General features: G+C 40.1%; 2 protein-coding genes across 6 annotated transcripts; one reads left to right on the top strand and one right to left on the bottom strand.

Moving 5' to 3' along the window:
* Nucleotides 1-10,200: 10,200 nt before the first annotated feature.
* On the top strand, nucleotides 10,201-51,811 carry rmdn2 (regulator of microtubule dynamics 2). 2 transcript variants are annotated; one of them, XM_030748721.1, is made up of 11 exons: nucleotides 10,201-10,251; nucleotides 14,641-15,095; nucleotides 26,536-26,713; nucleotides 26,801-26,903; nucleotides 31,890-31,950; nucleotides 44,033-44,108; nucleotides 44,614-44,691; nucleotides 47,092-47,190; nucleotides 49,560-49,613; nucleotides 49,721-49,801; nucleotides 49,939-51,811. In XM_030748721.1, exons 2-11 carry the CDS (start codon nucleotides 14,650-14,652, stop codon nucleotides 49,990-49,992), a joined length of 1,230 nt encoding a protein of 409 aa, XP_030604581.1. In that variant the 5' UTR covers nucleotides 10,201-10,251; nucleotides 14,641-14,649; the 3' UTR covers nucleotides 49,993-51,811. The 2 variants fall into 2 exon arrangements, with proteins under 2 accessions (XP_030604581.1, XP_030604583.1); XM_030748723.1 differs by lacking the exon at nucleotides 10,201-10,251 and adding an exon at nucleotides 11,961-12,004.
* A 3,783-nt stretch (nucleotides 51,812-55,594) lies between these two features.
* On the bottom strand, nucleotides 55,595-59,747 carry cyp1b1 (cytochrome P450, family 1, subfamily B, polypeptide 1). Of its 4 annotated transcripts, XM_030747999.1 has the most exons (5): nucleotides 59,655-59,742; nucleotides 59,477-59,541; nucleotides 58,351-59,355; nucleotides 57,276-57,852; nucleotides 55,595-57,049 (listed from the first exon to the last, which is right to left on the bottom strand). In XM_030747999.1, the coding sequence occupies exons 2-4, from the start codon at nucleotides 59,491-59,493 to the stop codon at nucleotides 57,291-57,293; spliced, it is 1,584 nt and encodes a 527-aa protein (XP_030603859.1). In that variant the 5' UTR covers nucleotides 59,494-59,541; nucleotides 59,655-59,742; the 3' UTR covers nucleotides 55,595-57,049; nucleotides 57,276-57,290. The 4 variants fall into 4 exon arrangements, with proteins under 4 accessions (XP_030603859.1, XP_030603856.1, XP_030603857.1 ...); XM_030747996.1 differs by having other exon boundaries at nucleotides 55,595-57,852; XM_030747997.1 differs by having other exon boundaries at nucleotides 55,595-57,852; nucleotides 59,477-59,747.
* Between the last annotated feature and the right edge of the window lie 7,935 nt (nucleotides 59,748-67,682).

Raw genomic sequence — 67,682 nt, 5'->3', positions numbered from 1 at the left:
CTGTCCGTTTACATACAGTTTGTCCACGGCGATGACAGCCCGGGAGCCTTCCTGCATGAGCTTCTTCCGGATGGGGAATAGGGCCTTGCGTCGCTCCAGAATCTCCTTTGGAAACTGGTCGTTGACGCTGAAGTCCGTCCCTCTCAGCTCCCGGCCGCGGCTCTTCACCAGCTCTTTTTCTTTGAAGTGTTCGAATTTGGCCACGATCGGTCTGGGTCTGCGTGCTCCGGGTCGCTTCCCTCCCAGGCGGTGGACTCTATGGAAGGCGATGGTCTTCACGGCGTCCTCCGGGAGCTTCAGGTGAGTTTGGATAAATTCCTTCACTGTAGCCTCCGGGTCCTCCTCTGCCTTCTCCGGGATACCTGAAAACACAAGATTTTCTCTCATGCTGCGGGCCTGAAGCTCGATAATCGATTCTTTAATTTTCTTATTTTCTTCTGAGAGCCGGGTCGTTTCCTCGGTGAGGGAATTCACCGACTCTCTGAGGACAGCGTTTTCAGCAGCCAGTGTTTCCACCTGATGCTGGCTGAACTCGACTGACTCCCGCAGGGCCTGAAACTCCTTGTGAAGGATTTCAACCAGGGCCAAGCGGGCGTCAAAGCTGGACAATTTGTTATTAATGGACTCCAGAATGTCCACAATATTGGTGGTGGGTGGCGAAGTTGCCTCTGGGGAATCTTCTGGGCGGCTTCTTTTTGTGGACGGCGTTGCTTTGCTGGTGGAGGGAGTCGGCGTCTTGTCTGTTTTCCCCATGACGACTCGCTCAAAACACCCGTCGATGTACCGCAGCAAACTATCCAGGTCCTCTCCACCGTCCTCCAGATTGTTGAAAATAATTTAAGTTAGGCTAAGAAACTACCTATATTTTTTTAGTTTTAAGCCTGTCTAGTTATAAATTGGCGAGAAAAAAAAAGGCTAATCACGCAAATGTTTGCTGATAGAGTCACGCCGCCATTAACGATACTGCCGAGATTCACAAAGTCTCGCGTGACTACAGCATAGTCTCCGTCTCCGTGCCCCTCCTACTACTGCTACTGCTGTTTCAATGGACACACATGTTCATGTATTTAAAATATTTTTTTTAAAAGCCTTAAATCTTGATTTGACTTAATTGATTGAATTTGATAAAAGAATATAAAGAGTCATGTGATATGATAAAAATGCACTTATTATTTCACAGTAGTCTCTTAAGCCATCATGACAAGAACCTGTAACCAGTGAGTCAACGTCAAGAGTATAAACTGTTAGATCCCGCTGATCTTTTATTGGTGGGGATGTGGAATTAGTAGCAAATGCACGAATACATCTGGATGCAGATGTTTGGCATTTGAAAATGAAATGCAAGTATTTTTTTTTTAACCTTCACCTAAAGAGGAAGTGAAATTCCTGGGATTAAGATTCTCTTTTTTGCACGTGTCTCAGGCCGAGATACTGCATGGCACAGGCCTCCACCTGAGTTAGGTCAGAGGCCTTTCTAGCATAGACCTTGGATTTCTGCTCCTTCCACAAACTTTTATTGGGGTTGAAGTCTGGACTTTGAAATGATCACTTGTGAACTTTAACATGATTATTGGCAAACTATTTCAGCACATTTTTGGCTTTGTGTTTGGGATCACTGTCCTGTTGGAAGTTATGGCTTAGACCCAACTGAGAGGCTGTTTTATGCTTTCATGAAGGATTTTGATGAACCCTTTTGCTTTTCATGATCACTTTGACCATGACCACAGAAAGCAAAACACCGCCAGAGCACAATGGTCCCACCGCCATGCTTCACAGAGGGTACTGTCCTTTTTTTTTTGTTATATGCCTCTCCTTTTCTTTTCCATACAATGGCTGTGTCTATGTGGCCAAAAAAGTTATTTTCTTTCATCAGACCACAAAACAGATGACCAGAAAGTTTATCCCTTCTCCGAGTGCTGTTTTGCAAATGCCGAACATGCTTTTTAGGTGCATGGGCTTGAGCACAGGAGTCTTCCAGGGTCAATGGCCTCTCAGACCAGCATAATCTCCAAGAGTCTAGCAGATTTTTTCAATATGGAGGTGTTTATTGGATTGCTGCTGACCTCCATGCTAAGACTGGGGACACTTTGGGCCTCCATCCTGGACCTTTCAAACTGTTCACAGTTTGAGTGTTCTTGAACTTCTTGTGATGGACTTTATAGTGGCCTTGTGAACTTGGAATCACTTTGCAATAGCTGTGTAGGCTTGGCCTGCTTTATGGGCAGTCACAAGGTTCAGGTTTGCATTCAGGTTACTTTATTTGCACCCATAGGAATATTTGGTCTGCAATAAATGAATCATCCACTCTCACATATTTTCAAAACAAACACACACACACACACAAAAACAGATAATACACCATACTATACTACTATGTTAAAATTGTGATTCAAAGAATTTATGTATTTCCAAAGAAAGATTCAAAGGATAACATTTTGTATTATTCTTAACTATCAATGTCAATAAAAGTCATGTTACTAATTATTCCAGTATCATTTATACATTTGCAACACTTATCGTTTGATAATGGATACTGCTTCACAATACATACAAACAGGGAGGTGTCATGAATAATTGTTACTGGGGTGGCTGTGGCTCAGGGGGTAGAGCAGGTCACCTACCAATTGGAAGGTTGGCGGTTTGATTCCTGGCTGCTTCAGGCTGCGTGCCAAAGTATAATTGGGCAAGATACTGAACCCCAAGTTGCTCTATGATGTTGGAGTATGAATGTTTATGAATGTTAGACAATAAAAGCACTTAGCTTAGATACATATGGAAGTGCTTGTATGAATGGGTGTGAATGGGTAAATGTAAAATGTGTTGTCTAAGCGGTTTGAGTAGAAAAGCGCTATATAAGAACTTGTCCATATCTGTGGGTTAAGATGAAACTCAGACTGGTATAACTGACAAAGAACAGAGAGAAGCACAACTAACATTTCAATAAACCATCAACACTGTGACCAAGTATTCCTGTGAGGGGTCCAGCTTGTCCTGACTGAGACTGAAGCATCTTTGCTTGTTGTGGAATTTTTGTGTGTGGGGGGGGGGTCCTTCCTCTCCCCGCCGTCTAACATTGTCAACATTGACTACATTACAGATAACCTCTCTCCAGTGTTCTCTTTCTGCCTGCATCCATTTTCTTATTTTCTTGAAGTCCTCTTGATGAGGTGATGAAATTATTTGCATTTTTATATTTTATGTCAGATCTCTAATATCTTGGTACAGCTATGATGAGGTTACTTAATTATTGGTTGGCCGTGTGTAATGAAGACCTTCATTACGTGTTTAGGGGAATATGCACAAACGGTTTTAGCAGACAAGTAAAGGAATGCAGCCACATTAAAGGTTTAACATGTTTTATTTGTGTTGTAGATTCCTGTTTGCAGTCTCCCAGCTGGTACTGGTGAAGGTCTGCCTAGGAACAAATGTTTTACTATGGCAGATTAGGTAAACCAACAGGGACTACATCTTAACCTTTATAGAATAAATGGTTGGCATTTATTGATATTTTTTAAAGAAAAGGGTAAACATGTAAATTGAGATTGCTTACCTGTGCTCTCACCAAAAGGTGTTCTGACCAAAAGAGTCCCCAGCTTCCTGAGAGCCTTTTAAAGGTTCCAGGTTAAACCAAGGAATTGAAAAGGGGAGTGAATAAGCAATTACCAGTTTTATTTGTATATTTTGCATGGTGGGTTTATTGGAGGAGTATTCTATGTAATAGGTTTTGTTTGTAGTATGGTTTCGATGTTAATAAAGTTAATTAATTAAGTTGTGTGTTTAGTTTGTTAGTATAGTTTTTTTGTGTACCCCAGAGAATAGTTAGGCTCAAGTGGTGAATTAGCAGCAGTCTATAAAAGGCTGCCAGTTAGGATCAGACTGTTGTTGAAACCCTGGCTACCATTGTGCTGTACAGTTTGGTTTTTGTGTGTATGTTATGAATGTTGGTGAATAAAACACCTGTGGGTCAGCACGTCACAACTGCCTCAAGCCTCCTATTTCAATTCAGCTGCTATGGTCATCCTAACGCCGTGGCTGGCCACCATTTTTTAGCCATCCAACAATAACTGGATATCAGCTAACACGACTGGAGTCAGAGTTTTTACTATCCTAGCTGCTAGTGTGTAATGGTATATCAATATGTTGCAGCATCATAAGGACCAACGTCTGAGATAAATGTAGCCAATGTGAACTTGGCATCATCATTGTCTTTGTACAGGTAATTTGTGAATGACCTTCTACACTGCGTCTATATTCCCATCAGGATAGATTCACACTGACTGACTAATGACACGTCCTGTGTGGATCATCTCATTCTCAGTGTGATTTCGCTCCTTGAAAGTGGATTCAGGTTTATTTGCTGTAGACTGGCCGTTTCATTCTTTAAGAAATCATTAAAGATTGCTCAAAAGAAAACAAGGAAGAACTACAAAGTCTGTTGGTCTTTGAAGCTGAACTTGTATGTTTGAAAACGGGGTCTCCTGGGACCGAGGCAGGTGCTGACTTGTTAGCTTCTCCATGAAAGTGCTTTATTTTATTATTAAATGCAGCTTGGTACAACAGTTTATAAGAACACCTTATAACCTATTTTTATTTATTGTTGGCCATCCATTTGTTGCACTGCTATTTTGCATAGTTATTTCTTCAATTCTGTGGGTTCACTTATTTCATTTTAGTTTTTATTGTTAAAAATATTTCCTTTTTTTAATTATTATTTTATTAGCTTTACCTGTTTTTATTTCATATTATAGGGTATTTTTCAGAGGCAAGATTTAAGAAGTTCAGATCTGACATTGCAATACAGACAAAACAGTTTGTGAAGCTGACTGACTCATGGGAACGTAGTTGTATAGTCTCAATATACATTGGAAAAATATTGCCTGGTCTGATGAGTATTGATTTCTGCTGTGATGTCCAAGATGGAGGTTTAAGAACTTGGTGCAAATAGTACCAAAGTATGGCTCCATCCTGCTTTGTATCAACAGCTCAGGCTGCTGGTGATGTAATGGTGTGGGGATATTTTCTTGGCCCACTTTGGGCCCCTTAGTACCAACTGAGCGCTGTTTAAACACCACAGCCTACCTGAGTATTGTTGCTGACCATGCCCATCCCTTAATGACCACAGTGTATCTTCTGATGGCTGCTTCCAGCAGGATAACGCGCCATGTCACAAAGCTCAGATCAGCTCAACCTGGTTAATTGGACATGACGATGAGACACCAGATCTCAATCCAACACAGCACCTTTGGGATGTGGTGGAATGGGAGAATCACAGCATGGATGTGCAGCCAACAGCTGTGGAGCAACTGTGTGATGCTATCATGGACCAAAATCTCTGAGGAATTAAGGCAGTTCTGAAAGCAAAAAGGGGACCTCAGGAAGGTGTAACTAATAAAGTGTCCAGTGAGTGTTTTTTTTTTTCTTCATTTTAGACACATTAAATGTTATTTCACACCTGCACTCAAATATCATGGATTACAAACCTTTTGGCAGCATTATTAAATTGAAAAAAAAGGCAAAAAGCAAAAAACCCAGACATCATCTGCCTCAGGTATAGCATACTTTGTGTTTAGCTTCTTAATGCTATGAAGCTAAACAGAGATGGTGAAAATGGTAAAACATATATTAACCTAAGCAGTTTAGTACTGTCAATAGCTTAAAATAACATAACGTTATGCCTCTCAGAGATGCAAACTTTTTTACTATCAGCTAATAAGGTTTTGTTTATGGACCGGTACTTAAAAAGCACCTTTCTACTCAAGATCAGGGTGCATTCTACTACAAGTCTCATTCACCCAGTTACACAGTGCTTTATCTGTACCTAAGCACTTTAATCTAACATTCATTTTGATTATATGGAGTTTGTACATTCAGTTGGTAATTTATCAGACATTGAACTATTTTGGACTATTTGGTCATTTGGGAGAGTGTTATTATGACGTGTTTCTATATTGTCTACTATTGTTTCAGTGATGATGGGCTTAAAAGTTCTAAATATATAGCAGATATTTTAAAACACATTACAGCATTCTGTGCCAATATGGGACTAGTGTTTTGGACATACAGTAACTGGAGTCTTGATTTGCACTTGATAATATCTAATTATCATATTTTGGTCTACCTGAGTAGCGCAGACATAATGTAACTATCCAGATAGACATGACTCAGGCTGTCCTCACCTTGAAATACAGAAATGCTGACTGGGTAATGCGTCTGCGGCTGTCGACATAAAGTGCAGACTGTGTTAAAGAGCGGATTATCTTCATCTTTGAGTTATTCCCCCCTCAACCACAAAGAGCTGTTGTGTCTCAGGCAACAGAGACTAGTGATGAAACTTAATTTGTTCTATCAAAATAAAGATTTGCTGAGGATGAGCAATGTCTCCGGTTGCAATGTATCATGTATCCAGTCCTGACAGTGCTCCTCTGGTGGAGTTCAATACTAATTCTCCAGGCGCCACCTTCTGGCCACGTCTTGCCCACATGTTTAAAAAAAGAAAATGCATTTTCTTTCATTTTATCAGCAGCTTTCAGCTTTCTATACATGTGCTGAGTTTCAGTGAGATAGCTCATTAACATCACATCGGTCCCCAGAATGAACTTCACAAATGGATTTCAAATACTGACAGCTGAAATATTGTTGATAGAGTTCAATAATCTCTAAGAAGAGATAAGCATCATGAGCTTGTGTGTTTACTCGGCAGATGGAGAGGACAGGGAGGTTTGAGCAAAGTTCAAGGCCAGGAATGTGGTGGTGTTATATTTGACTCTGTTGTCAGGGAGCTATGTGTTCTTACCAACTATTTCATTTTTTTTTTTTTTTTAAAGGGATAAACATTTTTATTGTGATGGACAAAAAGATCTCAAGAGAAAGCTGGGACAAAACTGTGTGAGTGATGTGTATCTACTTTTCGAGGAATGCTCAGTGTCCGATGGCACGACTGATTGTCACTGCAGGGGAGGAGAAGGAGGAAGGAAGAAATCGTTAAACCACATAATCAAAAGTCACTGAGAGGTCTCTGATGCAATCTGCCTGTCTAAGGTTTTTCCCAGCATTCATCACTTGTTAAAGCCAAAATCACTCTTAAAGCTGCTGTCGGTTGCATTTTCAGCCAAGCAGATGACAGGCCACAGGGCCAAATGTTCACTGAAAACTATTTTACTTCATAACCAACATGAAGCCTGGCAACTTTTCAGGCTTCTGTCTTGTAGTTTTTTCAAATGAAGTGCTTTTCACATTTCACATATATATTTCACATGCATGTCATAAACTATGCATGAATTAGAAAGCCAGTGAAGTTAGTAAAACACCGGTAAAAAGTTTACCTGTACAGTACATGCATAACAGTGGGCTTTGATGTCACATTCATCATTAGTATAATCTTTAAAACAACAACCTGACACACGCATTTGCAAATGGGTGTGGTGAAAGCTACCGAAAGTCACTTAACTTGTCGAGGACAGGGCAATGTAAGACATGTGCAGCACAGACAAGCCAAGTGCTGAAGACAAAAGCGGTCACAATATTGTTCTAACTCAGGGTCACATGCTGTTAGCAAACTTGACCTGAGTGGATGCCACTTTTGACCCTGGCAGAGGAACAAAAAACACCAGCTGTGCAGGACCACATGTTAACGCCTCACAGACGCAAATATATTCTGGCTTCAACAAATTATGTTTACACGTCTGGATGGTTAATTGTAATGGTTGTTGTTTCAGGACATACAGTATATTTATTTCTATTTGCCACACTAAGGTGCAGTGGCTGTCAGACAGGGGAAACGGGATTTTGATTAGGAAAGGAAGATGACGAATTCCTGGTTCAGTCTATGCATTTCCTGTTCAGCGTATGTTCCTACCAAGACAGTGTTTTAAAGAAGGAAACACCAAGAAACAGTTGTAACATTGACTTTGTCTGAAGATAACTGAAAATACAATGAATTAACATCTTTAACACACTGCGTTAGTGCTGACTCTTGAGGCTAAACACTGCTGCACTCCTTTAACCTGCTCTAAGGCTTTAAGTTAACAAGAGCAGGCTTACTGGGCTTAAGTTTTAAATTTGTGTCAGTAGATGTTTCAGTGCTTGTCTTGTCATATGTAGCTGTTTCACATATTTTATCATCTCATGAGGCATCCAATTAAACAACAAAGGAAAAAACTTGTCCAAGTAGCTAGGGCACCTGCCACATCTACATAAAAAGGCTAGGGTTGGGCTGCTCTATTGCCCCTATTTATCACTGCCATACCTAAAAAATACAAAAATCCCCAAATTGTAAGCATTCAGTTAGAAAAATAGCTATTACTGTTGCATACTTTCACAGCTATCTCATGTAGAAAATGCACACTGATTCAATCTGATTCATCTGGCAGTGGTAACAAAAGGAAGACTGCTCACCATGCAGACATGCAGGAATGCTGTTCATGCTGCTGATTAATCCTGCAGTTGGGAGCCTATGTTACAGACTGATGGGAAAACTGGGATCGCTTCTCGGAAAAATATTCATAAACATTAGGTCACGGCATAGGTTTCATCCACAAATGATGCCTGAAAAACTCATTTGGGTTAACCCAGTCAAGTTAACCTGCATAGTTTCACTGTAGTAAAAGGACAAGCAGAACACGACTTTCAGACTTTCTCAGCAGGATGAATTTCTGTGACCTGGTTTTCAGCATCCTGAATTTCAGTTTAATTGATCTAGATTTGCAACTGGAGGTCACCTAAAGGCAAAAAGAGCAATCTCATCAAGAAGATTTTTCATTAAAAAAAAGGTTGCTGTGCGGGGCTTCTCACAAGTTTGTGTTGATTTTTGTTAGTTTTCTAACCTTGGACACACACACAAAAACACACACCAATACAGCACAGCTGAGAATCTTGGTAGGCATGAGGATAAGAACAGTGAGTGCTTGCAGCTGAGATAGTCATCAGCAGAACGAGTGCAGACCTATGAGTTAGACTTCCCCGACTCCTCACGAACGCTGCAGTGATGTTGTGCATTCTGTCACACAACACTTGCCACATCTTCATGGCTGAATGAATCTTTAAACTATCTGTTAACACGGCACGCAACTGATACAGAAGTTAGCTTTCCTCCCACTGAGGTAAGCATGACATGCACATGAGCAGAAAACACTCCTACAAGACTGACAGGGAACAATGAGGCTTCACACTGTGGTTTGTGTGTGCAGTTCTGATGGTGATGCTTTATTTCAGCAAGATTCTTCTCCCACATGTTGTGTGACAGCTATAATGGGCTTCTGTCTGTGCACAAAGGCAATTCTTGGGACGCTTTCAGCTCTCCCTCTACGGTGTGAAAGTTTGGGCAGATCCGTGCTGGGTGGATAAAACAAAAATTGCTGACAATATCTACTCATCTCCTAGCTTTGACCCGACAGGGGCAAGGCCACGGCTGGGTGCGCCTCCCTTATCGCCATATCTTCATCTGTGGGGCCAACCCAGAGCTGCTGGCCAAGCTTTTTTTTTCTTTTTCTTTTTTTGCACCGCCATGCCTCTGGGTTTCAGGTGGGCTTTTTGTTCCCTGTGGTAACTGAATGCAGGCTGTGGGCTAAGGAACAATACCACGTTCAGAGAGCAAGGAAGAAACTGCACGTAGCAATTCCCACAGCATATTATGCAAGGGAACTCCCCGTTACCCCTGTTTTCAAGTGTCCTCGTCTCCCTCTCTATAGGCTAAAGGAAACATCCATCTAGGGATCTCATCGTGAACATCTTCCAAATCAAATAAACACAGCCATCTCAGAAAGAGATCATTTATGTAACTCACCCACTCGTCAGGTCATCAAGGACATTGTTGTTTGTTTGTTTTTTTCCCAGTGAACCATTAATCCATTAATCCTGAACTTGTTTTTGAGTTTAGATTAAAAAAACCTGAAGAGAGAAGAAGCAGAAGAAGAAAATGCAAAAGCTGACAGAAATATAATAGAAATATAATATAATAGACAGAAATATATTTCAGAGGATTTGTAATGGATATGGTGTATATTGAGGACTTAGAAAACTTCATAATACTAAGCTTGATATCATATGTTTGAACATGAATTCCTCTGTTTAATAGTTTAATAAATGCTTTAAAGTTTCCCTGTTGACTCAAACCTTGTAAGGACAGTTCCATGATCACTGACTGCAGGTCCAAGGTTGATGCAGTGATAACACGTGTGTTTAGTAACTTTTTAAATCCTGGAGTGCTGTTCGGGTTCACTGCAGAGACACTTGTGTGAGTGAAGCATACACGTGGTGAGTCCTTCTTTGTATTTATCATTTGAAAATAATTGCTACTAGGATTTTTAAAATCTAGTTAGATGGCAAAGGCTTTGCACTTTCATTAGAGACAGAAGAAAAAAAGAGCATGAAAACATTTTTGAGGCATTTATTATGTGTGTTTGTACTAAATGCATTTCTGGCACATGTGCTGTTGTGGTGAACTTTGAGCACTCAGTGCCTGATAACTAACTCGCATGTTGGCAGCAAGTTGAGAGAAGATTGAAAGGAGAAATGAGAAAAATAGATTCACAGATACAGCAAGTAAAAAATAAAAATGTGACTGCAATACAAACATTGTCATACTTGCTGCTCATGAAGAAGGGAAAAAAATCTGAATGGCATGTGAGGATTTTGTTTGCGTATTGTCTCGTCCATTTTGTATCAAAGTACACTTTATCAGTCTGAAGGACATGTTTCACAGAGACAGTTTATCATTTAACATGACACACAAAGGAACGTTCTAGGATTTATTTTTGTTCTTTTAGACTACATGCCCACATGAACTGCCAAATAGGGCAGTATATGTGAGCACATAATCAGCTTAATATACAGCACTGTGCAAGTCTTTATAATTCACTAGGAACATGGTAAATTAGTGCAGCAATTAACTGAAAAATGTGCAAACATAAATGAGGGCTGGCTCAAAACTTTTGCACAGTACACAGTATGCAGTATCAGAACTGTCAAAAAGTAGACCTGGAGTCTGAGAAGTCTCTTCCATCAGAATGACTGTGTGCTTTAAGCATGAAAACACTGTCACACAACCTATAGTAACCTATTGGCCAGCCATCAGGTTACTATAGCCGCAGCAGGGGAAGTGACTGAAAAGGTCCACCCATATTTTGCAGGATGAGATAGAAACAATGCCTCTTATACCCCTGCCTCCCTTATACCCAGCTCTCTCTAAATTCAGTGCACAAGTAACTAACAAAATGAAGTTTCTTGTGCACTGAATTTAGAGAGAGCTGATTTCATGAATCGGTTAAATGCAGACAAGCAAGCAGAATGTAATGTAAATTTAGAGTTTTCTTTTCTCTTAACATGCCATTAGTGGACCTGTGATGGCCTAGTGACTTGTCCAGGGTGTACCCCGCTTCTCACCCTATGACAGCTAGGCTAGGAGAGCCTCCAGCCCTCTGTGATCCTGAATGAGAGGGAGAATGGATGGATGGATGTTACTAGTTTCGAGCGAGGAATGATATCAAGTCGTTTTGACCCTGAAACAACATTCTTGTCACAACGTAGAAGCTGAAAAGTGACTTACATAAATCCTTTATCTGGGCAAAAAGTCTCACTAACACTAAAAATGTCTTTGTCAAGAGGTATCTGGTCAAGAGGGCAGCAGAAATTGCAACAAACATAACACAACAGCTCTATAAACATATTTGAAGGGAATAAAGTGGACTGAACTGATTATAATTTAGAATATAGGGAAGGTAAAATAATGCAGTCATAAAGATACTTGCAAAACAGGTCATTTTTTAAATTTATATATAACCGCATCGTAAACTCTGTTGACTACAACCTATTTATCAATATAAGCAAAGACATTAGATATTAAAAAAACAAATAGAAACATCGGCAGTCACCTTTTGGCAGACGATCACTTTTTTGGTACAACACCGGAACTCTTCCTTTCGGCGCGTGAGTCAGCACGGAATGTTTTGACGGTCACACAGACAGCTGTCAAACCGACAAGTGCCTCCTTCCTTACCTGTACAGTAAGGTGTATGTGAACTTTCATTTCATTTACATACAGTATGTTTATATAAGGGCTTTAGGTACTTCTCTGTCACTGAAAGCGATCCATTTACTGATTTTTAAGTGTGTTACGTTAGCGAGTTGCTTTCTTTTTAATGTCGGTGTGACGTTTGGTAACTAGCTGACTACTCAGAGCCAGCAGCAGGACTTCATGCCCTTGTCAGCTAATTAACACAGATAGCTTCCTACTGAAGGTGTGATATCTTACAGGATACTGCTACTCGACACCGCGAGAGCCTTTACGTTTCACGGTGTGTCTCAGGTGCTGTTTACCTGCTGGCTTCTTTACAGATTGTGTGTTGATCCAATTATGAGGCTAGCCAAACCACTACTAGCGAACCTCCCTTTAAACAGTGTGTTGCTGATTAATATCAGAGGTTTTTCAGTACAGGTGCTGTCTCGCTTTATGTGTTTCATATCTGGTGCTTCGTTAATCAAAGAGAGGCCAAAAGCCGAAGTAGGTCAGAGGTGAAATGTGAAGTTAAAGGCCAGTGTGGTCCAAACATATACCGGAGAGTAACGTTTCCTGTACAGATAAACTCTTCGCTGTTGTGTACTTGCTTCATTTTAAGTAGGAAGACCCAGAACAGGCAATTCTTTCTGCAAGAAGTAAAGCTTGAAAGTTTATTCGTGTTGAATTTGGCAATGTTCCTTTTCCTGAAAATTCAGTGCAAGTCATGAGACACATGTGAGCCTGTGGTAAAGCTTTTGGTTTCGTTTGGTTTTCTCTGTTAATGCAGTGGAAACTAGAATATCGAGGGAAAAGAAACTGTAATATATTCTACAGTTTTTCAAGCGTTTTCCTGTTTTCTTCAAATAGTTCAAATAGTGTATCTCTGGGTCTAGCTCAGTACACACAACTACAGTCATGTGGAAGAATGCTGTCATGAAAGCTGCCCATATGACAGTTATATATGCCCTCCACATGGAGGGTAAGCTACAGAAGGTCATTGCTGAAAAGGCTGGCAGTTGGCAGAGTGCTGTATGGAAATATATTAATGGAAGGTTTACCAGAAGGGAGAAGTGTGGTAAGAAAAGGTGTGAAAGCAAAAGGGATGACTGCAGACTTGAGCAAATTCACAAGGAGTGGTTGGTGTCAGTGCATCAAGAGCCACCACACACAGACGTCTTCAGGAAAGGTGCTATAATTGTTGATTCATAATATCAATCCACTGCTGAACTAGGGATGATGTCAGAAGCTGTGTATCTGGGCTAAAGAGTAAAAGATCTGGACTGTTGCCCAATCTCACTCAAAGTCGTAGAGTCTGGAAGAACAGTGGAGAGGCACAGTTTGCACAGTCTATGATTGGGGTACCATGTCATCTGCTGGTGTTGGTGGTGGCTCGCCTACTGCGTTTTATCAAGTCCAAAGTCAATGCAGCCTTCTACAAGGAGATTTTAGAGCACTCCATGCTTCCATCTATTGACAAGCTTTGTGGAGATGCTAATTTCCTTTTCCAGCAGGACTTAGCACCTGCCTACAGCGGCAACACTACTACAAAATGGTTTGCTGACCATGTTATTATTGTGCTTAATTGGTCAGCTGACTTGCCTGACCTGAAACCTCCAGAAAATCTAGTGAGGTGTTGTCAAGGAGAAGATGAAAAAACACTGGAGCCAAAAATACAGAACTCAGGGGAAGCTGTGCCTCAGGTGATAGAGTGGGCTGTCTACCAATCAGAAAGTCGATGGTTTGATCCCTGGCTTTTCCTGAAAGCAACTCGCTCGTCCACGAGTCGAAGTATCCTTGCTCAGTAGAAAGCTGCTATATAAGTATCATTTACACACGAGCTGAACTGTCAAAAGTTTATAGATCAGTTTATAGCACTGCTGAGTTATGAAAATCCTTTTCATAACTCAGCAGTGCTATAAACTGATCACCTCCATTGCCACACAGCATTTATGCAGTGATTTGTGGTGAAGGAACTCCATCCAAGAAGTTGGATATTTCTGTATTGTAAAATCCTTTATTTTGATTGATCTTTGGAAATATTCTAATAATTTCACATGCTGGAGTTCTGAGTTATAAGCCATAATCATCCAAATTCAAACAAAAAGGTTTGAAGTATTTCACTTTGTTTTAATGACTATAGATTATATGAAACTTTTTCAGAATATATCTAATTTTTTTGGATGCACTTGTATTTGAAATAAGTTCTAAAAGTTGCACACTTTGTAGGCAAGTCAGTGTTAAAATTTACCTCATCTCTGCTACTAAGTAATCCTGAAATAATGACCTAAGAAGGATTGCATCTAAATGAACTGTGCTAGTTTAATAATTATGTTGTGGTATGTTGTATTTTAATAAACCAAACTAAAGCCATAACTGATTATCAATGGATTCTGAGTCCGGTTCTAACTGCTGTTTGGAAAAACATATTGTCTTTACGAGATATTATGAGAATTTCTCCTATTTTTACTGAAATTTCATAGGCAAAACTATTAATATCTCAATCCCTCAGCAGGCTGGGAATTGCTGTCTTTACCAAATGCAGTAGTTTCTATTACTGCAGAGTCAGTTATGAGTGACCAGTTTTGTTTGTAGCATGTCTCCGCGCTTCTGAAGTCATTGACATGATGTTTTCCTTTGTGTCTCCTCAGGTCTGTAGGATGGCCCAGACAGACAGCAAGGTGTTGGTTTTGGGAGCGTTAGCCGGAGTGGCCGGCATCAGCTTGGCTGTGGTGTGTTACCAGGGTTTTAGGTCTCGGCGAAGAAGCTCGTTGCCTGCGTACCGCCTTAACCGCGCTAATGAGCAAGGATCTGGCATTATGCTGGTGGATGGTCCTGGTCTACCCAGCGGTCAGGCTGAGGTGCTGGATCGCCTTGAAGCCCTGATACAGTGCGTGTCCGAGCTGAAGGACGAAATGAAGTCGTTGAAGAATGCTCTGCCAACGCTGCAGGACCAGGTCAGGCAGGAGTTGAGGGGACGTGAAGAGGCGCGTCGAACCGGCTCTCTGCACAGGACCACCCCAACACGAAGGAAAAGGACTGCAGGCACTGTCACTGAGGCCAGAGCTGCGGGCCGCAGCTCAGAGGAAGCAGAGAGCGAGGGGGGGTGAGTACTTTAAAAGCAGAGAAATTCAGTATTCCATTTTTTTGATCTGATTAGAGATGTCTTAAAAATGTCTGAGCACATGGACAATCACATCAGGATCTTTTTCATTAACAGGTTCTATGACAGTAATGTGCTTTCTTGAATTTTCTGTCTCTGAGCAAGCCACAGAAGTCATTTGTGCACCATTTCCCTGACTCACTCTTTTACTCACTCAAAATAGCTCACATTTATATAGATTTTAAACTCACAAAGTCAGATTTATAGGATTCACAAATAAAATTACCCCGAATCTAAACGCATGCTGCTTCCTACTTATATTTAAATAAAGTACTTTTTGTATAGCACAGCATGACTGAACTGTTAATTGTCCACGTGACCAACCAAAAGAATATTGTGTTCAATGTTGAGCAAAATGAAAGTCGTGTGACGCCAGTCTTGTCCAATTGGAGCAGCTTCACTGGCTGCAGCAGTTTTGAATTTGCTTGAAGGGGCTGGTACAGAGAATGTTAGGGGACACTCAATGCATTTGGCCTCTCTGCCAGAACTGCAGCACTAATGCTCGTACGCGGATGCAGTAAGTGCACTGGCTGAGTAATAATTACATATTTGTATAGTAAGAATATATTGTGTTTTGCTGATCTTCTTTTGTGAATTATAGAATAGGGATTAGGGGTGTAACACTTCTCCAAAACCATTGTTTTGAGCCACAGTTTTTCTTCATAAGTCAGTTGCAGGCGTCTGTGTTTCAGTCTCAGTTTCAGAATCGTTACACCCTTAATAAATCTTAACATTATCATAGAACTGGATCTGTAGTGTAAGGCAAGCATATGCTTTAATTAAAGTTAAACAAAAGACAATATATCCTAGTGGTCTGTTTTATTAAGATGCGGGAATGAAAAGGCACATAGGAAGAATTCTATTTTGTGTTGCTGTGAAGGAAGAAGCAGGGAGGAGTGTATGGTTTTCTGTGAGCCAATAAGCTAGTTAGATTAAAGTGACATAAATTGTGATGCAGGACATAACTCAGATGAAGAGAGTGATCCCGTGATCTGGCTAAAGCAAAAACCAAATAATGAAACAGAAAGCTCACACACAAAAACAAGAGTTCCAATTTAACACAGCAAAACAGACACTTTAATAAAGATGAAGGCGAAGACGGGAGTATGTATACGCAGGACTGATTAGGGATGAGAGCCAGATGGTGAAACGGTGACTTGACTGTGGTAGTGGCACTGTTTGCATGCAACACAACCAATGTGGTGACCAATAATGGGCCCTTAACACATGAAAGAGACAGAGGAAGGCCAAACGGCAAAACACTGAGTGCACTAGAAATATGTGAAATAACAAGATCAAAACAGGAGCCAAAAACCTCAACAAAAACACAAGAATCCAAAATTCATCGTCTTAGAAGCGTATAGATGCAGTGTGTGGAAAAACTAATAATGCCTTACTGTAGCCATAGGAATTAAGAGGTGTTGCTAATCAAATGCATGTGATTAACTGATGATCAGCAAGTGTGAGCACCTCTGTAAAAGCACAAGTTTGCTAGTTCTTAGGTCTGGAGTGTTCAGGTGTGTGTTGACAAAATGCCAAGGAGGAAAGACATCAGCTGTGATCTTAGGGAAGCAATTGCTGCTGCCCGTCAGTCTGGGAAGGGTTATAAGGCATTTTCCAAACAATTCAAAGTCCGTCACTCTACACTGAAAAAGACTGACAGGTGGAAAACCTTCAAAACAGTTGCCAATCGTCCCAGAAGTAGACACCCCAGCAAATTCACCCCCAAAAGTAAGGCTGTGCAGTGCTCAGAGAAACTACAAAAACCCAAGAGCTGCATCTCAGACTCTACAGGCCTCAGTTAGCGTTGAATGTTAGTCGTGCCACAGGACAATGATCCCAAGCACAACAGCAAATCTACAACAGAAGGGCTGAAAAAGGAAAGTATCAAGGTGTTGCAATGGCCCAGTCAAAGTCCAGACCTCAGCCTGACTGAAAAGCCTTAAGAGAGCTGTGCATAAATGAATCCCTGAAAACCACAAATGAACTGAAGCAATGTCGTAAAGAAGAGTGGGCCAAAATTCCTCCACAACGATGTGAGAGGTTGATAAAGTCATAACTACAATTACTAAACAGTTACTTAAAATTCTTGCTGCTAACAGTGGTTCTACAAGCTATTGAATCTTTGGATATTCTTAGTTTTTAAATCATTTTAGAACATACTGAGGACCAGAGGATTTTGTAAAACATTACAAACAGAAAAGGTTGCTTTTTTATTTCTTCTTTGACTTCACTGTTTAGTGCACTCAGTTACACTTAATGAGCTGGTAGACTCCAACAGCTGTTCCAGTGCTGGTGTAAAAGGGTTTGAATGTCACTGACTAAATATTTGCCTCTGGTATGTACATTTTATTACTTTCTGATTACAAAGCATTAAGTGTAATTATATCGGAATCAGTTTTCTGCTAATTATCTGTATCTGTTCCAGCCATATAATCATCGGCGTCTAGTAATTTCTTACTAAAATTAATTTTAATTGATAAACAGAAGAAAAATAAAGTACAGATTAATATCTACACAAGTCGTGAATGGTAAATTAGTTTCAAGTTAGTTTACACATTGACAGTCGTATTTGTTGATCATTATCCACCTTTAGAGCAGTTTGGGACCTCCTACTTTACAGGTTAAACCACTTTCTGGTTTTATGCACTAAATTATAGATGTGACAGTATGTCGAAATGCCTCAGGTGCTGCAGATAACAGCAGACCTATCAAACACCGCATGCCCAGTCATCCACCTCCATCTCCTGCCAAAATGCCTTGAACTCATGCCAGCCGTAGATAACATAAACAACAGATGTGTCTCCTGTGAATGGACTACCAGCTAAAACTTCATCTTATCAAAACAATATATCAACAGTTAAACAGTCACGATTAATCTTAATATTTTCAGCTGTTTTGTACACTTACAGTACATTTTTTTTTTTTTTTTTTGGACACGACTGGATATGATTTGAACACATAAACTCTCAAACTTGTCTCAGTTCTGGGCAGCACACCAGAAAGAAGATATTTTAACACACAGAAATCTCCACGAGGAATGTGGATAGATGTTTCATCTGTTATTCAGCCACTTAACCTGGATTGACCCCTGCTTCATTTGTGGAGGAAATGGAGCATGTCAAGTGCCAAAAAGACATCACAACACTGGGTGCAGCTGTATTGACATCCTAACCATACTGTTTTTAGGTGTGCAGTGAGCCTTGGATCAGAGGTGTAGCACTCCCTCCCCATCTCAGTTACCATCCTCCCAGTGATGAATCAGATGCCTTAGAGCAGTTTTTTTTTTTTTTTAAATAACATAAAGTAGGCCAACTGAACATCCAGCACATTCTGAGTGTTTAATCAGTGGTGTTTTTTTTTTTTTTTGCGTGTCTTAGTTGTTATATAATGTTGTCTAATGTTTGAGATACTTGATACTTTCAGGCGGATCTTGTAGCATGTAAACATGTTGTTTAGAGGACAAAAAAAGATAAAATACAGACTTCTTTCAGCATTGTTTACATGCCAGGAGTGGCACAGAACCAGTGTAAAAACCACAGCTATCACCCTGAAACAGGCTCAGATTGTGTGTGTTTTCTGGCACTGGAAGTAAGACAGTTCCTAGGCTGATAATAGCACAACACCGTATGAGCTCTCTTTCATGATCGTAAACTTTGCAGGTCGTTACCGTCACCGTCCGTATTGGCTAAAGAGCAGATGGAGGTATAAGACTGCCCTCTAGCAGATGTGGCTCACAGGTTTTGAGTGACAGCCATCGGCCGCATCAAATGCTCCTAATTACAGTTGGGCTTATTATGCTTTAAAAGACATCACATCACGCACACACCTCCTATAATTAAAGAGCCTTTCCTGCCGCTCTGTTATTTGTAAGAGTAGAGGGAGTGGGGGTTAGTTAGGAACAGTGGAGTGAAGAAATTCCAGCCCCTTAGGGAGTGAGTAGCGTCCCCCCTCCCAGAGGAGCTAGTTAAGATTTCTAATCCTCACATCCATTTTCAAAAGCCTCTCCGTGTCTTTTCAGCCGACTTGAAACACAATATCTTCACAAATTATCCTCATAAAACCCACATGCTAAGCGTTAGGTAGAAGTTATTATGAGTTTGTTGAAATCCAAATCCTTAAGATTATCAAGATTAGTGCATTTTTTTTTTTGTAAATTCACATAAACATCTCAGTTTTACATGATAAGGCATGTTTCAGCTGTTACCAGCTGTTGGGCTTAAGCATCAACTCATTTGAGAAATAAAAAAATATATCTTAAACTAATTTAATTCTATAAACAGTACAGTTTAGAAGCATGTTTCCAACAGGGGGCATCATGCAAGTGTAAACAGGACCTTCAGCAAATCCCAAAGCAAGCTCTGCTGCAGAACCTGATCCGTGCACATCATGAATGGGCAAAGACATGTTTTTCTGCTTTTCTGGAGGTCATTACTTTTAGCGTAATGTTTTTCAGTTTTACATGATTGCAATGATTATTTTTATAAATCAAATTTGTCCTATGTTTACAGAGATATTTCAAGTGTGACCAGTGTTGGCAGTGCAGCCTCCCTCCAACCTCAGTGTAATAATACGTTTGACTCCTGCAGAAATGTCCTCAAACAAAAAGAACAATTAGTGTGACATAATGGCAGAGTTACAGAGCAGGGTAGTGTCGATCAAAAGCAGGTACAAGGTCAAAAGTTCCAGCTGTTTACTCCATTCACTCCTCGTGTCACAGCGACTTCCTCAAAGCTACCTTTTTGCAGGTAAAGAGACCCATCAATCACAGCGTCTGTGTGCGAAGCTGTCAGAGGCCTCATTTAAAGGTGTCTTGTAGGAACTTGTAAATCCTCGAACAGTTCCCACTGAGTTTATTCACATCACGCCGCCGTAGCTCAAGGACATTACCGCTTCTTTTTTTCCTTCTCCAAAAAACTTGCATTTATAACACTGGCTAGTTGTTGATTTAAGCAGATTTAAGCAGGAGTTTTGTTTAGTGATGGGCATGCCTGATCAACACACTGAAATGTTTAGGAAAAGAAAAAGAAGTTCATTGTCTGTTTTGTGATTATAAGATTTAGCCTAACTTCCCAGTGACGTCATGCAGGTGTTGCTTCGCAGCTGTCCGTATCCACTACATTCATGTCTATATCCTCAGATTCATTCTTCAATGAAGAGCTATTAGCCAAACAAACACATCTGCTAACTTGAAGAGAATAGTTTACGCTATGCACCCAGAGCAGACAAGTTCGGCCGTCTGTGCCCCTCGTCACGTTGATCGGGCTCTGACCTATATCTGTTGAGTTTGACCACCCACATCTCCCTTTCGTTTCCTTCTTTATTGACCCAAGGTTTTCTTAGATGCTGCAACCTTGATGCAAAAAGGCTTTTTTCAACAGTATTTGAATCTAGCAGTTATCTTCAGTCATTGTCAAATCCAGTTTTCTCAATACAGGATGTGATCAGTGCTTTTTTTTTTTTTTTTTTTTTTTTTTAGATGATGTGGAATATAGAGTAAATGTTGTTCCTCACTTTTCTTAATGAGACTTCAAGTTCTTCTGCAGCTGGCCATTAGCAACAACACTTATGACCAACAACAGCTCCAGGTCTCTATCACAACTATTGCTCAGCTCATTAGCAGTCGGTGTTCAGTTTAACATTTTTGTTTGCAAGGTAGAAAGAATGTTTCACCTGTTTGCAGCAGCTGTGAATGACTGTTTTAGTGCTCTGCTGTGTTGGGCTTTTTTCAGTTTCCCATCCTGCCTTGCCCATTTAAAAAAAACAAGGATTTTAAGTAGTGCTGGGTGGTGATACCAGAAATTTGTGGAAGTTTCACAGTACATCATGATGTTTTCAATATTATTAAAATTGTTTCTCCATAAGTAGGCCTTTGTATGGAGATGTAATGACCCTTTCTTCTTTCAGCACTATATAGAATATAATGAATTTCAGTGTCATTGTGAAAAAATATCATGTAAAAAACACACTTCCAAATTCATGATCTCCATTTAGGCTCTGTTAACAAAAATATAGTGGTATGGTATGTTGGTGTAGCTCTTCTTGAAGGAAACTTGGCTAGCTAGCATTATCCACCATGTCATTTGTTGGTGTAATTTTTTTTTTTATGGCGTTGCAAATAGAGCCCAGTCGATTTATCAGCGGACTGATATCAGCTGCCTGCTGATCGATAAGCATTTACAGCAGCCAATAAATCAAAATTTCAAAAATAAAGGGAAATGGGAGAAACACCCGTCAACCGTGTAACAAGTGTTAACATTGCATAGTTTGTCCACCAGAGGGCAGTAATCTTATCGGTCTTAATCCTGTATTCATCAGGTTCTAGTACAAATTGCTTATGTTGCCTTAATGTTTTCCCTGTTTGACTGAATTGTTGTCATATAATTTTTGTCTAATATAATCTGAACCCATGGAGCCCCATGAAATGCCACAGTGGCTGTTTTCTGTTCTTCTGTTCATCATTATAGTATCTAAAAAATTCATGTCATGCTTGAAAAACCGGTATACCGATACCATTCCAGTTTGCTTCCCGGTTCTCATTTTAGTATGCCTCAGCATTAATAATAGAGGCTGTTAAGTTGATCAGGACAGTAATTTAGCTCTGACTACTGATATGACAAAGTTGCACAGAGTCCAAATCTCATTTTTCTAGCATGTTTGATATTTGCGACCGACTTTGGTCAATGAAGAACTGCTAATATTTACATTCACTGACCTCCAGTTCCCTCTGTGGGTTATATGGTCCTATATGTCTTTGGCTGGAAACCGCTTTGAGCTGTGTGTACTACTCTTTGCTGTTCTTATTTGTTTTGGCACAGGAACAAACAACATTTAGTGTTTCTGTGGAATGTGCTGCCGCCCTGCTGTCAAGACCTCTGTCACAAAATTTATGATCCTTCCTGACTGAATAAAAACTGTGCAAGGTGATGGAAGCAATCCATCGCAAGATGCCAAACTCAGGAAACTGTGTAATAAAATACACAAAAAGAGGAACAATTACATTTTAAACTGGCTGTCAGATAAATGACTTCTTCTATATTTTGTTTCTTCCATACTCTCCATTCCTAAATGGTCCCCAGTAATTTCCCAATTTTTGTTATAAATAAAGTACCGTATGGCTTATTTTTATCTTAAATGTCATAGTGACCTTCTGACTGGTTTATTAAATAGAGTCACATTGATGCCTCTCACCAGCTTGTTTGTTTGTCTCCGTAAGTGAGCCCGTCAATTTGCATGCATTTCTCACCTGTTTATTTTTGGCAAAATTACAGCTAAATGTCAGATGTGCAGCTGTGTACATCTCCCACTTTTCAAACTTGTTTATTCATCTGCTATTTTAGGAACAGAGTTTTACCACATCCTAATAGCACAGTAGAGCTAAAAATAGCAAGGCTGGAATGAATACACATGATGAATTACTCTATTCTTTATTGACGTGTAATGTCATCTTGTGACTGCAAGAAATGAATGACGGGTTATTTGTGACCCATGTTTTTTTTCCCCGTGGATTGCAGTGGGGGCATATTGAGAAAGTCAGTGATGCTGTCAGCTGGCTGGTAGATCGGTGGGGACAGTGGGAGTTAACATCAGCGTTTTGGGGGGGGGGGGGGGGGGGGGTGTTACTGGATTCTCTCGATTCAGTCACGCATTGTTTCACAGCAGGCTTTCATTGGTCCTGTCAGCAGACACTGAATAAGCTGAGCTGCGTGTTTTAAGGCCCGGTGATGTTGGGATGGTAACTGGGGTTTGTTTTGAATGGGGTAACTGTGGAAACTACCATTACTAAGCTCTATTGAGAGATTCCTTCTTTGCCACCCCCCCTTCCCGAGAGCTGCACACTGAATGGTCTCCCAAGTGAGCACACAGCCTGGTGAAAATGAAAGTAAAGGTTCAGCAACCGTCAGTGTTGTAGTGGAGAGTTACAATGTTGCTCACAGCTAGTGGGGATGTTGTTGAATACAAAGCAAGAAGTTTTGTTTTTTTTTACCGCATCTTGTACTGACTTCATAAAATGAGTTATCAGTTTATTTTTAAGAGGCTCTTTCAATCATCAGTGTTCAAACACTCCTGCTGTGTTGTTGAAGTATATATTTCCATAAAGTTAAATGCTGCTAACTGTTGTATTCTTTAACATTAATCACCATGGATTTAAACTTGTAAGCTGTTTGTTACAAACTCCTCTTGCAAAGTGTGACTACTCTTTTTTTTTTTTTTTCTCTCCTCACTATAACATTGTACACTTATCCCGGGCTTGGACTCTTTATGGGAACTAAATGCTGTCATCATAAAGTGAAGACATGATTCATATTGCTCAAGATATATATATTATGTGACTATATGTGACTATATGTTATGTGTCTGGGCTGTGTTAAAAAAATAGGGACAATATTTAGACTTGTTCTTTCAGAGCTGCGCACTGCTCGTAACATCACCAACATAATAATGGCTCCTGCATAAACACACGTACATTACATAAACACACAGTAATACAAATAGAGCCTTAGCTTCTTCTTCTTTCAACTCAAGTGATTCATGAGCCGTGGAATGGCGTGACAGGAATGCACTGATCGGTGCTCCGCCGCCTGTTTCTCCACCACCACTGAGTAAGTAACTGCAGTGAGGGAAGGAAAACGGGTTGCTGAATGAATAAAAAGACAAAAGGATGAATGAATGAGAGAATGAATGACTAGTGCAGTGATACTAAAGATAAAGGTTGGTTAGTGTGGCATGCTATGTTGCAGCTAGACTGAAATACAAAAAAGTAGGACTACAAAAGCACCCCCATTCAGGTTGTTTTAAGTCGGGATGTATTGGCCAATAAACGATTTGAGCTTTTCCTGCAGGTTTTAAGGTTTGCTCTGGGGTTAGTGTACAGAGGGAGATTGCAGGAGGGCTTTGGCAGACTATTTCAAAATGATGGTATGAAAACAAATGGAGATTAAAATAAATATACTGCAAAGTCTAATTTCTTTTGCTGTTACAGTGATGTTGTTTACTGAATGTGACGAGCCAATTAATCAGTTATTCAAACTCATAACTTATTTTACTATCAATATATTGAGCTAAAAAAAAAAAATCTTCAGCTATTTTTGTCTGTGTGGGGTGTTTTAATAGGTGAGAATATGTAATTAAGAAAAAGCAAGACTTTATAATCCTTTTGTGTAAGTAAATATTGAAGCATTAAGATTTACCCTTGCTCAAAACACTCCTGAATCCATACGCTTCTTTTAAACTGTGCTAATGAATGGTTTTGCCTCTAAAGGCATATAGTATCCACCTAACTGTTAATACATATATCACTGTGACAAGTAATGTAAGGCATTCACTTTGCTACTCAAGTAACCAGTTATTCTGTTACTTTTTCAAATAAGCAGTCAGTTACTGTTAAAATGTTACCACATTTCCCTGCTTATTGTGTTGTGACAAAAGAGAAAAGAAACGCTCCGGTTCCAGAATTCACATTGTTTCTGCCTCTTTTAGATTTCTTTCTATGCAGCTTTATATGAGTGTAATGTGTTGAATGCTGTGGTGTGTCAGTCAGTTCAGCTAGCATGTCAGCAGAGAGAGCAGCCTTTGAATTGTTCAAGTGCTTAAAGGCACAGTCAGTCATTTTTTTTAGGTTATTTACCAGAAAAAATAGTATACTCATAAATATACATTGATTAGTGTGTAATTACATCTACAACAAACTGATGCATTCTCATAAATAGAATTATTCCATTAAAAATACATAGGAGCGGGCATCGGTTTGTGGAAGTTGCCATGTTGCTCCGCCACCTTGAATACAGTAGCCGAGATGGACATCACTGTTCCACATAATCGGGTTTTATGCACGTGGCTGCAGACGCCAAACGAGAAGAAGAGTTGTTTGTGGACCATAAGGGCAAATTTTAATTCATGTTTGCACCTTCAGACACAAGATATGAAGGATCATACCTATGTTTTATCATCTCAGAAGGTTTCCCCTTCACCAGAGAAGCGAAAACACGAGACAACACAACCGGCATCTTAATAAAATGTCATCCTCTTCCTCATCACCTCAAGCCTCAACTCCTGAACCGAAGTCAGGGCTCTAACACACGAAAATGCGCATAAGCATTATTTATTCCCGATACTGTCGCAGTTATTTTTCAGCATATTAGACATGCAACCCTCCCACCTCCAGACAGCTGACAACAATGGACTGTAATGATATAGAGGTCATCCTCTGCTGCATGAACTCATGTGAAGAGTGCATGCATTTTGTTTATTAAAGAGAAAACCTAAAGGCAGAAAGACCTCTGGACTTGAAGAGTGAAATCTCTGTAGGTTGGTCACATTTCATACAGGATATACCCTTGTGTATTTTCAGTTAAATTGAGATCAAATTGATTAAGTTTCTGAAAAGCAGGAAATAATTCCATAATTTCAGCACCCTACTGTGTCTCCAAGTTGGCTTTTTCTGTAGTGATACTTTTTTCTTCTTGACTGAGGAAAATCTCTGCAGCTCAAATGTCCTCGTATTACTCTTGTAATCACTGCACTCAGGGCTGAAAGTGTGTGTTATGGGGTGGAGCTGGCAAGCAGCCCTGCGGCTCAAGGCACCTGCTGGGTCCACAGGGTTTGTGTCTGTAGCCCGCTCTGACACATCCCTTCAGAACCATGGCTCACAGCCCAAAGCATTTTCTTAACCACGAATGACGTACATGCAGCCACTGCCAACACTTAATAGAAGCCTTTCATATTTTTACCTTTGTCTTTCATTTTCCCGCTGCGCTTTTAATATGGGTATTTTTCTGCCATTGCTACTTAAATGTTAGCTTAGGGTGTCAGAGTATGTGTGCAGTTGAAAGGACACCATAAAACTTCTAATGTGGGCGTTGCATGCCTCACCGTGCTAAACAAGTCTCTTTGTTTGTGAAAAAGCCTTCAGGTATCTACAGTTAGATGTTAGTTCTTTAACAGCTAGTATTTTTAAACAATTAAACAGCCCACTTATATAAACAAACCTGGTACCATTTTTTTGCGTAAACAGGCAGTGAAGACTGGTTCTTTATAATCAGCACCTGGCACAAAGTGGCTTGTAAAAATGCTTGTGGTGACAGGATTTTGATTGATGTGAAAAGCTCCTCAACTGTGGTGAGTTCATGTCACCTCACAATAGAAGATGCATTTAGATAGTGGGACACGGGCCATCAACCATGGCAACAAACTGGCACCATTTAGGCTTTTTATTCATTCTTTTTGAAGCCAACTCGTACAGCTTGTTGATGGCAGGATAGAGACAGTGTGGTCTGTGTGTAGGTGTTCAACACAGCTTTCTAATCCACATCAGTAACGTTTAATTTGCTGACAGCAAACTGAAGCTGCACCTCATTCTTTTGCCATTTGTATGTTCTTTCAGGTACATGACTGCACTGACAGACTCAGAGGAAGAAGAGCCAAGTGATGCAGAAGAGAGGGATCAAGAGCAGCCTGCAGACAAGTTTTCTGTCCTCATTGAGAGGATCGACCGTTTACATCAGGGCAGTGAGTCTGATAAACGGGAAAGTCTCAATATCCTTTTGGAAGAAAGAGAAGAGGTGTGTGTACATTTATACAAGTTTGTGTCCCTATTGATGAATGCTAAACAGTGTGATGGACCTCTGTACTTTCATGTACTTCTCTAGTTTGGACAAAACTCAACATTTCTTTGGCGGCTTGTCCGAGCTTATTGTGACATCCATGACATCAGCTCCACTGTGGAGGAGAAGAAGACCCATGCAGAAACTGGTAATTTACTAAAACTTGTTTCATACCTCATTTGACTAGCATCCCACTCTGGATTATGAGATGTTGCCATATAATAAATACGACACTGGCCAACCCCCAAATGCCCTCATCTGGAAAACCCAAATGTCAGTGAATTGGCAGGAGTAATGTTTGGCAAGCTTTGACCAAGTACCTGTCACACTAGCTTGGCTGCAACACATTCATGTATCTTCACTATAATAGCGTATTACTTAAGTTGATTATGCAACACTTCTAGAAGATTCAGTTCAGCACAAAAATCACTACAATATTCATCTGAAGACACTTTATACTGTAATGTAAAGCCCATTATAGATAGTTAATTGATCCAGCCATCCCCGATAAATAGCCACTTGATGACAACGGAACCAAAAGTTTCCTTTTAACAGGAGTTTTGGGAAACTTCTACTGACCAGTAGAAAGACCCTTGTTAACTGTCATTTTCTCCTCATTTACTCTCATTTCTAGTCAAGTTAAAGACCCAAACATTGCTGTCCAGTACTTCATCTTTTTTGTTTAGGATCTAATTATGCTTACAGGCTATTTTGTTAGGTGCTCCTGTTTAGATACCCATTAACGCAAATATCTAATTAGCCAATCACATGGCAGCAACGCAGTCCATTTAGGACTGTAGACATAGTCAAGACGATCTGCTGAAGTACCAAAAGAGCATCAGAATGGGGAAGAGAGCTGATTGAAGTGACTTTGAATGTGGCAAAGTCACTCTGGGCATTCTTGAGAATGCCCAGACTGCACTGAGCTGGTAGGACAACAGTGTCTCTTCTGATGGCTGCTTTCAGCAGGGTAATACGCCATATCACAAAGCTCAGATCATCTCAAATTGGTTTACTGAACATGACAATGAGTTCACTGTACTCAAATGGCCACCACTGTAACCAGATCTCAATTGAATTGAGTAGCCTTGGGATGTGCTGGAACAGGAGATTCACGTCAACTGTGTGATGCTATCATGTGAATATGGACTAATATCTCTGAGGAATGCTTTTTTAAAATCTGTGCCACAAGGCTTGGATCCAACTCAGTACTAGCAAGGTGTAACTAATGAAGTGGCAGGTGAGTGTAGGTTTTAATGGAGCTAATAATACTGTATCATTTAAATGAAACACAGACTGTTCTTCAGTTGCAGATTGGGCTCTTCCAGATGAAAACTCACATTTGTAAATGTTTAAAGAATTTGCAAATTTGAAGGAATTTTCCATATATGGGATAAAAAAAGAGGGTTTTAATATCTTACTGAACTGAGTTAAAAATCTCACAGTTGACACTAGATTTATAATATTAACACCTAACCTGTGAGCTATTGTAATATTGCAGCTTAAACATTTATAATACATTTATCTTGTAAAATTATCATTTTATTTTGCCAAATTTGGCCCGTGTACATAATAGGTGATGCACTTTATATCAACCTAATGATGACACTTTTTTCTTTAATCTGATTTGCTTCATTCTGAAACATTTACATTAGACTGCAGTGGATTTTAGCCTGCAAACAGAGGCTGTTTTTGATTTGTATAAAGTTCAGACTGGATTGACCTGTTTCTCTGTAAGCCTTTCTCATCTATGCACCTCTAATCAGAGCCACCAAGATGCTTCCTGCTAAGACACCTGTCTCAGAGTATTTGACAGTATGTTAGAGGCTGGAATTTTTAAAGTAGCATGGCATCATGTTTAACATTCATTTAGTTATTTATTCATTTAGTTATTAATAGAGTGAAGAGCATGAAACACATTCCCTTGAGTGATGAAGGATTAAAAACTGAGGTCTCTGAATCTGGTAATAAACCCGGTAGGCTCCTTGCTCGCTTAGCCAAGGGTCGTACAGGATCTTGCACAATAGCATCACTAATGGACAGCTCTGGTACACAACACTTTGAAACTAAATCTATATGTAAAATAATAAAGGATTTCTATCAGAAATTATACTCATCAGAATGCCAGAATACATTAGAGCACAGGAAAAAATTTCTGGATAGAATACACCTTCCCACATTAGCTGCAGAATGCAGAAATGATTTGTGTAAACCAATTACTGAACAGGAAGTCCTGGAGACAATAAAATCTTTACAGGGTGGGAAAGCTCCCGGCCCGGATGGGTTTGGCCCTGAATTTTATAAAAAAATGGCCAAATTAGTGGTGGGACCTCTGACTAATATGTTTGTTGAGTCTTTCGAAAAAGGTATGCTTCCACCAACTTTAAACCTGGCCCACATCTCTCTGATCTTGAAGAAAGGTAAACCCTCTGACCACTGCTCATCTTACAGACCAATAAGCTTGCTTGGAGTGGACTGTAAGATACTGTCAAAGCTCCTGGCACGGAGATTGGAGAAGGTGCTACCTACCCTAGTCAGGCCAGATCAAACAGGCTTTATCAAGAACAGATACTCTCACTCCAATATTCGCAGGCTCCTGAATGTTATTCAGTTTGCACACAGTACAAAGACAAAGGCCCTTGCAGTATCTTTAGATGCTGAAAAGGCATTTGACCGAGTAGAATGGGAGTTTCTTTTTGATGTTCTCAACAGGTTTGGTTTGGGCTCAGTATTTATTGAATGGGTCAAGCTTTTATACAGATCCCCCACTGCCAGAGTTCTGGTAAACAGCTCAGTATCTGATGCTTTCCCATTGAGCAGAGGTACACGTCAAGGATGCCCCCTCTCACCATTATTATTTACACTTGCAATTGAACCATTAGCCGAGACTATTAGAAGCCACCAGGGCTTGTCTGGTGTCACTCTGAGGGATGAACACAGAATCTCACTTTATGCTGATGATGTCCTGCTGTTCATTACCAACCCAGAGAGCTCGGTACCCATTTTAGCATCTATTATTAATGAGTTCGGTCAGATTTCCGGTTACAAAGTTAATTATAACAAATCAGAGGCTCTCCCATTGGGAGATTCTGGGGATTGGACAAGTTCTATCAATCTCCCTTTCAGATGCTCGCCCTCAGGCTTCACCTATTTGGGAATCAGAGTATCCGCAAATATTAAGGACTTGTACAAATTAAATTTCATACCAACTCTGGTGGCAGTTAAAAATGATCTTAATCGTTGGTTCGATCTCCCCCTATCATGGCTGGGCAGGATCAGTCTGGTAAAGATGAATGTGCTCCCTAGAATACTATACCCAATGCAGATGCTGCCACTTATAATTAATAAGAGAACTATTTCTGACATCGAAAGATCTCTTTCAATTTTTATATGGCATGGAAAGAAAGCTAGATTGAAAATGAAGACACTACAGCTGCCAATAAGTGAGGGCGGTCAGGACTTCCCTAACCTTCTTTATTATAATTGGGCCTGCCATGCCCGGATAATATCAGATTGGCTGAAACAATTTTTACATCAGGAGGAGCTCCCCATGGATGCTTGGTGTTGTGCCCCTTTCTCCCCTCTCAGTTTTATCTCAACCAAAATAAGTGAACTTCCTGCTGGGATAAAAAATAATATCATGGTTAACACATTTAAGATCTGGCGCAATATTACCAGGCATGCTAGCCAGGGAAGGTTTTCAACAGTGCTACAGCCTCTAACTCAAAATAAAGCCTTCCCTCCAGGTGTAGAATTGGGTATATTCAAGAAATGGCACTCAAAGAATTTAAGATTTGTAGCTGATTTATTCAAGGATGGTAATTTTATGTCATTTACACAGCTTCAAACAAAGTACGGATTACCAAATAACCACTTTTTTGGTTTTCTCCAGGTGAGACACTTTGTAAAATCGAATTTTCCAACGCCAACAGATCTACCAATAGAAGGCCCACTTGACAGCTTCCTTCTCAAATTTAATACAGCTGCTCAGAATAGCAAGAACTTCATCTCCCGGTTCTATGCTAAATTACACTCTATCTGTCCTGTTGCTGTTAACAGGAATATAGAACTATGGAATAGAGACCTGGAAACTGAACTTGATATCAGTGTATGGTCAAGGGCTTTTGGATCTGTTAAAAAAATGAGTACTTGCAACAGACTCGGAGAGAGTCAGTACTGAATACTACATAGACTGCAGCGCACCCCTTACTTTCTAAACAAAATCAACCCCCAAATCTCTCCTCTCTGTGTGAAGTGTAAAAAGGAGGTGGCAACCTTCTTTCACTGCATCTGGCAGTGCCCGTTAATATCCAGATATTGGAAAAATATTACTAGAGAGCTCAGCTCAATTTTCCACAAAAAGCTAAAGGCAGAACCAGTTTTATTTCTTCTAAACGTGCCCACGGGTCAGCTCTCATTATCTGCGGGACAGTTGTCTCTAATGGGCAAACTTCTCCTTCTGGCACGGCGATGTGTTCTGTTCCAATGGATCAGAGAGAAACCCCCTTCAGTAACTCAGTGGTATAGAGAGACATTCAAGGTGTTTCCAATGGAACGTATCAGCGCCACACTAAAGGGCAATGATGATATATTCTATTCTATCTGGCAGCCTTATTTGGCATACCTTCCTTGTGATCTTGCAGACTTCTTGCAAAAGGGGCAACCGCATTTAGTTTTCACAAATAAATCATAGTAATGTAACTTCTTTCCCTGGTAGAGTACCAGTGCAATTTGTGTATGTATGTGCAATTCATGTAATGCATATATTTAGTTATTTTTTTTTTACTTGTTTCATTCACTTTTGACTGTCTTAACCTGTGCTGAAGGTTTTGTTTTCTTGTTTGTTATTGCAAAAACCAATAAAAAACATATTTATAAAAAAAAAAAAAAAAAACTGAGGTCTCTTCCTGGATTGCATTTCATGTAACTTCTGTTTTATTGCTTTAATCCAGCGTTTCTTGATTTATGTGTATCCTGTTGTGTTTTCTCAGTCAACACACCCTTTGATTCTACTAATCCAGGCTCTCCTCTTTTGTCCTGTGAACAAGAATGTCCAGGTTTTAGAGTGTGTGTTGGATTTATGTTTCAGCAGAGGATCATTATCAGTTTTTCTATCTTTCCTCTTTATTCTTAGGAAAGAAAGTTGGCGAGGAGGCAGTGAGCATAAATCCGACATGTGCTGAGAGTCATCAGTGGTAGGTTTGAGCTGTTTTCTTCTGCATGTTATCATTTAAAAGCAGTAAAGTTTTTCTAACTGATTTTTCACAAACAAATCAATAAAGGGTGCCTAAGATGGGGCATGATCTGGATGTGTGCTAAGCCCCATTATGTGAGAATCACATTATTTAAATTTCTAATCCAGCTAATTTTGAAGTAAATGCTATGAGACCAAATGAAAGCACAAGCAGGTACTTTCCCCAGATAAGAGCTGTCGAGAGGGTTGAGTGACGTGTTACCCTGGAGCGGCTGTTCCTTTGTTTTTGAATGGATGAATGTCTGACTCAGGCATTTCCTTTTGGTAGCTTACCGAATGCAATTTATATAAGTAAAGAGAAAAGTCACATGGGTAAATGACAGAGTAACTTAAATGTGCATTTTGTTGGTTTGTGCTTTAACCCAAAACAGAAAGCCCTGGAACAGGTAAAGAAAGGGGCACACTTTTTCAAGCGTACAAGTGAAATAGTGTCCTTCAGCAGAGCTTTGCTGCATGCAGTGGAGACATGCATGTTTGTCAGATAATAGTAGCTTACCTCCCAAATGTCTCCTTCCTTCGAATGAGCCCCTCATCCACCCGATAGCATCACATCAGTTTAGGAATGTAAACACGGCCTTGGCTAACTTGGCTCGCTTAGACTGACAGCTATAGTGGAATAACTTATGTCTGTAGCGATCCTCTGCTATACAGTTGCTGTTTCTGCATGTTGGTTGTTCTTCATAGCGCAAACCGTACATACGTCATTTACAGCCGTACATACTCAGTGCTTAGGAATATGCTGGTGAACATGTCGCTCCAAAGCATTTATTTTCATTTTGCAAGGTCTTCTCACAAAACATAAACATAATTTTAGGACACTTCTGTTGAATCTGTGACGCTAACAGACCTTCTGTTCCTTGGTGTAACAGTATGTTAGAAATTTGTCAGTCATAGGTTATTCCCAGACAAATTAAAAGAACGGAAATCAGGAAAACCTCTTCTCCCCTTGTATACCACCCCAGTCACTCTGTGACTCAGGCAAAAATCCCCTTGCTTTTAATTAGCTGTGCATAGTGGGCCTGATGGCATGAATCCCGTTTATATTTGTGCAGGCCCCAGTGCATTCCTCATCTGAAACACTACTCATGTCAAAACTTGACTGATGGAATCTGTGGCTAAAACAGAGAGATGAAAATTGCACTAGATACAGTTCTAAGAGCAGCTTATAATTCCTGTAGAACAAACACACACACACACACACACACACACACCGCACTAATAAAATGATAGAGAGCATTTATTTAGCTTTGTTGATCTCATCCTTAACACATGATGTATATACAAAAACTTTCCCGATTCCATGTTTTTCTTAAAGTTAATTGCATTTCATAAATTAGTGTCCTGTGTACTTTATGTGGTTACTTTATGTACGTGGTTACTTTATGTATACACGCATGACTTTTTCTCTCGAACCAGCAGTCCTCCTCGCTCTGTTCATTAGGGTATAATTAGCATTAGCTCATGCACATACTGCACCACTCGAGACATCAGGTGAAGAAGAAGGCTGTGTTTGTTTAGCTAATTAAGAGCAACAGCTTTAAATGGCTTAATCCTGTATCCACTGAGGGAATTCATAAGATTCTTAAACCAAGCAGAAAATGCCGTCTAAGTTGAATGGACAGAGCAAAGTAGGTAAAGCTGCACTTTGAGAAGGGAGGAGGCTGGGAATGGGGATGGTGCCAGGCAGTGTTGCAAGGAAGTTTATGTCTGAGGTAACTGTTTACTTAGTGTACCGATGCCGTGAGAAAACTTGTTACCTGTTTTCCTGAATGCTGCCCAGCTTGTCACAGTTTTGCAGATGTTGACTAAACAGGCTGCCAGTCAGTTTCTGAAACTACTTATAGACTTCTTTACATACCCTGAGTGAAAGAATACCTTTTTGAACCTGTTATATTGCTGTGTGACCTAATTTAAACTATTTAAATTGATTAGCTAAAGAAGCTAACTAAGCGATTTTAAAGCAGTCAACATCGATAAGTTGTGATTTACATGGAAGTAAAAGATCGAAAATTGATAAACAATGTAGGCACAACTGAAAAGAACAAGCTACAATTCGTAACAATGTTTTTTTTAATTATTTGATTTTTTTTTTTTTTTAATTTGGAAATTTGCCCAAAGCATTATTGAAATTGCAGTGGATTTAGAAATGGCAGCCAGTAAATTCCTGTCACCGTTGCATCTGTGAGTGACAGCCGAGCAGGTTGGATGAGGACGACAGTCTAAACAAACCTGCTCTGTTGTATCTGCAGTTTGCATGGCAAGTCACATAGATTATGACTCTGAATGCACAGTCTCTGTCAAAGGTGCAACTACTCTGGATGTGCACCACTTCACTTCAAATTTTCTAGGTCAAAATGCCCTATGGTGTGTTGCATTTTTGCAGCTGAAAACAAAAGAGGAGGAGAGGGGGAAGTTGTGTTAGAGAGTAGGCACTTTAAATGTAGGGACTGTGACATGTACATATGCAGAGGAGAGAGAGTGGATGAATTGGACAAAGGATGTTGACTGCCAGGCAGGGGGAATTTTCGATTGCTCAGGTAATATAAGCAGGGTAACAATCTGGCACATAGACCATATTGCCAAAAGTTTTCACTTACCCTACCAAATCACTATGTTCCAGTCACTTCCATATCCACAGTATTCCTGACTCCGCCCCACTACCCATAATTCATAGCGGAAATCGGTTGTTTACTTCCGTTTGCGCTGTTGTTCACGGTTGCGGGCTTACACACTTGCCGTTCAGTTTAACATTTTAACACTGCAGTTTCTTTTACGTGGTCTAAATGGTACCACATTGGAGGTGGAGACATTGCAAGGATGTTTTAAAAAGCAGCGAGGTAACAGTGCCTCACCCATTACTTGTGTAAATGACATGAAATTATGGCCTGAAGTCAGCTACATCCACATTATCAGTTACCTTGTTTTTTCCGAAGGTGTTGATGGCGGGGAAATCGCGTAATTATAAGAGCACCAGATTACCTTCAAAGCAATAAAATCAATAAAGTAATGCTTAACAAACAAGGCAACGCTGTTTTCCTTAAAGCAGCTGTAGAGCCGAGCCAGAGCATCGGCCAAGCTAAGCATCCCTTAGCATGGGTCATGCTAAGGGAAAGTGGAGCGGTGGAGACAGTCAGCTGTTCCTGTATCGCGGATTAGGGAAATCATGTAGTGATGCTGCAGCTATTCTGTGGAAGGTATATCAATTATCTGGATATCAGAGTGTTCAGATCACTGAAACAGAAACACTGGACTGGCCGAAGGCTGTGATCGGGGAGACACGCAGCTGTCATCTTGCTAACTGCTACGTGTCTACATGAAGGCACGCATTGTTTAAGCTTTGTGTAGGCTGTATGCTGTAGTGTCACTCTATAAATAAAATAACGTAAAAAAAAAAAAGAGGCTGTACATTAAAGGAAAACTTAAAACATAAGGAGAAAATACAGTAATAGGATGTGCAACTGAGTAGTATAATTTGGGGGAAAAAGAACAAATTTACAGAATAAAATAATTCGAAAAAATGTACAGACTGATGTAGTGACAACCAACAACAGCACAAGTTGAATCCGAGCTCATGTTCCAACTAATAAAGCCGCCTGTTACAGCACAAAGTAACCGAATTTTGTCATTAACTCTGGCTGTAACTTTGGGTAACCGGAAGTATAAAACCGAACAGCGGAAGTAGCAGTCTGTCATGGCAGCCTACGTGTGCTCTTCCAGAAACCCGTGGATATGGTGTATAAACCAAGCACATCGGCATGCAGACTGCTTCTACAAACATTTGTGAAAGAATGGGTCACTCTCAGGAGTTCAGTGAATTTCAGCATGGTACCATGATAGGATGCCACCATTTCCTCACTACTAAATGTTCCACAGTCAACTAGTGGGATTATAACAAAAAGTGATTGGGAATGACAGCAACTTAGCCATGAAGGGGTAGGTCACGTAAAATCACAGAGCGGGATCAGCGGATGCTGAGGTGCATAGTCCGCAGAGGTCACCAACTTTCTGCAGAGTCAATCACTACAGACCTCCAAACTTCATGTGGCCTTCAGATTAGCTCAAGAACAGTGCGTAGAGAGCTTCAAGAATGGGTAGCAGCTGCATCCAAGCCTTACATCACCAAGTGCAATGCAAAGCGTTGAATGCAGTGGTCTAAGGCACGCCGCCACTGGACTCTAGAGCAGTGGAGACATCACTCTGGAGTGATGACTCATGCGTCTCCATCTGGCAATCTGATGGAGGAGTCTGGGTTTGGTGTTGCCAGGAGAACGGTACTTGTCTGACTGCATTGTGCCAAATTCACCAAAGTTTGGTGAAGGGGGGGGTATGGTGTAAGGTTGTTTTTCAGGAGTTGGGCTATGCCCCATACTTCCAGTGGTGCAAACAGCATGGCAGGTGCATCTGATATTGTGGCACTGTGCTGAAGTCGCGGTCAAGCCATGACCAATGTACCAACCGTAACTGTTACAGGAAGGGGAAGTGAGCCATAACAGTTTGTTGTTGGTTTGCTGTGGATGAAATGTGGGGCTGCATTAAGGCCAAGAATAAAAAATATAGAGCTGGAAATGAGCATAATTAAAGAATAGATCACTAAACAATTAAGATGCTAATTTAAATTTGTTAGGTCTACAAATTACAGTATATCGCTGGTCAATATTTATATAAAAAAAGTCAATATTTTGGTATATGTGTCGATACCAAATAATACCAAACAATACCAGTTACAATACAAGGGATCTTCGTTGTGTGTATCTTTACATGTGGTTATGTATAATAAACTCCCAATTGATATTCTGGCCTTATTATAATGTAACTTATTAACTACAAGTTAAAAAAAATATCCTTTGTTTTAAACAATATTTTAAAAAAAGTCTCTTCGTATGGGTCTATTTTTTTATGACGTCATCATTACACCTATTCATCACCAACTAGAATTATATTAAAAGCAAAAAAAAACTCTTTCTATCTGAAAACTGCTATAAACAATACAGTTCTGAGACAAAGAACCTCATACAACTAGAAAACTCGCCACATCCTGTCTGAGGTTTTAGGCTTAATGAATGACTCTGATATGCACATAGCAGTTGTCACGTCACAAGCGATTACACATGCTTTCACACTCTGTCTGACTCTTTTGAAGTTTGATGTGTATGGAGGCACTTGACTTATTCAAAGAGCACCACTACCACTAGATACTATCACTGTACTCCTCACTGTGAGCTCCTAAAATTAATTTGCTGTCAGTGTCAGTCAGCACCTCCGTTTCTCCTCTCCCGGGTTTCACTTTTCAAAAGGTCTCCACTAGTGTGTAGCCACTGTGTCTCTTTACAAAACCAGGGCTAATGTATGCACCGCAAGTGGGGTATGACATAAGATGAATGCATGTGAGCAAATGCATTCATGGGGGTTTGGTGACACTGAGCGTGCAGCCTGTTTGTGTAATGTCTGGAGGCTGACGGTTGGGAGATGTGACTGCATTCTTGTATCTCTGACTTTGCATATAGGCACATTTTCATTGACCCTGCTGTGTGCATCCAGCCCATGTAGATCCCCGACTTTAGGGCCTCACTCATGGTACAAAGTCCTATGGATTAAGCAGGGAGACAGAGGAGGGCAGGAGGATGGATGAATTTTGAACTTTGCAAAGACAACCGTAATTTTAAACACGTGCCTCGTCATTAGTGCCTGCATTGTGCTGTGATCCCAGCAGCCTTGGAAAGCTTGTGTCCGCTTAAACTTCACACCTCATTCCACATCTTTAGAAAACTTATCACAAAGCCACAAATTCCTTCTCCCATCCAAAGAAAACAGTCAGCTAATTTTGTGTTGAGCTGCGTTCATCAGCAAACTTCACACACTCCTAAACATTGTCTCACACAGGTTGGCCTGAATTTCTCAAGTTCCTCATACTGTTTCTGTGCGGGTTTTAGTTCAGAGACCTTCCTGATACTGTATAGTTCAATGAGCTCTCTATGTTTGGATTTAAAAGTTGAAATCAATCTACTTCTTCTTCAGAGCAGCTGACTCTTAGGGCCTTTTTGTTTTTGCCAGATAGCGTAGGGGATTTCATTGAGTCTGTTAGCAATGCAGGCTAACCTTACACAATTAAGAGCTCTGTCCTCCTATCATTGTCCTCATTCATTTGTTAGCCACCGTTTACCTTCTCTTCCCCTCCTGATATTTCCCTTTACTTGCATTAGACATTCAAAGGAGAGATAGAATTTCAACTCACAGTAAAAACGAAAGGATAAACAACAGGTAGGCCCCAAGGCCAAACACACCTTTTTACACCTTCACATCTCATTTCCTCATATGCTCACTCCGCTTACCTTCTGTCCACCCTCACCTCATCCTCTCCACTCAGGGCCCAGTGCATTTTAATCCTGCTTTCACACAGTGTTAATGTGATGCATAAGACCAAAAACGCCACAGACAGCCACAAACCCACAAACCCACAATGCAGTGTTGTTGTCACAGTCACATCTGTTGACTTCCCACAGTCCAGGTGCTGAGATGAGATATCATTATTATAGTCTAATAACGAGCTACTTGAGCAGTACTCTTCCTGGGCCCACTTGTGTTTCGGTAAACACTGCTACATGCTAAATGTTGGTGCTATTCAATCAGTGGGAAGCTAAGATATGTTTTTGTTCTGGCTGTTGAGCAATCTTTCCCACCACCCTCACCTGGGAAATACTGGATCTTAGTTATTCCCCTCTAGTATGCTTCTGTAGTTGATTCCCTCATCTTTGCTGTCTAGATGGAATGGATAAGTAGTTAACATATTATCTCTTTTGGTAAATGTAGGTCATTGGAGCCCATTAGTTTATTTTTATGGTCTTTTTTGATTGCAAAAGGAGCAATACTTTTCACATATATCAACCCAATGGTGCTGGGAAGTGCCAAATTGAATGATCCCCATGTTCTCATAGCTGTGTGCTATCTTTTGATAAATATTCTCATAGAGCAGCTATGATATGCAGTACTCTACAAAAGTCTTGAGCCACCCCTCAGTTTTTTATATTTTGCTAAGAAAATGGAGAATAGCAGCAGTAATTTATTGAAATGTGCAAATGAAGGAAGTACAGTATATGCAGCAAAAATAGTGTTTCTTTGGTATTATTTTATTCGTCAACACAGTCTGAACTCTCCGAGGCAGCTTTCTTCTCATTTCTTTAAGCAGTCTTCAGGAATAGTTCTTCAGGCTTCTTAAAGGACATTCAAAGCTCTTCTGTGGATGCTGGCTGCCTTTTGTTCTGTTTCAGATCATTGTCATGATGGTTGTAGACACTCACTCTTTGTGCATATTGATGGTCATTTGAACCAAAATCATCACTCCATCAGACCTGTTGCCAAGTCAGTCAAGTTCTTGTATGATTTGGTATACCTCAGCCTTTTTTCCCTGTTGCCCTTCTTTAAGAACGGCTTCTTCACTGCTGCTCTTCCACTGACACATTTCTGGTGAGGCTTCATTGAACAGTAGAAGGATCAAGTTCTGTGTCAGGTTTTTGTGGATTTTCTTAAAAATGTTTCTTAAAGACATGACAGATGCAGTTCTTTTGCTGTAAATAGTTTTTTTTAGGCCACTTCTTTTTTTGTCCTACACTTATCCAATGTCCTCAGATTTTTTTAAGGATACACTGCACATCATGCTGAGATTTGCCAATTTTCAGCTAATGGCTCTTTTGGGAATCACCTTATTGGTGCAAAAATACTACACTGTTCAAAAAAATAAAGGGAACGCTTAAACAACACAATATAACTCCAAGTAAATCAAACATCTGTGAAATCAAACTGTCCACTTAGGAAGCAACACTGATTGACAATCAATTTCACATGCTGTTGTGCAAATGGAATAGACAAAATTAAATTGATTGGAAATTATTAGCAATTAGCAAGACACACTCAATAAAGGAGTGGTTCTGCAGGTGGGGACCACAGACCACTTCTCAGTACCTATGCTTTCTGGCTGATGTTTTGGTCACTTTTGAATGTTGGTGGTGCTTTCACACTTGTGGTAGCATGAGACGGACTCTACAACCCACACAAGTGGCTCAGGTAGTGCAGCTCATCCAGGATGTCACATCAATGCAAGCTGTGGCAAGAAGGTTTGCTGTGTCTGTCAGCATAGTGTCCAGAGGCTGGAGGCGCTACCAGGAGACAGGCCTGTACACCAGGAGACATGGAGGAGGCCGTTGGAGGACAAAAACCCAGCAGCAGGACCCTCCGCCTTTGTGCAAGGAGGAACAGGAGGAGCACTGCCAGAGCCCTGCAAAATGACCTCCAGCAGGCCACAAATGTGCATGTGTCTGCACAAACGGCTAGAAACCCACTCCATGAGGATGGTATGAGGGCCCGACGTCCACAGATGGGGGTTGTGCTCACAGCCCAACACCGTGCAGAATGCTTCGCATTTGCCAGAGAACACCAGGATTGACAAATTCGCCACTGGCACCCTGTGACAGACGTGACAGAGTCTGGAGATGCCGTGGAGAGCGATCTGCTGCCTGCAACGTCCTTCAGCATGACCGGTTTGGCAGTAGGTCAGTAATGGTTTGTGGTGGCATTTCTTTGGAGGGCCGCACAGCCCTCCATGTGCTCGCCAGAGGTAGCATGACTGCCATTAGGTACCGAGATGAGATCCTCAGACCCTTTGTGAGACCATATCCTTAGGCCATTATGCTATTAGGCTAAGTCATATTTTGGCCAAAATTGAGATATCTATCTAAATTAATCTACACTGTTAGCAGAGTATAATTAGGTAGTTATCTAAAAATATGCCAAAATATGACTTAGGCAATTATGCTATTAGGCTAACGATATGCTGGTGCGGTTGGCCCTGGGTTCCTCCTAGTACAGGACAATGCTAGACCTCATGTGGCTGGAGTGTGTCAGCAGTTCCTGCAAGATGAAGGCACTGAAGCTATGGACTGGTTCGCCCATTCCCCAGACCTGAATCCGATTGAGCACATCTGGGACATCATGTCTCGCTCCATCCACCAACGTCACGTTACACCACAGACTGTCCAGGAGTTGGCGGATGCTTTAGTCCAGGTCTGGGAGGAGATCCCTCAGGAGACCATCCGCCACCTCATCAGGAGCATGCCCAGGCATTGTAGGGAGGTCATACAGGCACATGGAGGCAACACACAATACTGAGCCTCATTTTGACTTGTTTTAAGGACATTACATCAAAGTTGGATCACCCTGTAGTGTGTTTTTCCACTTTAATTTTGTGTGTGACTCCAAATGCAGGCCTCCATTGGTTAATAAATCCATTGATGATTTTTGTGTGATTTTGTTGTCAGCACATTCAACTTTGTACAGAACAAAGTATTCAATGAGAATATTTCATTCATTCAGATCTAGGATGTGTTACTTGAGTGTTCCCTTTATTTTTTTGAGCTGTGTATTTTATGCCTGTCAAACTGTGTTATCTTTGGTATTTTTCATAGATTTGGCTAAAGAAATGGGAACCAGTGATGTGTTTTTGTGACAGGCTGCTAGTAGCAAAGTGCCTAAACATACAATTTAAAATTGTCCTTTGCTAAGTTGACTCAAGTAGACCCAACACTGGTTCATCCTTTGAATTAAGTACTTTACTCTGAAAATGGTTAGATACAAGGAGTGGACTGAAAATGATTTAAATAAAAAAGCAGCCACTGTCCAAACTTTTCTGTAATTGTTAACACTGAAGAGTTGGATACTGTGAGCAGCTTTTAACTAATTGTATGGCAGGAGCAGAATTTGCATACAAAAAAAGGAAACGGTCACCAACACCAACTGCGTCCTTTCTCAGTTTCCTATCTGCTGATATTTAGTTGCCAGTGAAAGATTTGCTCAAAGCGCTTACATCCAGCAGTGTGTTTTCATTGGAAGCCAGGCAGTGCAACAGCAGACAGATAGCATCTCTGCTCCTCTGATGTTGTGGAGCTCTCTACTCATCAAGCGCCAACCAGTGGCAGCACAGCCGCACCCTGCTCTACTTTAGAAAAATAAACACATCTTTTTTGTTGAAAGTTACATAGGCCTGTGTTTGGCCAATTTAAGGCACTTAGAAGTGATGTGATTAACACCTGTCATATCACTGACAATTTTCCAGTAAGTGTGAAGATTAATGTTTTTATGATATTTCGTCCAACTGTAACCACCTTAATTGGTTTTATTTTGTACATCTTGATCAGATAATATTTGGAACAGTCTCAGTTGAATTAAATCTCCTGCCAGTGAGATTAATCATTCTGCCTGAATTTAGTAATTGCCTGCTAATCATATAGTACAGTTTGCAGTCTGCCAGAGCTTACTTCAGAGCCCACAGTAGCCCATCATCGCATTATACTGTGCTAAAAAGAAAATCTATTCACACATAACAGACACCTTAGTACACATGTACAGTTGTAGATTCTATCTGCCATCACTGCCATCGTGTCAGCCGGTGCTGTCAGATGACCTTTGTACACACTGATCCTTCGTGTAAAAAGGTGTTTATGTTGCTTGGTGGTGTTTGACAGAGTACCAGCAGGATTAAAGCAGCCTCGCAGTGAAAAGGCTTTGATCAGCTCACTCCTCTCCCCTCCAAACCCTCAGCGTCATGCTGACTTACAGAGCCCAAAGCTGAAATCGCCTTTTGTTTCCCTTCCACCTGCCCATTGGTTCAAGCCAGTGTATTAATTAGAGAGCAGGGGAATAAGGTGAAGCAGATTATCTCTGCTGATGTTGTCTAATGAGGAGTCTTACTAACGATCACTGAGTAGGATTTTTTGGAGGTCCTTAAGTTGTTAGTGACCCAGAGAAAAGGTGGTGTGACTGAGAGTTGCTGCTGACCATCTCTGTGCCTCTCCTGCCCGTGCAGAATATGATTGTTGTACTTTTGTGTTGTCAGAACCAGGCAAACAAGACTGCCTGATGGTGTCATTGCATTTCTTTTTATCCAGATTGTCTTAGTAGCTTATGTAGGGCTTGGGGAGACACACATCTTTTTACAGTTTTATGCAATGATATCACATGTGTTAAACTCACTAACTTCAGTAAAGTTAGTGAGTTTAACACCATTTGAAACATACATCCAAAAACTGCTTGAATGAAGACTTATGTAGGGTTTCCAACAATATACAAAATGTAGAAGTCACAAGTTGGCCCCCTGTCAAGCCTAAGAACTGAGGATTTTTATTTTTTCAGTTAAAGGTTAAAGTCATTGGGCATTAGCTAGTGTATTTTATTTGCCTACTGTTCCTGTTCCTGTACACAAAAAATGCTTAAAAAACTTTCAAAACATTTACTATCCCTGAAGAAGCACCAAAATATAATAATTCAGAGCATGCAGTTAAAATCCGACTGCATCTTGACACTTCTGCACAATGTGAGCCACAATGCGTTTCTAGTCATTTGGTGCCAACTACACACACAAAGAGGGTCATGGCTCAAGTTGCAGTGTTATAACACAGTGGCATGTCCCCATATCAAAGCAGTATGACCCAATTGTATGCATACCACATGCAATAAAACCAAATACAAAAAAATAATTAAGAAAAAGAAAAAGTATGCACTTTGGATTTTAGGCTCTGGCTATTCCATGGTTGTATTTTTTACAGAAGCGTGCGTCTGAGTTTTAAAGCTGGAGCCAAAGGGTACTGTATTATCAGATGAAAATGATAAAAGAATTCTGAGTCTGGACAAAGTACATTTTGAGGTAATTGTAAAACTTTTCTCAGCGCTCACTCAAGTTTTGGGGTGTGAGTACTGGGTGCAATCTGGAACTGAAGTTTCATGTTTCCAGATCTTAACTTTTTTATTGCACACAATGCTTTTAGCACCAAATAATAAATAATAAGAGTTAGAAGAATTACCATCAGGTTCCTGCAGCTTCAGCTGCTTGATCACCTAATTACATCATACAGGCTTTAAAACATTACATATCAATTTGCTTTTTGTCCCAGTTTATTTAATTTAGTTTGTTTTGCTCTTCAAATAGATTGTTGAGGTGTGTGATAGTCTGAACCTCTAAAAGCAGTGTTTCCCCACAGGTATGCCATCATGTGTGGAATTATGGCAGAGTATGACACCATCCAAAACAAGATCAAGAACGGATATGTCTTTAAGGTAAGACATGCAAACAGAGCGCCAGTTTTGACTGTGCACATTAATAAAACAATGCAGTATACATGTTTCATGCATATTGGACATTGCGTGACCCATGTACTCAGGCTACTCGTATCATTTAAGCCAGTAGGTCCCTCCTACAGCCATTAAGTTGCATAAGATGGAGTGTGGAACAACAGCACGTAGCATTTTATCTTCTGTCAGCAGCCTCCAGCAAACACTGGCTGCCTTCAAAACTCTTTGACAGGTGAAAGTGAGAGATAGAGCACTGGAGAGGGAAGATGTGAAAAAAAAAATGTTGCTCATAGACAAGAATGGAAAGAACGAGGGAAGGTGCGTGACAGCCAGGAGTGTGCGGTAGCTCGACTAGATCGCGTGTGTGAGAGGTGTTTGTGAAATACTTGTGGGTTGGTGAAGCAGGACAGATCAGGTCAGAACAGAAGGCGGTGCAGCTGTGCTATGAATCAACAGTGAAAATCTTCTGTCTGCCTGCTTCTCTTCTCAGGATCATCTGGATAAAGCCATTGAGCTGAAGCCGCAGGACCCCCTGTCCTACTACCTCCTGGGCCGCTGGTGCTATGCTGTATGTGACCAATCCGACACACCGTGTAACACTTCTCTCTCCCCTCTCTCCTCTGTTCAAGAAACTGTAAATTTATGAAGACTAGCGTGTCTGTGTGGCCCCCCACCTCCCTTTGCTAACCCACCCACGGTTTCCCCTCATTCATTTCCACTGTTTAGGTTTCCTTGAGGTTTGTTTTTCCCTCTGCGATATTCACAGAGAGCGCTATGGGAGGTTAACACCATCCATTGTTAGCTTTAAATCAGATTGTACCAGGGAGATAATTTCATCCTGTTTCTATCTGGCTCATGCTCTTTCAGTAGCAGCAGTCATTTTTGATGCAGCTCGTGATTGTTTCTGTAACCGTCATGTCTTGTCAGAAATGTAACATGATGAATTGGTGTTGTTTAGATAAAAATGCCCCAGACATTCTGCTCTTGAGGTTTCCTGTTGTTTCAGGAGCTGTTCATAATGTACCTTGGTACCAACTATCAAACTAAGTCCCAGAAAGGAAGGAAACTAATACAGAGATTTCTGTGACTGAATTATATAAAACTGCTAACACCAGAGAAGGGGTGAAGGACTCTGCAGATCTAATGGTGGTGTAACACCTGATATTTTCAGGGATTGGATTTTACAGGCTGTCTGTGGTACATTCATGTTCAACAATGACCTTCTGTTCACATTCAACCAGCGGTTCTGTTTGAAGGGTCCTATAATTATGCCAGAGCAATGCTACACCTGCAATTAGATGCTGCTCTCATGACTGGTGCAAGGCAGAAATATTACATTTGACCCAGGTTTCTGCTGCCTGGTATCATTCTTCTGCAGAAGGCGTTAATAGCAAAGTATCAGTGTGCGGGGGGTACCCGTGGTCATTGAAATACTGGTAAAGTAACAGGAAATTGGCTGTAAAAGTTAAGAAAAATGACAGGCAACCAGTCCTGCTTGGAAATTTCTGCAGATTATTTTATCTTCTGTTGTAACTGTTAAATTACTTCATAGCTGTTCAGGGATGCCATTTCTATTAAACTATGTGTATATGAGACTCAGCAAAAGGGGTGGGGCCAATGAGACAATTTGTTTTTGGTCTGAAATGCTGGTGCTACATACACCATCCAGTGAACTTTGAATGTCATATATTGAACCTTTAGGCTACAAAATGGTAAAACCTCCACATTACCTAAACAGCTCAAGAGATGGCAGCAATTCTGCTGTGGTCAGAAGTTTACATCCACTCGTGAATGTCATGGTAATTTGGGCTCTTTCTCGGGTGGACAGCATACATCTTTAATAACTAAAAACCAAGTGCACAAATTTGAATTTATTTCAGATTTTCTCAAATCTACACAGGGTCAAAATTATATATATAGGCTCAAATATACATCCCCACAAATATCTGGTTAAAGGTTCCTTAGCTAGTCACCTCCACCAGATGCTTTTGGTAGCCGTCAACAAGCTTCTGGCATGATTCTGGCTGGATATTTGAACACTCTACATGGCAGAACTTTAAATTGGCTGGTTTCCTGGCATGGAACCAGCTTTTAAGCAGTCCACAAATTTCCAATAGGGTTGAGGTCAGTGCTTTGGGAAGGCAATCCCAGAAGTTTAGTGGGGTTTTTTTGCATTCGGCAACCAATTGCAAGTAGTTGCAGTGAACAACTGGTCAACACTTTTGATTGCACAGGTCACCTGGTGGGAGGCAACCTTTCTCCAAACAATTGCAGTGTAAGTGAGACTGCCTGTAATCACTCTCAAATTAGCAAAGGTTTGCACATATTTGCCATCTAATTTGTAAATACAAACAGATTCCAATCAATTTGTGAGTCTGCAGCAATGAGTACTTATACTGTATCTGTGAGATGTCTCTCTGCAATAGAGGACTCAAATCAGCTGGTTCTATTCTGGTTCTATTCCTATATAAAAGCAAGGTTGCTGAGTGCCCATCATTTTACATAAGTAGTTAATAAGTATAAGTAGTTAATTTGAATTTCTGTGGATGTAGATGGCAAAAGATTTGCAATTTTTGCCGATTTATCACATTTAATCGCTAAATTATCACAAACAAGTTGCATATAAATTCCAACTTGACCCAATTCAGTTGCAAACTGATAGCAGACTGACTCCGTCTTATTAGATTTTATTGCTATCTTAATGCACCAAAGACGCTTTGAAGACGGCAGCTGAGTGGTTGCAGAACTGGTCCCCGTCTTTCCCGCCATTTCAAAGGTTGCCTCCCACCAGGTCAAAGGCAATGAGATTACAAGAGCATTGCACTCAGTCACAATAATTTCAGTCGTGCCGTGATCTCCAACCACTGTTTTTTCCTAGTGTGACTGTAGCATTACCCTGCTCTTCCATTATTATTAAACCAAGGTAGAAATTTTTCTTTTGATTTTGGTGATGTTTGATTGTTTTCAGGTGTCTCAGTTATCATGGATTGAGAGGAAAGTGGCTTCAACTCTGTTTGGAGAACCACCAGTCGCAACAGTTGAAGACGCACTGAAGAATTTTCTTAAGGTATTGTGATTAATTCTGCAGCATCACTCTTTATTTACACATATATCTTTATTTTTGAGCACTGCATTACATTATGTTTAAAGCATTATGCTGTCCACATTTTAAAGTGAAATGCCCCCAGTCAGAGAGTGGGGTGAAACACGATAAGCTTCACAAATAAGAGCTGAACTCAAATGATGGGAGTAACCGTGTGAACAAGTTTATGTTGTAGTACTTTTTAATTGAGTGGCTGTTCTGAATGAAACACGTAAAGCACAACCCTGTTTAATCTTGCGCTGCATTGCAATTTGCCTGCAGGTTGCATCTGTTCGCTGTTTTTAAAGCCCAAACCCTCTGTATTTAGAAAGGCTTAATCTGTGTTCCCACTTTGCAAATGTTTATATAGTAGGAGAAATTACTTTTGCTTCTAGCCAATATTCCTGTGCATGCCTCATCCTCCTGTCTTCTATCCCATCAATTTGGTCACTGTTACAACATGTCACAAGTGACCTGGAGGAGCCCTTTGTGAAGCTTTAACAAGAACAGGTCTAACTTTAATGAGTGGATGGCTGTATTTGACTAACTTGCTTAGCAAAGAATGATCGAGGATTAAAGAGTCGAGCGATATGGCTCCTGTTCTTGACATTTTTAATGATGCACACAGAGCTTGTCATTTTTTTTTTTGTCTGAAGATCGGAATCACTAAAATGGAAATATTTATGTGTAATCCAATTGCACACGCTTGAGTTAGTAAAAGCAGCTGTTATTACAGATGTGAATACCAGTCGTGACAGCACGGCTTTTAGTGTTTTTAGCCAGTGATTCTGTATGTGTGAACAACCTCACACTCATTTCAGAGGAATTTGTGTTGAGATGTCTGCTTTTGTCTAAGCATAGCGTTGCAGCAGTTCAAGATGCAGTCAGGAAACGTCACAGGGCTGTCGTTAGAATCAAAGTTATGTTCAGGTTTGTAGAGGTTTGTAGTTGGACCCATGTTTGCTATGTACACACTTTGTAACTCCCCTTTATCTGTTGTAAAACTATACAACAGAGATATTTAATTAAAATTTAAGGAGGTCCAGTTTGAGAGAATTTCCTCAATTAAAGGTCCAAATTATAAAGATTCACATGCATTAAAATTCAGTGGAATATATTTTGAAGTATGCTTACAGTTGTATCAGTGTCTGTATATACTCAGCATCTGGCTGTCACATAAAACAAAGTACAAATTCAGCAGTATTTCAGCAATGTTTATTATTACTTTTCACAATGACCTGGAGTACGCTAATAATAAAATAAGGAAATAAGGGCTGCATTCAATAAAAAAAGAGCTTTTGAAAAAGTTGTCTTCAAATAAAGCGGTTAATTTAAAATGTTGAAAATGTGTAGTTTGAGATTCCACTTTTCTTCTTTTTTTAATTATATTTCACATGTAAACCATCTCAGCCTTAACCCTCCGTTTCTCCCTGACTGGCTTTCTCGGGCTGTTTTCCTCGTGGAGTTCTCTGTTTTCACACGCGCTCTGACTAAAGGATGTGATTGGCTGAGTAGTATCATGCGATTGGTCTTTGTGTTTCCTGTGTATAGTAAAGACAAAGGAAAAGGCTGCGCAGATTAAAATAACCATACTGTAAATATAAGAAAATTAACATAAAAATGGTTCGTCAAAATCTAGTAATGGGTCCAGGTCTGGATCCGGACCCTGGATGGCGGTCTGCCTATTGGTGACCTAGGCTATAGACTGTATATAAAAGATGGGCATGGCCATTCTTTTGTGGGCTCTTATTGTGACACCTCATTTGTGACATTTCAACCATCTCCATCATTTTTCAGTTGTTGTCATTTGTTTTCTTTTAAAAAGGACATGACTGTGTTTGGGGCCAAAGTTAGCTGTAGGGACTTTTTCATCTAATGCTTGTACTGGCTAGCTAGCTTGGTTAGCCAGGTTCATTCATGACTCTCTGTGATGTTGAATTAAATATTTTGGTTAGTGAAAAAAGGCTTTATTTTTAAAATGAATTAACTAGAAAACTGAAGGCTAACTTATTCGTGTCTTTCAGTGTAACAGGACTGAACAAGGTAACAATGCAACCATCATTTTGTCATGTTTACTCAAAGCAGCTACAGTCAGGCCCGAATATTTGTCATGAACAGGGAAATGACCAACGAGACCAAAACTGAGGTTGTAGCAGGTTTAAAATGTATTTTATTTCTGCTCTGGAATTGGACATGGGTTTTGGCACTTGCAAATTAGTTTTTTGTCAGAGGTTGCTGTTTGCTATAAATGTAAGCTTCTTTCAGGATAGTTAGAAATGTACTTTAGTATTTCTTCAGTATGTTTTAATAAACAGAGATAAAGTTTTTGAAACATGTCTGTGTTTTTTAACCAGGTCGAGGAGCTCCATCCAGCTTATTCTAAACTCAACTATGTGTTTCTAGCTAAGGTCAGTACTGGACACATCAGGTTTGTGGCTGGATTGTGAAATTTAAACCATTCTGCAGGATCTTTTTGGGACAAAACGGTGACAGTTTTTTGTCTTTTCTTTGGCAGTGCTACAAAGACCTGGGCCAGTGGGAAAATGCTAAGAAGATGTGTGAAGCTGCTTGTTCAATGAGCGCTGAATCCAAAGAGGTACACTTCAGAACCATCTGTATTCAGATCTGTTGATTCAGACCAAACTACATCACAGGCTGCTGTATTATGCATATTAAACCAAAATAATACAGTGTTTAAAGGTGTTAATTCAGTGTCATGTTTTTTTTCTTCAGGATGAAGAAGCACAAAAGGAGCTGAGTTTACTGTGCCCAGCACTTGGAGTGTGACGACATTTTTAGGAATTATTTTGCGAGCACTGAATCTGTGTGTGAAAGGACATCATGTTAATTCACTCTGTGAGTGTAGGGAAGCAGAATGCCACCACATCAGGATCATCTGTTTTACTTTTCAGTCATATGTGAATGACAATTTTTAATAGTGGAGAAAAAAAAAGATGTGAGCTAAACCAGTTTTCTTCAGTTTACAGCAGTGTGTAGCAGGCATTCTCCGAGCTCTGATAGGGAACCTAATTCCAGCATGTCTCAGGTTTCCTTGATAACAAAGACCTGTTGCTTTTTGGGAAAGTGACCCACAGGACTTGTTGTTCCGTCCTGTCACATCAGACAGTGGCGCACCCAAACATCTTGGAATGCTGTGACCACTGGACGACACCCCCCACCCAGCCTGCCAATACAGACCAGCAATAATGCTCTTTTGTGACATTTACCTGCAGACTCTATAAAATGATTTTCTCACGGATATACACTCTGATCCTGTCTTTTCGTGACTTGTTGACTTCTCGATGTTAGTCATTAATTTACCTCCTGCTGCTCAGTTTCATTGATAGCCGAGCCACAGCATGAAGTAGACTGTTGGACAGCAGCAGGTTTTTGCATACAGATGTGTGTGTACACCACCACACCTGAAGTCCTATGGTTAATGGGCCCTTTTGTATGTTTGCCAGATCATGGAAAAAATGACTCCATAAATGATGTCAATGAGTTCCTCTAAATAGAATCAGAAAGCACCTGTACAGGTGTTTGGGAACAGAAGCGCCTTTTACTCCAGAGTCTCTATTTCTGAAAGGTTTCCTCCTCGTGTGGGTTATCAAGAGCATTTGAATTTCCACGCATTCTTTTTTTAACCTTTAAATGGAGCTCTGATGCACTCATGTATGATAGTTTGGGAACTATTATTAAACCTAAACAGTCTAGGGTGAATTTTTTCTGAGACAGCTTTTTTCCCCCCTTAGTCAAGAAAGTGGAGAGCCATGTAACCAAACCATGTGAATCAGGAAGCCAAATTAAAAAGTGGTTTTAATGTATATAGAGAGCTCTCATTATACTGCAAATATACTACACCTTATTATACTGGTTAAAGTTTAATTAAGGGTTTATGAAGGTTTCAGTTAAGGACCGATCAGAACATAAAAGAACAAATGACTTGTTAAATGAGCTCACTGGTGTCCATGTAAAGGAGTCACTGAGAGGAAATCTGAGGGCTTATTGTGCGTTTTCTGGGGTTTTTTTCTCTCCCCTGAAAAAAGAAAAAACCCACCGGCCTGATGACTCTGATGAATAAAGCAGGGATGCAGAGTCATCGCTTTAGCATGATGCAGTGGTGTTTTCCTGGTTGCAAAATGCCACTAAAATGTGACCTGATGAGCCTAAAATAAGGTTTGAATGTTTCCTTTTATTACAGTTTTACACATTCCCAGCTGTTTTGTTAATAAATCTGCTCAGTGAAGTAAAACATGCATTTTGACAGATAGCTCTAGTTATCTTTATACTGGAAACTTGTTTAGGGGGTTTATTTTTATTTTTTCAATTTCTAGGCTGATTAATTATTTTATGTTTTAAGTCTATCTACAAAATGAATTCTTTTGATATCACTTTACAGATTTTTCTATCAACACTACGAATGTATTTCTTCTTTTTTCTTTTCTTTCTTTTTTTTTTTTGAAATGCCAAAACAAGCTCCTCAAGGTTGTACCACATTGGATAGAGATTATACACTACACTGTGCAGTATTTTAGACAGTGTGTATTTAATGATTAATGGTACTGGAATCTATAATTAAATCAATCCTGATCAAATTTGTAAGCTTATCTGGCTTGTTTATGTTTTTGTAGGTTTTATTGCTGAGGAATAAAGTTATATAAGCTGTACTGTATAATTAAGATACACAGTGATTTATTTGTTTTGTTTTTTTCTTATGCACTAAATTGATCTTAATCCAGAATCAACAGAGTGTAACAAGCTCCTGCTGGAGCCTACGTGATTGCTGAGCTTTCTCCCAGACTGTACATTTTGTGCCAGGGCAATTCAGAATTTGTTACTAGATTGCATTCAGGCTAAATTCCCACCCGTCTAGTCATGTTTCAGCTTTTTTTTTTTTTTTTCTTCCACAGTAGAGCCATTTTAAATGGGTGGCTCCCTTTATGAGCACAGGTGTTTGTTTATACAGTAATGAAAACTTCACCTTTCCTGACTGATTTTATGAGCCTCCTGTGCTCTTTAATCAAAAGTCTGAGTTGAGACAGCTGCAGGAATCACTTACAGTTGGTCTGCATGTGCGAGCACACTCGCCAGAAAGCTAGCTGTCCATTGTTGCATAAGAGATTTACAGCCTGTTTTCTTATCCAGGAAACTGATCGGTTGTCATTTATGTTTTTGATTGTAAAACAGACGTGCAGTTTGTTGAACAAGTTAAAATTTTTTTTTTAATCATTATTCAGACAGTGCGTTGCATTGAGGTTACGAGAGTCAGAACAGTATAAAGTTTACTTTGGGGTTTCTTTAAAATCATTGCTGGTTTCTTTTAGAGAAACTGATGATTATTTCTGTGTCAGAAATGTAAATAAGTACATAAGAGGCACAAACTGGAACTAATTACAGCCTTTTGCAGGGTACATGATTTTTTTTTTAACACAACACATAATTTTTTTTTAATCTTATGAACACAATTTGCAATTCTGTGCAAACAGATTTTTATGCAGTACGCAAAAGTTAATTGCCCAAGATAACTGTGTACAAAAGATAATTATCTTGTGCACACATCTTATTTATCTGGTACACAAGTTATTTACATGTTGGCCAAATTATAATTTACTATCTATTTGCATAGTTATGGAAAAGAAACCCTTCACAGAGGTCATTGCAGTCCTTGCTCCTGCTTCCATAAGAATTGAGAGGGTCTGTAGCAGCTCGGTGCTGGTGATACACTGCACTTAACTGATAATCAGCAAGTGTGAGCACCTCTATAACAACAAAAGTTTAGGCAGTTTGCTGGTCTGGAGCATTCAGGTATGTGTTAAGCCTGCCACAATCTTCCCAGGAGTAGACATCTCAGCAAATTTACCCAAAGGTCAGACTGCAACACTCAGAATGAGTTTAATGAGAAAAAGGCTGAACAAGTATGGTCTGTCTGGAGAAAGTCTGACTTAGGTTTTCAAATTTTTTTCTTAACAAACAACAAGATTTCTGGAACAAAGACCTTTGGCCAGATGAGAACAAAGTGGAGATGTTTGGACATAATGCACAGCTCCGCATTTGGCAAAAACCAAACAGCATATCAGCACAAACGCCTCATAGCAACTGTCAAACACGGTGGTGGAGGGGTGATGATTTGGGCTCATTTTGCAGCCACAGGACCTGAGCACCTTGCAGTCATTGAGTCAACCATGAACAACTGTATACCAAAGTATCCTAGAGTCAAATGTGAAGCCGTCACACAGCACCAAGTCTCCGATAGGCAGAAGAGTCAAGGCTTGAATGCTGTGGTGGGGCTTTAATAGAGCTGTGTATAAACTGCCCACAAACCGCAATGAACTGAAGCAACACTGTAAAGAAGAGTGAGCTAAAATTCCTCCACAACTATGTGAGAAACTGATAAAGTCACACAGAAAACAACTGCTTAAAGTTATTGCTGCTCAAGGTGGTTCTACAAGCTAATTAATCCTGTTGTGCGCAATAGATTTTAGTTACCCCTTCAAAATGTCATGTGGTGTTTTTATGTGTTTGCTCTGTAGGTTATGAGGTACACAGTCCATTTAATCCTTCAGTCTGCAAAGCAAATCACATCCAGCAAGCATTTCATTGTATGACATTACCGGCTGAAAATAAAACTTCTCTAGCTGAGTTATCTCCCTGCGGTGCGTTATTCTGAAGTTTAGAGAATCATATGAGTTTACAGTAAATTAGCTCATTCCACTATTTGCACAAGGCAAGATGGATAGTTTCCGATCTTTATGCAAAACTGTAAGCCTGTTGCTGGTAGCCTTATGTTTCATGGACAGATTTAATGGCAAAGATTTAATTTTACCCCTGTTAAAGTCTCTGGGTCTTTAAAGCTGTGGGTCCCTACTTAACCTACGTAAATTAGTTTCAAATCATTGTGTCCCTCAAGAGAAGGCTTCAGTTATGTTATACTGCAGGTATCACCTTTTGCCCCTTAAGAATCTATCCCACGTCTGAGGCGAAGGATCCGTAGGAAGGTTGGAAGATCTTCTGTAAGTTTCAAACTTGTCTCCATGCTTATTACTTAGCTGTATAAGGGTGAAAGATCTCTGTTCATGTCTTGACCTCAACTTAACCCCTTTAGGCAGGTGTTGACCCCTGCTGGCCAGGGTCTGCTGATAACATGCTCGGAAATCGGTTAAGGTAATTTTAACTTAACCATGCAGTGCTATCATACCATTCCTAGCAGTCAGCTTTGGCAGTTTGGCTGCCTTCTGTCTGAATACCACATCTGTTTTAATCTCACTCACATTCATTCAGATCTCCATATATCCCTCCATTCACAATCTAAGCTCAGCTATGTCTAAGTTACACAACTTGCAGTCAACAGCAGAAGGATTTTATGTGAATGTGCCGCATGTGTACGTGCTTTATCTTCAGCCAATGAAGGATACAAGCTTTCATGCTAATCTTGTTAATGCAGCCTTGACAGGTCTAAGCTGTAATGACATAGGATGCGTCTTAGTGCCACTTCTTGCAATATTTTGAATTTCTCAGCAGGATAAAACCACCACAGCCCTCCTTATTGTGGTTTGTGCACACCAAGCTTGTATAAAGCACGTGCTCTTCTATACTAGGCATGGCATTCCTTGTCATCTTTATTTGATCAGCGTGCACTTCAGATCATGTTCTGTATGTGTTTCATTCTCTGTTACTGCATAGAAGGAATATTTTCTTCCTTCTGCAGCTTCCTGAAATGCAAGGCAGCAGACAATATCAGCCTTCGGGGGTTATTGCTTTTGTCCCGTCTGCAGTTATGACTGAAGTTGCTGTGCCGCTGCACTGGGTGTATTAACCATGACATTGTCAGCGTCTCTGTTCTCTTTACCTCATTTGTGTTTGATAACCTGTCTTCTCAGTTCAGCTAAAGACAACTCAACGTTTTCCTTCCCATTCATAAAGATTGTACTTGGAGCATTGCCACACATGACTTCACTGGCACTATTTAGTCTTCACTTTGTATTATTAGAAATGGGAAAAGGGGGTGCGTGGAGGACGCCATATCAGCAATCAACTACTGTCTGAATTGGCAATGCACTGGCAAGCTTTCTATATTCATCCAGCTGATTAAGAACAGGATGTTCTGACAGACTGAGATAAAATGCTGAAATGGGAAAGGCATCTCGCTAACACTTCCTCTTTGTTCCCACCTGACACAGCACCATGCAAAGGGTCCTTTGCATTCAGAGTGATTTATTAATAATCAACTCTGATTTATTAGCTTTAAATAGATAGTTACATTTAAAGATCTATCTATTTCTCCATTTGACCTGATTACAGCATCAAAAACCACACGGGTGCAAAATAAAAGAATAGTATCTTTTTATTATACAACTGTACAAGCTCATTGTAGACTAAAGAAACACTCAGGATAACATCACAGCGGCAGCACTGTGCAGTCAGAAGCTTAAAGCGCTGTATTTGTAACATTAAGCAGGGCTAAACATCATGTTTGTGTCAATCACCGACACTAATTTCTATATTTCTGTAAAAGAAGTGAAGGTGCTGTAAATGACTGGATTTGAGGTATTTCTTGACTTTCATGATTATATCATAAATAATAGGTGTAATTAAAGCACTCATATCAAATGGTTCAAATGGGAGCAACTAAAGTAAACGTGAATAGTTCAATTGAATTATTTGGGGGCAAAAGGCTAGTTAAACATGTTTTTATTACATACAATAACAAAGTGTTCAGTGCAGGAGAAAATGAAAATATAGTTTTATTAGCCTGAATTTCATTATTCCAAAATGTATCAGCTGCAAGCCAACAAATGCTCAAATCCAAGACTTTACAGTCTATTAGTCTCCCGCGCTCAGAGAGCAATTAGACAAGTCTATAAACAAAATCAACAAACTACTCCCAGCGTCTCAATGCTAATTTTGACAGCATGACTATTTCTGTGACAAAAAAAAAAAAATTAATAAAATTACAGGAGACAGAAATTTAATTAATGGTATCTTGAGTGTGGAAATTAAGAGAAGGCATAAATGGTTCGACATTATTCAGACTTAAAAGGAGAAGTAAATAACAGTGATCAAACATTAGCTTTATTCACTTTTTCATGCAGGAACCTCAGCGTTCCCCTCAGCACGTCTGCTCCTTTGCCTCGTCCTTTAAAACAGCATTTACAGCAGGCTTCACAATATAAATGTATTACATTAGCATTTAAAAATAGTATTTGGCTTTTCCCAGCCTTATTCCTGAGTAGCTACATATATATCTTATGTTAAAAGAACTATATGTTAGTAATGAATATTTTATGTTAGCAGATATGAAGCTTGAGAGCTTATTCACCTGTTTTATCGGCATGAAATCTGACCTTGTCACTTGACTTTTGTCACATAAAAACTCCGGTCTTTAGCGCTTACCTTCACATGTCACACAGTTTTTGCTTTAAGAGATTTGATATTGCACTAGAAAGAGTTTGAAGGCCTTATTAGGAAAAAGAACATGAATACAAAGAATGCAGAAAGAGGAGAAATGTATGGGTTTCCTGAAAATCAGATGTGCTTAAAGATACTTTTTGTTGGTTTTTCTTTTATCTGACAGCAAAAATATTAACAGACAGCTTGAACTTTTCAATCATTTGCTGCATCTTGCACCTTGGAACTCCAGCATCTGCAGTGCTGCTTGCTTTAAAGTCCTGTTCAGGGCTGGCAATGTGCTGCAGTCTTTTAATTTGATGAATCAAAAGAGGATAGCTAATTGCTGGCTGGTATGTGAGACTGTTTCTGATGTTAAGAGAGATTCCTGCAGGTGAGGTGGCACGCACACGGTGTATGCGTTCTTTGATACAGATGCCACAGCTGTTTCTTTCAGGCCCTAATTAGAAATAAGTCAACAATCAAAGGCTGTTAAATCAGTCTCGACTCTGTTATGTGAAACATTTTAAACAGTGCGTATGAGATTTTAAAAAAATGGCCTGAGTTTTCAAAATATGCTCTTCAGCCTCAAATAAAAGTTTTAAAGTTTTTCTGTGCCTTCATGTATTTTTTTTTCCCATCATAGTTTGAATTAAATTTATTGTTTGTGAACGCTCAACCTTCACCTCCTCAGAGAATTCCTAACTGGTAGCTGCTTCCAGTAGTGTCATGTCATCGCGCAGAGAGACGGCTACAGAGAAAGGGTGAGGTTTCAGAGTCAGGCCGTAGTTGTAGCCCAGCGTCACCGGCCTTGCAGGGTCAGCTGTGATGTTGCACTGATGTACTATGAGAGCTGTGAGTAAGAACAGCTTCAGCTTGGACAGCTCCTCGCCGATGCACCGCCGCTTACCCAAGGAGAAGATGAGCACATTGCTGGTCAGGTCTTTGTTCAGCGCACCGTTCTGGCGTAGGAAACGCTCGGGGTCAAAGGTATCTGGATGGGACCAAATGCCCGGGTCGTGGTTGATGGACCACTGGTTGATGAAGATGACTGCATTCTTTGGTACGGTGTAGCCCATGATGGAGGTGTCTGTGGTGGTGGAGTGGGGGATGGTGAGGGGAGTGAAGCTTGTGTAGCGCATCACCTCGTAGATGAAGGCCATGATGTAAGGCAGCTGCTGCTGGTCCTCGATAGAGGGGAGGCGGCTCCGGTCCACCACTTTGTCCACCTCCTGTTGGAGACGCACCTGAATCTCTGGATACCTGCATTGACAGGTGAACATACATTTTAGAAGTGAAACACTGTTGCCAGTGACAAAGATGAGTTAGGAATCATCTCTATTGAATATTGTTTCTGATGTTAAAGTGCTCGGGGTTAAGAGGTTAACAGTTTACAGGCAAAAAGAAACAGTGGCTCTGTGATCAAGGTATCCACTGATCGATGCATCAGGCACAGAAAGGATTAAATAGCAAGAAATATTTTAAAATTAAAAGGTCTGCCAGCAGTGTTCCTCAATAAACGCTGAGTGCACCTTTCATTTTCTTTTATTCACTGGTGTTCAGTTTCAGCTTATTACTCCCAATACCTGACGGCATGGCAGGCCCTCCCTCCCCACTGATGGGCTGTTACGTAACACAAATGCTGCTAAACTTCCTCAAGTGTGCACAGCCTTAGCAACAAGTTATGGACAAATTGTCATTCATTCTGTAAATATTTATTCATAATTGCTTTTAAAACCACTTCTATAAAATGATAATTACTTGACAAGAAGGAGGATGATCCACTGCAGGGCAGTCGACAGTGTGTCTTGACTTGCTCCAAATACATCCCCAACTGTGGAGGTCACATAGTCTTTCTCAGAAAGTCCCATCTTATCGCTTATTTGGTCCAGCGCCACTATAAAGGCATCTGTCATGTCTCTGATGGTGCTTGACTGGATTGTTTTTCTGTGTTCCTTCACTTTATCTCGGATAAATGCATTAAACTCCAGGTTGAGCTGCTTGAAGTTGTCAAAGATGGTTTTGATGGGGTTGGGGAAGTACTGCAGCCAGGGCATAACGTCCACTATGCTCCCTGCACCGACAGTCTGGGTGAACTGGTCGTTCCTGCCCACCAGCTGCTGAAACTCCTCGTCTTCGTAGGAGTACCGTTTCCCAAAGCAAACCGCGCTCATTATGTTGGCCGTGGACACCACGAGGTACGTCATGGGCTGGAAGTATTTGTCCTCCTTCGTTTTTCTCAAAAACAGCCGCAGCAGCTCTTTTCCCTCGCTGAGCACATGATTTTCAAACTTCTTCTTAGTGTGGGGGTTTCGGGTAGAAAACATCCGGACAGTGGACTGGGCCACTTTGCGGTGCACCTTCCACCAGTCCGTGGAGGTGCCAAACGCGAGGCTGTTCCCATTGGAGATGTACTTGAAGGAGGTGAAGTCCGGTCTGCCGGAGAATTCGGAGCCCTGCTTGACCAGCGCCTGTTTAATGGATTCCCCGTTCAGCACCACCACGGTCCGAGAGCCGAGCTTGATCTGGAAGACGTTGCCGTATTTTTTCACCATGCGCGTAAAATACAAGTGCGGTGCGTTGCCAAGTTGCGCTGCGTTCCCGATGACCGGCCAGGGGAGGGGGCCGGGCGGGCAGGAGATCGATCGCTGTCGCCGTAACCATCGAAACAGGTGGACGGATACCAGCAGAGTCACGCATGTCACTAACAGAGTCCTTGGAGTCGTTGGGTTAATTCCCTCCCGTGTCACATTCATCATGGACATACTGCAGGGGAGAAAATAAAATAATCATTAAACACATGCATTAGAAATATGATGCATTATATGGGATGCAGAGTAATTAAATTAAATGTTTGTTTTTTTTTAAATAAGTGCTAATTAAATACCTGATATTTTGGCTCATCGAAAAATACTAGACTTTTTAAATTTTCTAAAATATTCAATGCCGTCTCTGTTCAAAAAAAACAAACAAAAAAACTTTAAATCTCGAAATGTGTTTTTCTGTGAGCTGACCGAACAGACTATACTGAGAACCTTAAAATAATAAGTAAAATATCAGCTTACTTGTCTATATCTCTCATAAAAAGTTTGATTTAAAGTGTGAGCAGCCTCTTGTGCACCCACAGACAGTGAAAGCAGCTTGTGTGGGAGCCCTTGTGTCCGCAGCCTGCTCACGCTTTGAAGCCCCACAACACCAAATGAAGTAATTTATACCCAAACAGCGCAGCATCACGGCCCGTCGGCGCGCACGCGTGTCCCGGCTTTGTTACTGTGGGTAGGTTTGTTGCAAAGGGTGTCACCCCCACCCTCCCACCTTCACCACCTCTCTCTCTCTCTCTCTCTCTCAATCTGGCGCGCACTCTTTCTCTCTCTTGTGATAACTTGACTCCCAAGAAGCGGGACGAATTATGACTGGATTTTTTTGTTTTATAAAACAATATAAGAGCAGGGCAAACGTGACAGGTCCTAAATATAGTTTGGAATAATAATAATAATAATAATAATAACTATTATTATTATCTTTCTTTGCAGAGATCATGGCTTCAAGTCAAAGTGCTTGTAATAACGTGCGCGGCTGCCTGAGGGAATTATGTAACACCCGCAGTCTCAGTCTTTGTAAATAATTTATATATTCCGAACCCAGCATAAGTATTAAGTTGCAGTCGCTGCATTAACGTTAGAATTTTCTTTTAGAAAAGTGCTCTATTTTATTTGTTTTTAAATAGAAATGTATTAAATTAAAAGCTAAAAGTGGCCATTTTACATGTCCGCAGCCTTTAAGACGTGAGGTTCCACATATTAAATAAAGAAATACAATAAAATAATAAAATAAAACAAAAGAAAAATAAAGTATTTAGTTTTGCAAAGTTCTCCTGTGTGATCAAACAGCCTGTATATAATACATTTACTCCGAATGATGCGGACACTTTAAAATACTAAAGGGATCTACATTACAAGATTTTTGCAGCTGTACTCATCTCGCTGTTGCAGGTTTTCAGAATAAAATTCTTGCACATCAAAAGTCACCGTTTAGGCGTCTGTTGCGCGTGGCGCGGTGTGCTTCTGGTGCTCGAGGGTGACAGTGTGAGGGTGCGCTTTTCCGTCAAGCCACCAGGAGGAGGCGAACCCCGTGTTGTGGCTCATTAATTCTTCCTAATTAACAAACATGCAGGGCATCAGAGGTGTTGGAGCAGCTTATTACACCCCGTGTTATCTCCCTTAAATGTTCAAACGACAGATATATGGAGAAACATTAAATCTACTTATAAACATGTTCAGATGTTTATATATTTCAGTCTTAGTGTTTTTAGTCTCAAATTATATAAATATTCGTTCTCAGATTTATTCACTGCCCTGCAGTAGAACCCTAACAACTTGAATCGGGGCTTCAGATCTGTTTTTAATAGATCTTCCATTTAAGTTCACGTAGATTTATTTTGAATCCTTACCATCTTTTCTTGGATCTGCAAGTGCTATTTAGGTGTCAGAGCCCTGCTCGGGCCTTCCTGCTCAACTCAGGTCTGGTTGTGATATGATGTGATTCGGGAAACCCGCGTTCAGCACCGCGGACAGCGGCTCAGACGAACGATTAGGTCCCGTGACCCAGAACCTTTACACAGAACCTGCAGCCGCAATTCGCTCTGTTTATTTAAGCTTAAAAAAATAAATAAATAAATACGTCCAGCTATATAAAATAAGGTCAATTTAATTCCATCCCCTGGTGTTCCTCTTTAGCGAAATATTAAGGACTGAGGTAGGATACAGAATAAATTTTTGTATTCAACAATACTTTATTAAAATATTTACATTTCTATATCAGACTATAAAAATAACATGCAGAGGCTGGGGTGATATTCTCATTGTGACAAATTTAAACAAACTCAAACAGGATAGAAAATTAATGAGAGGGGGAAAAAAACTCAAAATTTCCTTGAAATAAAAATTCTTCATATTTTAGTTCATGTGATGTAATTTGAACACACGTTTTCTCATTGTTAAGTTGTTAAACTGCAGCATTGTAAATAAAGTTCATTTTAAACCCTAAAGCAGAATGTAAATATATTCATAGGAAGTGAAAATAAACTTCTCACAAGGTGACAGTGTGTGATCTCCTTTTATTCCAATAGTGAACCGATAGTCAAGAATGTAGACAAGTTAGGAAACTACCTGGCCCCAGCCTCCTTTGCCTTGGCAGGACACAGCTATCAAGACCAAATCACAACAGGTCCATCCGCTTTTTATTCCAGAGGGTTTTTCCAGATAATAATTTTTATTATGACCTCATAATAAAAAATTTAAATGAACTGTATCTTTCTTTTTCTTTTTTCTTTCTTTCTTTTTTTTAATCTCTCTGCTCTGAAGAACTACCTGAAATACAAACACACACTTTGTGTTCAGATCTAGAACAGGCTGATGTACTCAGTAGGTATTAGGTTTAAGTCTGTATGGTGATTGAAAATGTGGGTTCATTTAATTGCTCCTGTATTTCCTTTTTTCCTGTTATTGTTAAAATACAAAATAGAGCAGATGCTTTTTCTGATAAAAATGTGACAGCTTGTTTCTGCCACTAAAAATTGAGGCCAAAAGGATTAAGTGGGGAATCACACAATTTCCTCCAAGTAAAGTCATCATTACAGTCAAATTCCTTTTTGAAGAGTGACAATTTCAGCTCCAGTTCAAGGAAATTCAATAAAACTATATAAACACTATAAGAAATAAAAGAAGACAAAATTACCCATAAGAGAGATAGTGGAAAGTTTAGGAGTGCATGGCCAAGATAACAGTTTGATCAACTCGTAAAATGAAGGAATGCTGAAGCTGTGCTACACCAATAGGTCTGAAAGACCACAAGAGACCACTGAAGTGTATGATCACAGAATTCATTACTTGGTAAAGGAAAAAAAAAAACCTAGCCAAGAGTCGCCTTCATGAATCTGAATACAGAGGGTTTGCCTCAAGACTCAAATCAAACTGAAAACACATATTAAATATTGCTAGAAAACATTTAAAAAAAAAAGCCTAGCTGTTGAGCAAGAAATGTTTATCAGTGAAGTAAAAATGGCATAAAAATACATAAATTCTGTAATGTATAGCAGTATACTTTTAATCAAAAGCTAAAACTTGATAAGACTGTGCTTCAGAGTGCTAATGGATTGTGACCTGAAACATACTGAAAAACCAGCCAAAAGCTTCTTAAAGGAAAGTAATAAAAAATCTCTTAAATGTTCTAGACAGTCACCTGAGCTCAACACAAATGAACACTTATTTAAAAATGTCTTTTATCATCTTTGTTTTTTTTTTTTTTTAATAAAGATAGGGGAACTATGAAAAAAGTTATTCTTCTGAGCTTAATCTTAATTTTTTTCACTCAGAGATCTCCGTATCCTGTTTTTCTTTTTTGTATTTTTTTTTTGTATTTATTTTTTTTGTTCTGGGTTACTTTAAAAGTCCTTATTGGTGTGTGGCATTTAAGATAATCCTCTCAAAGCTGCAAAAGGAAATGTAGGGTAGATAGTCCGATACAGCTGCCTCTTCAAGGCCTCCCTGAAGTTCCTCATTGCTAGCAGTTCCAACACCAGTTTCCCTTCCTGTCTGACTGACAGCTCAATTGCTGATCGCGTGTGAGTGAGCATGGAGGTCAGGGAGGAGCTCACGAAGGTGTGTGCAGGTGATGATTTGCTTAGACGGTAAAGGTACAGTTGCACTGTAAATTTTCAGTTTGTCAGGGCACAGACCAATTCTACTTCCAGCAACATTTCTCACATTCAGAGCATAGTTTCGTGCAAGGAAAGTCACGGTAAGACATATCAGGAAATTACATAACCTGCAAAACACAAATGATAAACAAACCAGGTTATTACACTGATATATGCCTGTTATTATTAGCGCAATGCACAAGACCTTGGAAGAGAAGCATGCCTTTTAGAGCACTTGTGGGGCTTATCTTATTCTGTGAATCAATGCTGTGAACAGAGGGGACTGCTCAAGGCTATTCTAAAGGTGCCATGCAGTCACGCACATGTGCTTCATCATACCAGTGACAGCTAAAGGGAAAGCTCCTGACAGCTTCACTAAACACAGGTCTCCATCCATCTACCTGCCATGGATAGACACAGAAAAGAGTTGCTAAGCCACTAAGGCTTGGTCAGAATATTTTTATTTCGATCTTGGCATGTCCGTGAGGTTATCAGTCACGTTTGAATTAAAACAACTCAATCAGATTTATGGTCTAAAGATAAAACTTATCTTTAAGATAAATGGATAAAATGAACAAAGGAAGAATGCTGATTATTAAACCATGAACGTAATTCAAAAGGCAGCCAGTTTTCTGCGATTTTTAACACAATAGGGGCTTTGGCATCTACAAGGACACAACACAATTCTTGGAAGAGAACTTTATCGGTAAAGTAGCTCAACAGAAACCCAGTACCTGAGTCAGCACTTTGATATGACAACTGCTTCAAAAGGGCCTAACTGTTTGCTCAAAGCTATAAAAGTTTTCTTAAAGCAGCAAAAATCAATATTTTTATATACACAATGGATTAAATGAATATGTTTAATCTTTCATAAGGTGACAAACCCACAGAGCTCATCTTAAAATACTTAAGCTTTATTGTTCTTGTAGTACAACTTTCTATTTTACCATTTTGGTTCAATCTCACCACTCGCACGAGTCTTTAAGCAGCAAGCAGCTAATAATAGTGAAAAGCTCTTAGAAGCTGTATTTATACTAAAGCTAGTGATGCAAAGTTAGCGACTACCTGGTGAATATAATGGAACATTTAACTGATAAAATGTCAGATATTTCCTCCAAGGAGCTGGAGGAAAGGAGCTGGTAAAGACCAGCTCCTCCAAGGAGCTGGTCTTTACCATTTTATTTATTGTTTTAATAAATAAAACAATAAATAAAATGAATATATTTTATGGATGGAAAAATGGCCCCAAATTAATGCAAATTGCCCTCTAACTGCTAACTGTAGTGTTTTTGCTAGCACTTTTGCCAGTGATAACGTTACTCCATTATATTGTTAAAGTTGTGTTTACAAATTATTCTATTGTTGACAAGAGGCCAAAGGCATCATTTAAAAGGTAAAAACTGTACTTAAAGTTTCTCTTAACCAGCAAATGTTAGTAGCTGATTCTTTGCCAAATCAAGTATACTATGATGCTAAACAGCTAAAGATGCAATCACTTTATTTTAATGCATCCAAAAGGCCAAATTTTAATACAAAGAGTCAGTTAATTATTAAGTTGATCCCACTTTACCATGTCTGACGACTGTGACACTAAATCCCCAGAATAGACATCAAAGTTAGAATCTTCTGCAATGCTAGAAAAGTTATATTTAGCATTTGGCTGACACGACTTTTCTATAGGACACAACAGTGACTGGGGAAGAAGGGAAGTGGATTTTCCCATTTATTTTCTCTATATATTTCAGAAAATCCGTAAATAATTTTAAACCTTGAGCCACCAACATAACAACTTCCAACCTTCTTGAACCAAATCCATTTGATTATGATCGTGTTGTATGATAATTGTTTTGAAGATGTTTTGTAGTTTGTGTTGTGTGTCTGTAGTAGCCTATAGTACTATATTCTTGTTATTGAGATGGTACACTGCTTTGTTCCTGATTGCAATTACCACTGTTTCATGATTCAAGTGACCTGATCTTCACAGCTCATGTTGCTTTCTAGCGGCCTCCACCAATCAGAGACATGTTTTAATTTAGGATTGTAGAGACAGTAGTTCTTTTCCACGACATTGCAAGTTAAATGTGTTTTGTTTAAAAAAAAAAAAAAAAAAGCTTGATATCATACAGACGGGGTTTCTGGAGCACATGCCATCATTCCATGGTAAGTATACTTTGGAAGGTTACAATATTATGACTCATACTCAAAATCCCTATAGAGAAGAGGAATGGGATTTTTACTTCCACAACATCACTGTTGTGCGCTATCTATCGAGATCTGTACCTCAAGGATCATTCTTTCTACATGAAGTGTTCATATTACTCTCTCTACCACTTGGTAGGTGCAACATTTAGTAGAGGAAGTAAGATTATGTTTGAGACGTGCATGCAGACAGACTCAGTCAGAAACGTGGAAAAACAGACATCAGGATTGTCTGTATGGCCCCGTCTTGTTAATTACTTTCCATTAGAGATGAATCGGCCCACCGCCGTGTGATTGGTCTAACTACCCCGACACCAAACTAAACTGTCATCTGGCTTGGCGATGAGTCAGGGAGAGCTGAGCGCTGGGGCAAACCCTTTACTTTGGTCGGACCGCGAGCGCCTCATTACGACTGAGTGACCTCAGTGACTCCAAATGTCAAACTGTCCCGCAACAACCTCCCCCCCGACTCTCACCACAATATTTCCCAGAAGTCCACAAATCCTGTGTTTTTCATCTCTTTAGTGATGCTGGAAAAAAAAAGCAGCAGCTTTCCATCTAAAAGCATGAGAATGATGCTAATGAGTGTTTCGAGTATCCTAATGACCTTGCGGATTAACTGAGCGCTCATTGAGGTACTTCTATCTGGATGGTCTTTTCTTGTCCAGCCAAGTCCTAAGGAGGCCCTTGCCAAAGCGTAATCAGCAGCCCGTGAAGGCGTCTCTCCTCCATTCTCACACTAAAAGGGCATTTTCCCCTGAATTCTGAATCAGCGTCCATGTCGGATTTTTTTTTTGTATTACTGGTGGAAACCTTTTCAAGGGTGTGTGGAGTCCAACTGAACTGTTGGTGCTTCTTTGGAAAGAATGGGACGCTTATTACATGTTCCGCCGCATGACTGCGCTTTTCAAATCCACGCCAACTATAAACAGCCTTGCCCGTCTCCATCCTCGCAACTGTTGTCAGTCATTGTTTTTATTGGCTTAACTGAAGAGACTGACAAGAAGCACACGGAAAATAACTAGTGAATAGAATGTGAATAGTTTTTCTAATGATTGTGGAGGTGTTTTGTTTTTGCAGATTACTGTGTGACTGGAATGAGGTGAGGATTATGTGCAAATTAATTTTGATGACAAGTTTGATCAAGACCTCTGGTATAAAAATTGGTGAACTCTTTGTGAGTTTTGTCCCAAAGTGCATTTTCCAAATGCTGCTTCATGCAGAGCTGTTGTCACAAGCTCCTTCAGGGAAATGTATGACCTCTGATGTTCTTGCATGGGGCGTGTATCTAAATGCTAATTCCACCTCACGCACAAAACACGTCTGTGCAAACATGTACAGATGAATGCAGAGGAAAACGGAGCATGAGAGGCTGCCACATCGCCTTCCCTTGCTTGATGAGGCCTAATCTTATCTAGTCTCTGCAGGATGACAGAGTTGCTATTTTAACCCAAACTGGCTCTGTCATTAAAAGTCATTGAAGCTTACTTGTCTCCCCCCTTGTGTTTATCTTTTCCTCCATGTGCAAGGTGAAAGGTGAAGCAGCACTCAAAGGGAAGCTAAGCCTCCTCTCTGCGACCCCCTCCTGGGCCCTGTCTTTGGTGTTTTCACAAGAAATTAATGATGACAGACTGTCACGCACGATAGGCTGTTGTCTGCAGAGGAGAAAGTCACGCAAAGTGTGGCCTCTTGTCCCACACAGAGCTCCTATATTCCATTTCTAGCTTTACTCCTCAGAAATACCAGTTTCTTTCAAACTCAAGTTCCCATATTTATAGCATGACTTAATGGTATAAATGTTAGTAGCTCATCATAATGCCATCATCTGGGTTACCTTCAGAAAGGAATTATACAAAGTTGTGTTCTCATGTCACTGTATGTAATAATTTATGTATGACTGTGAAATTAACACTGAAGTTCAAATATGGACCACACAAAAACTGGAGTTACATTAAGAATAGTATTAGTTTATGCTAGTAGTAGCTGGCACTTTGTAAACAGACTATATCTAAAACTGTGACTTAGCCACCATGACATCACTGTTGTGAAGTCAGTCACTTCTCTCTCATATGGTAACAGCTTGTCAATCACTTTTTGCCCTTATGCAACCTGTATCTGATCTTTTCACGACAGTCTGAACAACACAGATCCGATTTTTACAAATGCGACCCAGGCCACTTGGATATGTGGTCCTAAA

The sequence above is a fragment of the Archocentrus centrarchus genome, chromosome 15, assembly GCF_007364275.1.
Source record: "Archocentrus centrarchus isolate MPI-CPG fArcCen1 chromosome 15, fArcCen1, whole genome shotgun sequence".
Classification (NCBI taxonomy): Eukaryota; Metazoa; Chordata; class Actinopteri; order Cichliformes; family Cichlidae; genus Archocentrus; species Archocentrus centrarchus.
The sequence above is the reverse complement of the archived record's forward strand: the minus strand, read 5'-3'. Positions and strand labels throughout refer to the sequence as shown.

Coding starts and splice junctions, on each gene's coding strand:
- rmdn2 (XM_030748721.1), top strand. CDS start 14,650: ATGGCCCAGACAGACAGCAAGGTGTTGGTTTTGGGAGCGTTAGCCGGA. Junction 15,096..26,535: donor GAAGCAGAGAGCGAGGGGGG/GTGAGTACTTTA, acceptor ATGTTCTTTCAG/GTACATGACTGCACTGACAG. Junction 49,802..49,938: donor TGAGCGCTGAATCCAAAGAG/GTACACTTCAGA, acceptor TTTTTTCTTCAG/GATGAAGAAGCACAAAAGGA.
- cyp1b1 (XM_030747997.1), bottom strand. Junction 57,853..58,350: donor ATCATCCTCCTTCTTGTCAA/GTAATTATCATT, acceptor CTGTCAATGCAG/GTATCCAGAGATTCAGGTGC.